At 33.5% G+C, this 72,089-nt stretch overlaps 1 protein-coding gene and 1 long non-coding RNA gene across 3 annotated transcripts; one reads left to right on the top strand and one right to left on the bottom strand.

Moving 5' to 3' along the window:
• Positions 1-26,793: 26,793 nt before the first annotated feature.
• On the bottom strand, positions 26,794-64,450 carry LOC114333249 (nucleoplasmin-like protein). 2 transcript variants are annotated; one of them, XM_028283112.2, is made up of 5 exons: positions 64,283-64,450; positions 63,968-64,090; positions 48,605-48,754; positions 46,961-47,079; positions 26,794-27,290 (listed from the first exon to the last, which is right to left on the bottom strand). In XM_028283112.2, exons 1-5 carry the CDS (start codon positions 64,302-64,304, stop codon positions 27,246-27,248), a joined length of 459 nt encoding a protein of 152 aa, XP_028138913.1. In that variant the 5' UTR covers positions 64,305-64,450; the 3' UTR covers positions 26,794-27,245. The 2 variants fall into 2 exon arrangements, with proteins under 2 accessions (XP_028138913.1, XP_028138911.1); XM_028283110.2 differs by having other exon boundaries at positions 26,794-27,200.
• Positions 40,133-41,406, top strand: LOC126883943 (uncharacterized). Its single transcript, XR_007697772.1, has 3 exons — positions 40,133-40,504; positions 40,570-40,674; positions 40,731-41,406. It is a non-coding gene; the product is annotated as an uncharacterized LOC126883943 (long non-coding RNA).
• Positions 64,451-72,089: the final 7,639 nt, after the last annotated feature.

Genomic DNA, 72,089 nt, shown 5'->3' with positions numbered 1-72,089 from the left:
ACTAAGAACATGAAATTGTTATGTGGGAAGGGGGTGTGGGAAATGGAAATTAGTGGCTTTTTTGCTGTACTGTCTGCTAGTTTTTGCTCTGGGCTCTGGCTGGATCTCTTGTTTAAACAATTTTGTAAGTATTATAAAATCCGTTTTCAATTTTCTTTATTTTTTATGAAACGAATCATTTATGCATGCATATTATTACCTGTAAATAGTACCTATTTCTTTTGATTTTTAATTGTAAAGAATAGAAAAATTACCGTTCTTTTTAATTTTTTTTAGAATCGGCTGAAAGTGGTCTACAAAAAAAACCAAGGAGGAAATGTATAGCCTTGTGGCTATGAAAGGCAAAAGAGAGATATAAAAAGTGTATTGGCTAGTTGGAAGAAAGTCCACATTGTCCATGCATAATAAGTTATTACTTTATCAACAAATTTCAAGAAGATAGCAGGAATAAGTCACGAGCAACAACTTCATAAGTTCAAGAATATTGAGGAAATCCAGCTCCTCGATACTACTGGGCAAACTAGAAGATTGAAGAGGACAAAGCCTTTTGAACTAGTTTAAGTGATAGGTGATAGTGAAAAACGGAGCATAGTGCTTGTGTGCTGTGCCTGTGTATGTTAGAATAGTGCACGATCTTGTTAGATTAGATAAGAGACGCTATGGGGTAAGCTCTTCATTTTAAGAAACAGTAGTAATTTAGGTTAAATTAAAATTGCTCATTGGTCAGTTATGACCAGATTGTTTTTTTATGTTTGGCAAAAAGGGCTTAAGTCAGAATTGCACATTGATAATGTTTTGATGATTTCTGGACCAGAAAAAAACTGTTGTAGATGTAAACTGTATGTACAGTAGAATCTACTACAGTACTGTAGAAATCATCAAAACATTATCGATGTGCAATTCTGACTTAAGCCCTTTTTCCCAAACATCAGAGAATTGTAATGTACAATAATTCTCCTATCTGCTTTTTCATGAATTTTGTAGGAGACGAAAAACCATTTTTAGGATCATCTGCTTTCACATGTAAATTTTGACATGTTTTGTAGTAAATAGATAGTTGAATTTACTACAAAACATGTCAAAAAATATATGAAAACAGGAGGTGACTATAAAAAAAGTTTTTAGTCTCTCTTACAAAACTCATGAAAAACAAATCGGAGATATGTCACATCGGTGACTATATCCAGGGAATGTCTAAAAAATATACTTTGATGTCCCAAGAACCAAATATAACCTATACAGTCCATCTAATTTACTTACCGTTGCACGTCATTATCTACGCCAGAGATCTAAGTTGACATAGTTGCCAAAGTATAAAAAGATCCTGAATCCATTTTAAATCAAATTTATCACATAATTATTGTAAACGTGGATTATACAACAAAACAAATTAATATTCAATGTAAATAAGTAAAAACTTAAGAAATAGAGAACAAGAATTAAGTTATAATCTTTTAAGATTTGCAGTGCAAGCGTTTTTGCACTGCATTGTTAATAATTAAAAAACGGCAACTCTTGGCAAAAAGCCGGTAGGTTTCTTTGTATAAGTATGTCTACAATAACAACTAAAAAAGTTGTCAGATACCTCGATTATTCCAAGTCGTTATAAAATTAGGTGAAATTTATATTTTTATAGTAGAGGATCTTTTTATAGTAAAGTAAATAATAAAAACAGTAAATATAATAAATAAAACAGATACTTATAGTAAAGAATATAAACAAATATGAAGTGTCATCACCGCAACTGTCAAATAAATGTTACCAATTTATTCTAAAATGTCACCTTCGTTCGATTACAGTTACAGTGTGATCCGAACAAATCTGCTTCATAAAAACGCTTTATAATCCATTTATACAAATTAAATGAAACATATTATTGTGTATTTCTTTAGGTTAACATTAATAGAAATCTTCAAATATTATTTCTACGCGTATATAATAAAATATGTCTAGTGGCTGTAATTCCAGTGTACTCGGCAAAGTGATTCTAAAAAAGAACACACCTACCGCCTAAATATTTCGTGTTGGTATCATGCGACGTCACAGGCTACGACGCGGATGACGCGCAACAGTTAGTAAATTAGACGAAGTATGTAGATATATACAGGGTGTAACAAAAATACAGGTCATAAATTTAATCACATATTCTGGGACCAAAAATAGTTTGATTGGACCTAACTTACCTTAGTACAAATGTGCACACAAGAAAAGTTACAGCCCTTTGATGTTATATATTATATATATAATAGCACTAAGGGCCTTAGAGGCCCATGGCTTGAAAAGTTTGTTTTTTTTTCTTCATTTTCACGTTTCTTTATGTACTGAGATCTTCTCTGGCTTGATATGTGATTTTTCTTCATTCCTTCCTGTTATTCATTTTTCTTTTCTGACCCTGTAGCACCATTCTTTCCAAATCTTTCTCGACCTCTTGCTTCCATCTATTTTTCGGCCTTCCTCTTCTCTTTCTTGAAGCTGTAGTGTAGTTTAGTACCCTTTTTGGAGTCCTCGTGTTTGGCATCCTTTCAATGTGCCCTCGCCATCTAAGTCTCTGTGCCTTTATCACTCATTTGAAGTTACAAGATGAAGTGATTTTTTCCAATATATCGAAAACTATTAGAGATTTTTTATTGAAAATGGACATGTGGCATTATTATGGCAGCAGTATCTTACGAAAAAACTATAGTAAAATTTGGACACCCCATAAAAATTTTATAGGGGTTTTGTTCCTATAAACCCCCCCCCCCCCAAACTTTTGTGCATGTTTCAATTTAATTATTATTGTAGTACCATTTAAACACAACGTTTTAAAAACTTTTTGCCTCTTATTGCTTTTTCGAAAAGTCAATTTTTATCGAAATATTTTGAATATTTGTCAAATCCACCACATATTTGTATATGGTTAAGTACGATTATGGAGACTTAATAATAATATGCAGACTTATTTATGCTTTACATTTTTAGGTATATTTTGAACCATAGTAAAAAAGAAGCCAGATCTCGATAAAACGTGCCTTATCGAAAAAATACAAAGAGGCAAAAATGTTTTAAAAACATTCTGTTTAACTAATGGTACCTCAGTAATAGTTTAATTGGAACGTACACAAACATTTGGGGGGTTTAAAGGAACAAAACCCCCATAAAATTTGTATGTAGACATGTTAAAAAAGAAGTCGCAACTCGATAAAAACTGCCTTATCTGAAAAATACTAAGAAACAAAAATATTTAATTTAACTAATGGTACCACAATAATAAAATTGAATTGGAACGTACACAAAAGTTTGGGAGGATCTAAGGGATCAAAACCCCCATAAAATTTTTATGGGGTGCACAAATTTCACCATAATTTTTCTTTAAGATATTCCTGCCATAATAACGCCACATGTCCATTTTCAATAAAAAATCGCTAATACCCACATAACAATGATGTTCGCATCATGTTCTAAACATATCCTACCAACATTCGTCGAAGTATATCCTTTTTAGTATATGCGTAGTACAAGCATAGCATGTACCATAAAAAACATTCTAAATTTCATGTTCTTTGCATGTGCCTCAAAGAATATTCTTGCACCGAATATACTGAGCACATTCGGGTACGTAGTATCTCGGAATGTTCGTAAAAGTTTATTCTTAGAATATACCTTAATCGAATATTCTTAGTATATGCGTAAGTATATGCAAAAGTATGTACTTAACACATACCTACTTGTATATACTTTTAAAATATCTAAAAAATAATATACTTTATGTACGTACGTACCTATAGGAAGAAGAATAATGTGAGCCTATAGATTATCAACTTCGCGTTAAGAATAATTAATAAAATTTATGTATTTTAGTAGGTACTACTGAACTATCTAATTCATTTTTTTTAAACCGTTTTAATTGTATGGTAAAAAGTTAAAAACTTAATTCTATTATGAAGAAAAATGAGAAATTCTCGTTTCGTTTTCAGTTGAAATGAATATACCATTTTGATTTGAGTTTATACCATAAGTAAAATAATTTTCGGGAATCCGGAAACGGCCATTCATTGTCATTCTGACCCTTGCATTGCATTTTATACCTGCACAAGGGAAGGGGGTAGGTAACAAAAGAGCAAAATATGAAAATAGTTTCCAGTAGCCAGTACAGTTATGCATTTATGTCTACGCTGTTAGGTAGGACCAAGTATTTCTAGCTACAAGGACTAAAACATTTTTAAGAACATAAAAAGCAGTTTGAAAATAATAAATTCAATAGAACGGTAGTACCTACATTCCTGGAATGTTTTGTGTTGTTAGGATTAAACTTTTATTTTATTTATTCTTGAATATTTCCTATTGTTAAACATTGTAACCAATAATTTACAAATAAGATTTTCATTACATTACATAAAATCAAAAACATGTTTTGGATATTAAACTATAGTTTATAATTGTAATAATTGTATATACAATTTTGAATTAAGATTTAATCTTTTCGATTTAAACTACAGTAAAACCTGTGTTACCGGCCCCCTGCAAACACCGGCCACCTGTACTAACGGCCAGTTTAAAAATTCCCCAAACCAATTACAGTAAAACTTGTCAGTAACGGCCACTAAAAATGAAAAAGCTATTGGCCGATATAGAAAGGTGACCGGTATTGCCAGTTTTTGTAGTCTAGATATAATTGGTTTGGGGAATTTTTAAACTGGCCGTTAGTACAGGTGGCCAGTAACACAAGTTTTACTGTATATCTAGACTACAAAAACTGGCAATAACGGCCACCTTTCTATATCGGCCAATAGTTCTTTCATTTTAGTGGCCGTTACTGACAGGTTTGACTGTATTTCATTAACGTAAAGTTAACGCCTAAGTTAATATTTTATTGAATTATTTTGCTATTTGATCCCGTTAATTGGTATAATGTGTCCAATATATAAGCGTTCATAAAACGTCCGTATTTCGTCCAGTACGGACGTCCAAAGGACGTTCAACGTCGGACGTCCAAAGGACGTCCATATTTATTCCGTCCGAAGGACGTCCAACGTCGGACGTCGGACGTCCATATTTATTCCTTCCGAAGGACGTCCAACATGGGACGTCCAAAGGACGTCCGTTTATAGTCCATGGACGTAAGGACCAAAAATGGACCTATTTTGGACGTCCAAAGGACGTCGTGTGCTATTAGGGATATTGGTACTTCAATATTTCCTAAATACCTAGTAAGTAAAAGTATGTATAATGTATATAGATACCTATAAATTTTAGTAATTTACATACATATTATAATATATTTTTCTATTATATAATTATATAAGCAGCATTTTTATTTTGATGTGCACATAATAACTAAATATATTATTTATATTTTATATATAGGCTACTTACCCATATAATATTTATTATACATAGGTACCTATACAACTAAAGTTTATATATTTTATACTTACTTTTTACGTAATATTGTAGAATGTAATAACTACATTCTCATATGCAATTAGAATATGTAAATATAATATATTAGTAGAACCAAAGAATACTAACACACCCTGTGGGTGTGTTATTATTCTTTGGTAGAACCTATAGGATGAGATTGGGTGATGTTGAAAACATACTTCTGAGAAATACAGCACATCCTTGGAATATTCTTCCCATATACTAAAAATATGTGCGATAGTACATTCTAAGTATATACATAGAAGGTATATAGCACTTCCTTGGAATATTCTTCCCATATACTAAAAATATGTGCGATAGTACATTCTAAGTATATAACTAGAAGGTATATAGCACTTCCTTGGAATATTCTTCCCATATACTAAAATATGTGCGATAGTACATTCTAAGTATATAAATAGAAGGTTTATAGCACCTCCTTAGAATCTTCTAAAAAGTATGTTCTTGGTATATACTGAAAAGAAGTGCGGTAGTACATTCTAAGTATATACATAGAACGTTTAAGTACTGTAATGTAGTATATACTCAGTATATGCTCTGCACATTCGCAATGGTAATTACGCATATTCTAAGTATATACTTTTTCTGAAAAGTATGTTCTATGAATCTACTAAGAACATGAAATTGTTATGTGGGTAGTTTTCGATATAATCGAAAAAATATATTTTCATTTTGTAATTTCAAAGGGCTGTAACTTTTTTTATGTGCATATTTGTACTAAGGTAAGTTAGGTTCATTCGAACTATTTTTGGTCCCAGAATATGTGATTTAATTTATGACCAGTATTTTTGTTACGCCCTGTATACAGCCCATTACGCACCACCTTAAAAATTGGGCATTTTTCATGTCTCGAATTTCCTAAACATGTTGTTGCATCTAAGTGATTTTTTTATAATATTCTAGCCTAGGCCCTAGGCTATAGGTTAAGTACCTCCTTATGCTTGTCATGCACGGGGAGCTATACTGTAATATATATTATATCACATCGCTCTCTATAGTAATGAGTGAGCCTGCACATACGGAACCATTTGTTTCCTGTCTGCAGGCTCACTCATTACTATAGAGAGCGATATGATATAATGTACATATATAACAGCATAGCTCCCTGTGCATGACAAGCTTAAGGAGGTAACCTATAGCCTAGGCTATAATATTATAAAAAAATCACTTAGATGAAACAACAGGTTTAGGAAATACGAGACATCAAAAATACCCCATATTTAAGGTGGTGCGTTAATTTCTTGGAGAAGTGTATTGTAATTTAATGTAAATAATGTAATATCCAATAATTGTAATTTAATATAAGATGTAATATAAGTTCCTTAAAAAATATATTTTTTATTTCCCACGACATTAAATGGATGTTCGGCAGCAAGACATTGGACCAAACTGGGACGTTCTATGAAGGCCCAATTGACGTCCACCGAATGTCCCTTCGGATGTTAAGTGGACCTCCATTGAACGTTTGGCAACGTGGCATTTGGACCAAAATTGGACGTCCTGTTAAGTCAAGCGTCCACAGACCCGCATCGTACGCATCATACGCAACGGATTTTAGTTTGACAATCGATAATGCGATCCGTACGATGCGGATCAGTGGACGCGGTTACATAAGTTTCTGTACAAGGCAAACTAAAATCCGTTGCGTACGATGCGTCCGATGCGTACGATGCGGGTCTGTGGACGCTTGCCTTTAAGGTCCAATTCCCGTCCCCTAGGACGTCCGGTTAAGGTCCAATTTACTTCCGATTAAGTTCCAATTTACGTCCGATTAAGGTCCCATTTACGTCCGATCAAGGTCCAATTTACGTCCTATTAAGGTCCAATTTACGTCCGATTAAGGTCCAATTTACGTCCGATTAAGGTCCAATTTACGTCCGATTAAGGTCCCATTTACGTCCGATTAAGGTCCAATTTACGTCCTATTAAGGTCCAATTTACGTTCGGTTAAGGTCCAATTTACGTCCGATTAAGGTCCAATTTACATCCGATTAAGGTCCAATTTATGTCCGATTAAGGTCCAATTTACGTCCGATTAAGGTCCAATTTACTTCCGATTAAGGTCCAATTTACGTCCGATTAAGGTCCAATTTACGTCCGATTAAGGTCCAATATACGTCCCCTCGGACCTTAGATGGACGTCCAATGGACGTTCGGTAGCGCGACATTTGGACCAAAATAGGACGTATAAAGGACGTTCCTCGGACGAAAACGGACGTCCAATGGACGTCCCTAAAGTCCGTGAAGGACGTCCAATGGACGTCCTTGTGCTATTAGGGAAGTGCTGATTTAACAGCCATAGTGTCAAGACCTGACATTGCACATGCGGTGGGAGTAATCAGCCGCTATAATTATGGCATGAGTTATTGTTACTACAAATACAATGAAGTTAACATGCATGGATACAGTGACGAAGATTATGCAGGTGATATAGAAACTCGTCGTTCCACCACTGACTACGTTTTGGACACTGGACAAGTAAGAGATAGACAATCAGAGTGCAATAAAGTGGACATTTGTTATATTTTTTTTATTTAAAAGGTTTGTTTATGGGTTGAACAACTGAACAAAAAGGTGGGAGTATTGGAATATGTTTTTGTAATGTTCATATAAACCACCCTTTAGGTTGTTATTTAAAATGTTTTTAAGTAGGTTGTTGTTGATAAAAAAAAAGAAAGTACCTAGTAGTTGTTGAATAAATAAAAAGCAGTTTTTATGAAAAGTCAAATCTCTAGTTCTTTCTTAAATTAAATATATAAAATCTAATAATTCATCATCAGAACTGCTTTTGGCACTTAAACTATCATTTAAGACATCATCGGCTGGATTAACAGAGGAAGACGTGGATTTTTCATAAGAAACGGCTTTTTTCTTCTCTCCTTTTCTTTTTCAAATCTTACTAGTGCCCTTTCTTGCTTTTTAACATACTCTTTGTCTTGAGATGAAATGATAATGTTTCTCTCAGTTCTTTGGTCAATTTAAAAATCTTTGTCTTGTTTATTGTCATGATCTCTTTATTACAGTTGTATAATATACATGATGATATATTATCAACTGTAATAAAGAGATCAACACCTCTGTTAACTTAAGATTTGGCATAGATTATTCTTTTAATTAGATATAACAATATGGGAGGGTCCCTAGGTCTCTAAAAAAACTCGAGTTTTCTGGACCACCCTAATATAGTCCCTGGCCATATTATGACCACCTATGAATTTTTACAAAAATTAACTATTCCACTAAGTATGTTTTGTTTAAAATATGCTTTTTAAATTTAATTTTGTTATGCAATGTTAATGTTATTCATTAACTATAATATATTTAATAATAAACAGCAATAAAATATTTGAAAATATTACAATTTATATTTTTTTAATATTTTGTTCAACTTCAGACCTTAAGAGGATCGGTACGTATTTTCGGCTGCAATGCTATTCAAATGGGGATTCATTTTTTTCGAATCCTGAGAAAACTAATAAGTATTTTTGAAAAATGTAAACGCAGAATGAAAGATCACGTTATTAGCGAGGGCCGAAAAACCCTGAGAACTTCTATAGTGTTTATTTTAATAAGTTACAGGGGTGAAAAACTAAGAGAAAATTTAGTGTGATTTTTAATTTCAAATATATCATTCAAAATAAACGTTTTATTTATTCTAAGGGACTTTCGGCCCTCGGTAATAATTTAGTCTTTCATTCTGCGTTTAAATTTTTCAAAAATATTTATTGGTTTTTTCAGGATTCGAAAAAAATAAACACAATGCCGTGGTAATATTTTCCAAATCTATCTTTGTCTTACAACGCACTCAGCCGAATAGGGCTTTTCATTCACAGTCATTTGTTTCGAGCTTCTGTCATGTGTCACATAATATTAATATATCTACGTCATACGTTATTGGTATATAACAATGATACAAACCAGAGACGTATGACGTAGATATATTAATATTATGTGACACATGACAGAAGCTCGAAACAAATGACAATCGATGAAAAGCCCTATATAATATTGTCAGCATATATTGTCAGTCAGACACTGACAATCAGTGACAATTTTAAATATTTGACATTGCATCGGGAATATGTGGAGTTATTGATTAAATATTATTGATATACGCTGTGAGCTCGTACCTAGAGGGGATATTTACAAATTCGCGAACGCCAGTAGTGACAAGTTTGTAAACGTTTACCGGAAATTTGACATAAATGTCAAAGTGATTAATTTAAAATTCAAATTAAAAACATTAATTATAAACAATATTAGTTGGTCAAAGCTGTGGTATATATTTTTACCTTAAATATACTTACGTTTTAAATACTGAATTTAAGTTTATTTAATGTTCCGTAATATCTAATAATTATAAATAATCTATTATAACCTTAGCGCCATCTACACGATTATTGTCAAAGTATCCGAAGTAAGAAATTGATATTTTATCAATAGAACGTAAAAATGATTAGAAAAATCTTAAAAAAATCGATTACAATTTAATTACTTTTTTGCGTTGTAAATATTAAGCGATAACAATTAAATAATAAATTTAAAAATTACCGGTAAAAGTTGAATTAGTAACCGCTAGGAGCGACACCAGCGAAGTTCAGAGCGTATATAATGTATTTGATAAATAATTGATTTCAGACGTGAACTTGATAAAAAGTTATTTATTGTGTATTATTTGTGGAAGATCCAAGCAGAGAATACATCAGGATAATATATTCTGTGATCCAAGTATTTTGTTGTTAAAGATGTTCAAAATTGTAAGCGCTCCATAACAATATATTATTAAAAAATCACTTTAACACTTTTTCTCTTTTTTCGATTGAGTATTTGTTGTACAAATAAATTATTACAATTACTGAATACATAGTTAGTGAAAAAATTATCACATTTATTAACTGAATTAATAATTTGCAATTATAAAAATAACAGTTATCCAAGAACATTCAAAACCCATCTCTTTAAATTAATGATGACATTTTCAAGTAGAATGACATTCTAGTAAGGTTTACATATCCATATCAGTGTGAATTTTACTACACGTAATTTGCCGTGTAAAGACACAAAAAGTAGGGATACACGTAAAATATTTGCGAAATATGTACCCATAGCCTTAATCAGATGGAAAATATTTGGGAGCTTTTAAAACAAGAAATTTCCGATGAAAAGGTCACTAACGAAATTGTTTTGATTAAAGGACTAATATATCGTTCAAATCACAATGGCAAATTGAAGCAAAAAAAATTAACTGCATTCAAAGTATGCCAAGCCGGATACTAGTGGCAATCAAAGTTAGAGGGGGCTCAGCAAAATATTAAAAAAATACAAATATATGTGATATTTTCAAATGGTTTATTGCTGTTTATTATTAAATGTATCAAATTTAATAATAAACACCAATAAAACATTTAAAAATATCACATATTTTTATTTTTTCAATATTTTGCTGAGCCCCCTTTGATTACCGCTAGTACCCGTTTTGGCAGACTTTGAATGCAGTTAAAATTTTTTTTGCTTCTATTTGTCATTGTTGTTTCAAGGATATACAGGGTGAGTCATGAGGAACTGTACATTAGGGTGGAACGAAAGGATAGGAAATTTTTTTTCTTTGATAGAACTTTCTAATAGCACTCAAAAGTTGCCTTGTCATGTCTACAATAAAACTACAAAATATTTTTGTTCTATGTTTACATCTTGAGGCGCCGCAAGAGCTTTGAAAAGATAGGTTTTTAACAAAAAATACAGAAAATTTCAAATATTTTATATATTTAACCTGGTGCCGTAGCTAACATTTCTTAGTCAAATATTCTTTCTAATAACAGTTAACACTATATGTACACATTGCTATAAGATTTTTTTAGTTATAATATTCATCTTGATATTTAAATACAATGGTTTTTGTCTCAAACTTGGGCATAATCTTTTGGGATGCAATCTTTGCTCTAACAAAGCCATTTTTGCTTCAAGACCACAGACACTAAGAGATGACTCAGTCACGAGTTTTATGACTCTTTTCACTGCCTTTGTATGACAGGGAAAACACGGAAAATCCACACACTGCACCTGACAACTAGGGTCTCTTGCTTCACTTACTTATATATTTTTTAAGTTTTCGTCAGTTATATGTTTTGTCATAGGAGACTCGGTAATTTCTTCTTCCGTTCAGTTAATTATATCTATATCAGTGTAGTCATTGGCATTAAAGTTAAGCTTCGGGACAACAAACTTCCTTACACCATTTATGAGTTCCGATCTTGCCTTCAAAAGTCGCCGCAGACCTAGCTGCCTTATGTGTTGTTTTCTCTTTTCACATTACATGGAGAGAAGCACGCACATTTTCTGGGTGGAAATAACCATTCCTTTGAATAATTACTGGATAAATTATTTGGCGATGTTCCTCACAAAGATAACGTGAAAATTTGATGAGTCTCCATAGATCTTTTGATCCATTTACATAAAATGGTTTCAGCTTGATATGAAACCAGACTGGGGCATACACCTTTATCACATACATAGTTACAGTTTTCAGAATATTTGAAGGATTCTGTTGCAACATATAAGAGGAGAAGGCGATTGGCCAACGTAAGCCATCGTGAATGAGCTAATTTTCCATGGGTTTTTAAAGAAAGATCAGAAGGACATACACCACGGGAGATTGCTTTGCACATTTCAAGTAAATATTTTTGATCTGTGCTTAGATCATCCTTAGTCTCTAGAATAGGAAAGTTGTTTTGTATGGGAACGAAATTAACCACATGAAGCTGGTTAAAGATTCCAAGTTCTTTGCCTAAAAGACCTCCAAATTCATTAGGGCCTTTAGTTTTTCCATCTAATGTGCAAAACAAATAATGCAAAGGCAATTATTAATTGGTATAGAACAAACAAATCAGCCACTCCAGCGGCTTATTTAGTTTTTTTTTTCTATAAAAGCAATTACACCATTGTTAATACCGGTGTTAGTAGCAGTTCCATCAAACAGCCGTTATATTGGAAATGGTATTATCTTTTATGGCTTCACCTGTTCCGGAAGAAGAAGTTATATACCCTAGCAAGGTTGATCTAGGTTCCTCTACTATTGAAATGTGCTCTTCTACTATAGTCAGAATATTAAATTGTAATATTTCTTTAAATGTGGAATTCAAGTTCAAACTTTACTAAAACTCAGTTTTAGTAAAAATAAACATTAGATTGTTGTAAGTTAAAACTAAAATTATCTTGAAAGAGTAGTTTTATAGTGTTTATTTATCGTTTAAAATAAGAATTAAGACATTACAATAGCTATTTTTTACCAGACCAAAATCATCAAAATTCGCAAAATTTAACTAAAAATTCTAACTTTTAACCCGTTTGCGGCACCTCTAAAAATGTTTTGTTTGGAAAAATATTTTATTTGTGGCTTAACAATGACTATAGCCAACTTTCTATCACTATTACACATTGAAATTATAAAATCATTTTTTTCGTTCCACCCTACTGTACATACTCCTACCTCTCGTATGCAGGCTTCTGTGGGGAATAACAAATGACCATTAGTAGTGTCTGCTTCCATATTGTTTAATAATATACAGGGCGAGTTGTTAATTTTTACAGAAATTTGTATTCCGTCATAATTTTTGAACAGTAAGATCAATGGAGACCACCTACACGATGGACAGACGACGTCAAAAGGATTGCTGGGAATTGGTTGCAGAAAGCCCAAGATCGACAAAACTGGAAGAAATGAGGGAAGGCCTATGTTCAACTTTGGATGCAGAAGGCTGGATGATGATGATAAGATCGATGTCTCTTATTTTGGTCAAACGTTACACTATTACCACCAAATCAACTTATTTATTAAACTAGAAAAAAATCAGGTCCGGCTAGTTCGTTTTGGTCTTAGAAAAAAATTTCACCCTGTATACGGTTTTTGAAAACTGTAATAAGAATTTTACAAATTAGACAAATTACACAATTACTTAACTTTTTATAAAAAAAATCAAATTTGACTATGAATTAAAAGTTTGATGAAAAGAATCAGATTTAAAAAAATTTGTAAGTAACTTTTTTTACAAAAATTAATTTTTTTAACAAATATTTAATTTATAAGTTACCGCCTAATCAACTGAATTATTCAAACTAGAAAAAAATCAGATCCGACTTTAAAAAAGTAGTTCGTTTTGATTTTGGAAAAAAATTTCACCCTGTATATGGTTTTTGAAAACTCTAATAAGAATTTTACAAATTAGATAAATAGGTAATTAAAATGGCAATTTATTTTTTCCCCACACGATTATTTAATTTTTTATAAAAAAATCAAATTTGACTATGAATAATTAAGTTTGGTGAAGTGTAACAGATTTAAAAAAAATTTTTGCAAAAATTATTTTTTTTAACAAATATTTAATTTATAAGCACTGCTCGTGCTATATGTTTTAAATGATACAAACTTTTTAGCCACTGTCCAGAATTTTAAAAGGAACAGGTTGTTTTGATTAATACTAAAACATCATCCTGTATAACATTTGTTTGTCAAAAAGGAGATAAGCAAATAAACCTAAATTAAACAAAAACAAAAATTTTCCCGTCGTTTTTTGCATCCACTACCTTCTCACCATGTATTAATACTATGTACTATCCGACAAGCCAGAGGTGGCGCGTGACCTTGAGCGAAAATACTCGGCGACAAATGCATAATACGAGAAGGTCAGCCGCCAGTACTCGCTTGTCACATTGTATGTGTATAAAAATGATAATTTGACATTTTCGTTGTTTCAGTACATAATTTGACTTTTCGTTCGCCATCGTTATTCATTTGTGTTTCTTACACTGTACTTTTTTGCATTATCATATTTTACAAAATAGTTTGCTGAATCTACTTGTCAATGTAGCCGCTCGGGGGCTAAATTATGCAAAATGGGGGGCTACAAAATGTACTTTATGCACGATGGGGCATCACCACATTTCTCAGTTGCTGTTCATCAACATCTTCATGTAACTTATGGAAATAGGTGGATAGGACACGGAGGGCCTCATGCATGACCACCTAGATCACCTGATTTTAACCCTGTCGACTATTCCCTAAGGGTCGATTAAAAGAAATGGTTTATAGAGAAAATATCAATACGCGACAAGAACTAAGTAATTGATAAAATTATTGATTCTTGTAACATTAGAAATATCCCTCGTCTCTCAGGAGGTCTATTAGACAGTTGATGGTCTGACAAAGATGGATTTCATTTGGAAAATCTGCTATTAATCTCAAAAAAAAATTTGTTTTGTTTCTTAAATTCTTTTATGTATCTATGTATTGGGACCGTGCAAGTCCGGCAAAGTGACACATGGTTCTACGCTCAGCAACATTATTCGCACTTTTAATTATATTGACCAATTATATTAGTCCTGGTTACTGGATAATTTTCAAGGCCATAGTCCAAAAAAATAAGAAAAAATAAGATTCAGGTTATGTTATTAAAACGTAAACAATTGTATGTAGTAAATAAAATAAGTTATTAAAATGAAGTACTGCAAGCAAAATACAATTAGTTAAATTTACCTTTATATAATAATTGCATATCATATCAATATTGTGGAGCAATATATAATTTTTCTTTGACAGTAGATATGAAATTACGTCAATTTGACCATTTCAATGGACATCCTAAGTCTCGACGTCACAAAATTGGGAGGAGCTTATATTTGGCTCCAAACAATTTTGTTTATAATGTTAAACACTCATAAGGAATTTTTAATTTATTGTTTACGTGGTTTGTGTGACAAAATAAGACTTTTCAGTTAGGTATTTAGTTAAAGAAACGTGCCAATTAAGAGATTTTTATTCGTTTTGGCCCAGGTGAGTTAATTTAATGCAATGATTAGAACGTAAACAGTGTTGAGGTTATGTTTATTTTCAATCACTAAGGAATAAAAACTACCTGAGCAAAAAACGAATAAAAATCTCTTAACACGTTTCTCTGACGAAATACGTAGATGAAGTCTTATTTTGCCACACAGAGCACATAAATGAAAAATTCCTTATGACCATTTAACGTTACAATAAAAATGGCAGCTAATCTGGAAAGCTCAACGTAGGTGGCGCTCGTGTAGTTGGAGGTCACCGAAACTTACGTCAACACTTCAAATCAATATATTTCTAAGTAAATATTGCATATTTGTTTCGCTGTGTGAATTAAACTTAAGAGTATAAAATCCCTCAATGTTGTGCTGTGCATTTGTGCTCATCGAGGACATCAGGACACAGGTTTCCCAAAGATATTCTGATGAGAAAAAAGTGGATTGTAGCAATAAAAAGGGATAAATATGCATAGGCGTAACCAGGGGGGGTTTTGGGGGTTGTAACCCCCCCCATTGGGATGTACTTTCAGCTCTATACGCTTAACATCATATCCCTCAGATATTTCCAGTAGTTGTAACCCCCCCCCCCCTTTCAGGTAGATGTAACCCCCCCCCCTTAGGATCATCCTGGTTACGCCTATGTAAATATGTGCAGGGAAAAATATATGACAATAAATGCAAGTATCTGCAATAAAAAATTTGTTTACAGATTACGTATTGCCCCTAGATTCGACTGTAAAAAATAGAATACTTCACTATAAAATTCAGATCAAAATTTATTTTAAACGCACGGATTAAGATTTACAATTTTATATACATTCACATTGTTGCCACATCTACAATCACTTTTTATGAAGTGAAGATATAAAAAAAAATCATATTTGAAATAATAATATAGAAAAATGTGAAATAATAATTTGAAATAATTCTCAAGTTCTCAATATTTTTTAGTGACTAAAACAAGTTAATAACTGAAAATTTAAGTGACATATTACCTGAAGCGTCTAAAGTCTTCTGATTGATGAGTAATGGTCGCTGGGTTTAATTAGTTAGGTAGTAGAGACAATGGACTGTTTAGATTTGTAGAGATAAGATATATATGGGCATTTAGTATAGCAAAAATGAATAAATGTGTGTGTTTGTACGCAAATGTGAAAAAGTTGACCTGGCTATATGTTCATAAATTGTATCAATGTTAGAGAAAATATCGCACCTACCTTTAAAATGGGTGTAATTGGCCAGTATCTCCAGGATTGGGCAGCATCTCCATGACGGAACGGCCACCCGGGTGGTAAACTAGGCAAATGTGTCTCGTTCGACGTAGAATTTCGTACTGACTTTTTGTCGTCTTTTGCGGGGCCGAGGAGGTAACAGCCCTTAGCTTGGGTCATAAATTATTGACGCATGTGGTGCTTTGAAAGGCATTAGTGTCAAAGATGCCTTTGTGTTAAAAGTAAAAGTGCGTTTTCTCTGAATATCTGCTCAAAATATGATACAGCCAGTCATTTTACAGGGCAGTGTTGTAAAATACAAAATATAGGGTGAATATCAAATAAGATTATAGGTTTTGAAAGGAATTAATCGTATTACATAATTAACTAGTCATATGCTTAACTATAAAAAACTAATAAACTAAAATACTAAAATACGTTGCATACTTTCCCAAACATTCTCCCCCTCCAAAAACGAGTGTTTTTAAGAACGATTGGAAGTATAAGTATAAATATGAACATGAAGAGATAGAATATAACGTAGTAAAGAGATAGAATAAAAAAATGGTAAAAGATATAGAATAGTAAAAATAGTAAAAGAGTTAGAATAGTAAAAGTAATAAAATAATAGTAATAAAAGAAAAGTAATGAAAGAGGTAGTATAGTACAGGAATGCACTGAACACGAAATATGACTCCGTAAGCATACCTTGACCACCGAACGTCTGAGGTTGCCATGCATGGATGAACAAGCGCGTCGGACGCCGTTAACCGAAAAAAATATCTGATCCAATCGATTGTCAGGATAATACCGTAAGGACGAAATATTGATTGCCAGATAAGCTGTGGGCGTATTTTGACCACCGAACGTCTGAGGTTGCCATACATGGATGAACAAGCGCGTCGGACGCCGTTAACCGAAAAAGATATCTGATCCAATCGATTGTCAAAATAAGACCATTTTTTCCTATATAACTTTCTATTGATTGACAGATAACCGTGGGATGCGAAAGAAAGAAGAAGAACCGCGTCGAAAGCTCTACGAGGGGTCGTAGGTATTAGAAAGAAAGTGTTCGACGATAGCCGATAAGTAATAATAAAGTGATATTTCGACGTGGACCACGGTAGAAAACTGCCAATTGTAGGGAAAACCTGTAACAGTTGTGCCGGTGACCAACCACGACTAACACAAGCTGCGAGGTTTTGATGAGATGGCATTTAATGCCGAGAAAAACATGAGATCAGTCCTTGTATGTGGCTTATGATTGGCAAGAAAATAATTAAGCTAAGTAAACAATTGTGAAATTTGACCAAACGTGAAGATTGGACGAAAAACTCGTTGACAAAATGTGATATGGACATTATGAGTGCCAAGAGCTCCAACCCTGCTATTGGTGATCATGTAAAAGAAGACACTAGAAATTTGGCACATACAAGTACAATCTGACATGTTAATCTAGATAATATTGTTGTAGCAGACATTTGGCCAGTAAAAGACACTGAGAAATAAGCCAAGAGGATAAAAAAAGAAAAGACGTCAGTCGTACGGCTCCATTCCAGGAAAGTACCTTGATAATGGACGAATTCCTCCTTGGCAAACGAAAAGAGAAAAGTGTCAAATTATCTGAACCAAAGTCGCTGAGTACCCCGGGGTAGATTTAGATGGTTGCTTGCTGCGAATCATCGAGCTTTAGAAGCTGAATAAGCTCTAACTGTAGAGAGCGAGTAGATGAAAGAGAATCACTTCCTAGCAAACCGTCATGAATGTAGAAAGTAGCGATAGTGTTAGTGACGCCGTAGGAGAATGTGATCCTGTAGTCAACGAAAACTCTTGGAGTTTTGTAAAGTAAGAAAATATGAAGACGTGACTTGATGCAGACGCGTGGAGAATATTCTCTGTAATAAACGAAAACTCTTGGAGTTTTGTAAAGTAAGAAAATATGAAGACGTGACTTGATGCAGACACGTGGAGAATATTCTCTGTAGCAAACGAAAACTCTTGGAGTTTTGTAAAGTAAGAAAATACGAAGACGTGACTTGATGCAGACACGTGGAGAATATTCTTGGAGCGGTTTACAAGGAGCCGATCTCCAGAGAACTCTCGAATAGTTCCAAAATTCCTTGTTAACGTTAATTTATCGATACCTTTGATTTATGTTGCAGATGAAGAAGTAATGAAAATATCGAAAATTAAGTAACAGAGGAAACGCCCTTTGAGGACTAGTATAAAAGTGGTATGTAGAGACACACCTCGAACGTCATATTACGTAGATGAACGTCGAAGATAGAACGAATTTTGGATGTAAGTAACGAATTTAATAATTTGTTGTATAAAAAGCTGCGCAATGAGCTGTGTAAATAAGTAATTAAGTAACTAACTAAGTGGACACCTTAAAATCGTATTCAGGAAACGGTGTCATATGCTGGGAAGAACTAAAATGATTTTTAGACCCGACATGTTTCTCTATGAGATTTCCTGAAACGGTTTCCTAGCATACAAAACGACTATATGCCGGAAAGTAAGTGAGTATGTATCGAAAGAAAATAAAATAAATTATGTTGTCGAAATTATAGAGTACCATAAAACCTTCGTGTTGTCTCTGGTAAAGTAAATAAATAGCTTAGAAAATATCCTCATAAACTTGATTGTGCTGGGACAAAAACTGCAGATTTAGATGTTTTCGACTTTCTGAAACCTTTCCCAGCAAACAGGTTTGAGCCCAGTTACGTGATAATTACGTTAAATTTACGGCAAATTTCAACGAATACGTAACTCGGAGATTTATGACGGGAAAAAAACGTATTTCAGTGCCAAATCATTCACCAATATATTTTTGATTCCTTTATACATGTTTGACATTAGAATAATATAAAATCATAATGACGAATATTGTACATGTTTTTTATCATAGGTGTGAATGTCGGTTACATCGCAAAGGTACGTTTATTTCACGTAATAATCACGAAACAGAAATAACTTCCTTTGGTTAAATTTTGAGAAATATTTTTGAAAACAAAATTTTACAACGGTGTTGGTTAAATACGTATCGCTTGAATTTTACTCCCTGTATTTTATGGACGTCGAAAAATTAGATGTATTCCACGTAAAGTAATGTAAATAATACAATATTTAAACAAAAAGTTTATGATTTCGCTTTTAAAATCATTTAGCATAACTATTTCAATCCAACCTTGATTTGAAGCTATTTTTGCTATTTTTTTTTCTTTAAAAATATCACAGCTAAAATGATGTCGAGTCTAATTTTCAAATCGCGCGCGGTGATGACGTACTACCAAGCCTTTCTCCTCCTTTAAATACTATCACGTGACCACGATACGTGATTAACATAGTTGGTTCGAAAACTAAATTAATCGATTTATCGAATAATAGATACGTTTCGATAGGATTATTTTTTTATATTATTCTGGTATTGAAATAGATTTTTAGTAAGACCAATTAGGTAATAGCAGAAGAAATTTAAAAACAAAAAGAAAATATGTAATACTAATTTAAAGTAAGTAGAATAGTTTAACTGTAATTTAAAAATAATCGATTTTTATAATCGATGAGCATAACCTCTAATTCTCTAATATCAGCTTCTCACATTTCTCCTCACAACAAAAAGTGAAAGTGAAACGTGAAGAGCTTTATTTCCCTCGTTTTATTTTAGGCGGGTTTATTTATAATAATGCCTTTCGTATTAACGTTTACCTCACTGCTCGAGGGTTGAAGTGTCGTCAAAATAAAAAGTGACCTGTGTTGTGTTTTGTGTTGGCAAATTTTTTAATGCGTCTTTAGGTCGGTAGCATTTTTGGTTCATTATCTTGTATAATAATTATACAAGACAAATGTTTTAAAGTCTCTAAATTCTACTAAATAAATACATTGTTAATACTTTATAGGCTTGTTTTATTTATGTCATATGAGGATAATAATTACATGATTAGTAAGTTAATTAAGGTCGAATTATTTACGTGAACCGAAAGATATGTTGATCAACACGTATTTGCAACGTGAATTTCCCGAAACATTTTATTGGTATTTAAGGTGAATAACACGTCTATTGAAGACGAGTTATTCACGTAATTTAAAGACGTATTTTCAATGTGACATTCCAACCAAATTTTCACGTGAAATTCACGTAAGCAATTTACGTATATTGGTGACAAATGTACCAGAAATTCACGTAATTAACACGTCGGTCTGTTTGCTGGGTTGTAGAAGCAAAGTGAAAAAGCAAGTGTAAATGTGAAGCAAAAAGAAATTGAAAGAGCCATATGGACTCGCTCCTATAGAACATTACCGAAAATCGTTTCTAAGGCCACAAGTTGATTTGGTTCGCAAAGAATTCGATCAGAATGTAACAGAAGAAGAACCAATTCAGCACCTATAAGATTGCCTATAGGACGTGGTTGTATGAAAAAGAAGAGTTTACTAGAAAAGTTTGAGCTAACTGAACTGAGCGGTTTGAGACATATCTAATACAAAGTTGTGGTTCTCACTTGATATAATGTTTGAAGAAGCGGTTAACTAAGAAGCAAAATTCATTTGCAGGTTGGTTAAAACGAAGAGAAGTGTGAGACGATGATTTGCAACCCTTACTGTGAAACGAATGAATGCATGAATGAATGAGTAAGGTGAAATCAAGCAGTCTACATAGAAATTATGTTGTTTAACCAACGCGAAATGATCTTAAGGCCTTTTAGTCAAACAAAAGACGAACCTGTATATAAAATTGTGAAAACCAAAACAAAAGAAACATTATTTAACACTTTGAATAGTAACCCTAGAGTGATATGTGGCACCAAAGGCTAGAGTTAACGAGATTACGAAGAACGTAGAAAGTAGAAGTAATGAGAAAATGATTGAATACGAATAGAATGAGTAGAACAAAACTGAATGAATTAAATTGAGATGAAGCGGTGCGATGTGTGAAAATTTCAATAAAAATGGTTTCGAATTTATCTGCCCGTCTACGAATAATTCAAAAATATTGACTTGCTGCTTGAATGTGAGTGTCTGTTTCAATCTAGGGTGTGCTGCTTGGAGCGAAGAATTGGAGGTGTTTATTTTGCTCAACATTGCGAGATAAGAAGTAAGAATGTATGTAAAAGCGGCAACGCAGTCAAAATTAAACAACGCAAACCAACGAAAAATGAATAAATGCTCTAGAATTGAATAAGACAAATTATACTATTTGATGTGAGACACAAATAATCGCACATGAGTAATAATATTATTGCCAATAGAACCAGTATAATAATATTATACCAATAATACAAGACATAGCAACAAATAGATAAGTACAGTAAGGATAACGAAACAGGTACAGATAGAATCCAAATAATTGAAGAAGAAGAACGTGTAAGAAAAAGTATGCGTATAATACCAGATTGAATAAAAAATAATCACTTAAAATCATATAGCACAATAAATAACCAATGTTGTATTATTAAACAATGAATGATAAATATAATAATAGAAAAATCAAAATGTTTATATAATCAAATAATTATGTAATGTAATCAAATAAAATTGTTAAACAGTATGAACACACTTAATTATGTAAATTAATTAGATGTAATTGAAATATGAATAGATTTTTCGAAGGACCGTTTAATTGATATTAAGATATTGATGAAGTAAAACAAAGGATGAAATAACTATATTAATTAATTAAAAATGAAAATCCTGGCTCGATAGTAACCAAACTGAAGCGTCTAAAGTCTTCTGATTGATGAGTAATGGTCGCTGGGTTTAATTAGTTAGGTAGTAGAGACAATGGACTGTTTAGATTTGTAGAGATAAGATATATATGGGCATTTAGTATAGCAAAAATGAATAAATGTGTGTGTTTGTACGCAAATGTGAAAAAGTTGACCTGGCTATATGTTCATAAATTGTATCAATGTTAGAGAAAATATCGCACCTACCTTTAAAATGGGTGTAATTGGCCAGTATCTCCAGGATTGGGCAGCATCTCCATGACGGAACGGCCACCCGGGTGGTAAACTAGGCAAATGTGTCTCGTTCGACGTAGAATTTCGTACTGACTTTTTGTCGTCTTTTGCGGGGCCGAGGAGGTAACAGCCCTTAGCTTGGGTCATAAATTATTGACGCATGTGGTGCTTTGAAAGGCATTAGTGTCAAAGATGCCTTTGTGTTAAAAGTAAAAGTGCGTTTTCTCTGAATATCTGCTCAAAATATGATACAGCCAGTCATTTTACAGGGCAGTGTTGTAAAATACAAAATATAGGGTGAATATCAAATAAGATTATAGGTTTTAAAAGGAATTAATCGTATTACATAATTAACTAGTCATATGCTTAACTATAAAAAACTAATAAACTAAAATACTAAAATACGTTGCATACTTTCCCAAACATTACCTTTAAAATATGCTTTAAAATGACTAAAACATATCCTGATCAAACCTAACCTAATCAAAAATAATATATGTAAACAAGTTAATAACTGAAAATTAAAGTGACCTAGAAAGTGTCCTTTCTTAAACAATGCTAGTACCATTCAAATATTCTTTAATGACTAAAACATAACCTGATCAAACCTAACCCTAATTTTGTCTAATTTCACCTTAAATTTAAGGTCGCTTTCACCTAGACAAACACTCAAATAATTATACTTAATTAAATTAACACATTCTATATTTCTTTAAGGAATTATAATTTTTTTAAATAAGGCAACATTGCAGAATTAACTGCGCTCAACCCATGCTTAAACCAAATATACCCCAAATGCGCAACTGTCATGGCGGCCATATTTTGAAAATATCAAATTTTTAAATGAGATAAATACAAAAATTAATGCTGAGCGCACTTATTTGAGAATTTTAAATTAATGAAAAAGTAAGGCAGATATCATATATACACACTAGACTCGTGGGGGGAGTGGGTCAATACCAAATAAATACCCTCAGATCTATAGAAATAAAACATTAAGACGATGAATAATATAGTTTATCATTCGATAAGGGCTTCCTTTTTTCCAGAACTCTCGCATTTCTTCTCAATTCGTTTTCACGCACGAACAGCCCAAGATCTGTATTTTTGGGCCATAATTTATTATTTGTTAAATCGTAATCAAAAACACCATATACAAACTTCACGAATTGTTAGAACGTTGACCTCCAACTACACTAGCGCTGCCAAGCGGGATCAAATGCGTACATAGCTGCCATTGTTTGGAGCCAATATAAGCTCCTCCCAATTTTGTGACATTTGTGATGTCAGACATAGGCTGTCCATTGACAATGAATTATAGGGCTTTTCATCGATTGTCATTTGTTTTGAGCTTTCACGGATTATACGAGACATGACAGAAGCTCGAAACAAATGACTGTGAATGAAAAGCCCTATATATCCCTTTCAGGCCTGAATTTTTTTTTGAGTGAAAATGAAGTTTCCCTTTGAATAAATACGATATACGGTATCTAAAAAATGTGTAAAAAATGCAGAAAAAAAAAATTCATTATTTGATTCTGTCACAAATGACATGTCACGTTCGTGCGCTCTGGGCTTATGTTCTATGAATGCAGGATCGTAAGTGTATGAAAAAATTCATTAAACGTAAAACACCATTAGGGCCAAATAAACATTATTTTTATAATTGTTTAATATGCGATTACATACTAACTAAAATAGAACAAACATTTTTTGCTGAAATGACATGTCTTTCCATTGCCTCCTTGCTGAAGAAGAGTTCGTTGAAGGAACAGGTTCTTCATTCAATACAGGTTCTTCTTCTAATACAGTTTTCTCAATATCGTCGTCATCGGTGTTATTTTTAAACATTTTAACGTCAAAAGCAACATTATTTTCGCCATCTAAATCTTCTATTTCGGACTAGTTACCATCATTTCACACCTCTAGAGCCAGATCGTGGGTGAGAGGCACACCTGTAATTAGAAAAACTACTTTTATCATTAAAATGTAGGAAAATTAATAAAAAGTCACAATAAATATTTAGTATTTTAATTTCCTGCTTTGAAAATTGAATGTGTGACGGCAACTCACTATCGTGATATTCAAATTTTACGGGACAAGGTCTCTACAAACAAACCAATAATGTCTTAAATTTTGTTTATAATCTTGAAGTTGAAACTTTATCTATACCACAACCCCGTTACAATAACATAAACACTTATAAAAAACAAGATATCTTTTACTTACTATCGGTTTTGTCGTCAAAATACACAGCCTTCTTTAAAGGGTATTCTATTGCAAACTAAGCGGGAATTCGTTAAATAATTTCAGTTTCTCTGATAATACACGATAGACACAACATATTGATATCATCTTTCCTAGTAAAAATATGTTTATTTTGATATTGATACCCACATAAACATGAGCTCACGATCGTGTCAGCCGGTCACGAAAGGGTTAAGAAAGTTAAAATATTTCTCGGCTATTCTCGCACGATCGTTTCTCGTATCCCCTCCAAGTATTTGCACACTGCGAATACAATTGTTGTACACACATACATAAATTGTTAAAAACATGCAAATAAATCCGTTTATGTTCAATGTTCTACAATTCTACAAATGTATTTTCTTTTCGTTAATTTAAAAAATAACTTTACTGTATTTTGCCTTTTGAAATAAAACTCTGAGAATGCAATAAAACGACACTACCTATGAATCACTAAACAAAAATAATACTAAACAGATAAGAGCGATGTTTTAGTATTATTCAAAACAAATGAAATTCTGGAAATTAGCTAAAAGGGTTTTATTATTTACAACGAATAGCACAAGCTGTTGAAGTATTAATACATATATAAATTAAATATTTGTTCAAAAAGAATAGATTTTGCAAAAAAAAATTTTTTTTAATCTATGGTTTACTTCACCAAACTTTTAATTCATAGTCAAATTTGTTTTTTTTTATAAAAAAATTAAGTAATCGTGTGGGGAAAAAGTAAATATGGCATTTTAATTGCCTATTTGTGTAATTTGTAAAATTATTATTAGTTTTCAAAAACCATATACAGGGTGAAATTTTTTCTAAGACCAAAACGAATTAATTTTTTAAATCCGGGCCCGATTTTTTCCTAGTTTGAATAAATCAGTTGATTGGGTGGTAACTTATAGTTGATTGGGTGGTAACTTATAAATTAAATATTTGTTCAAAGAAAATTAATTTTTGTAATAAAAGTTAATTTTTTTAAATCTATGGTTCACTTTACCAAACTTTTAATTCAGTCAAATTTGATTTTTCTATAAAAAATTAAGTAATCGTGTGGGAAAAAAATATGACATTGCCTATTTGTCTAATTTGTAAAATTCTTATTAGGGTTTTCAAAAACTGTATACAGGGTGAAATTTTTTTCTAAGACCAAAACGAACTAATTTTTTAAAGCCGGACCTGATTTTTTTCTAGTTTGAATAAATCGGTTGATTGGGTGGTAATAGTGTAACGATTGACCAAAATAAGAGACGCATCGATCTTACTGGTAAAAAATTATGACGATACAAATTTCTGTAAAAATTAACAACTCGCCCTGTATATTATTAAACAATGGGAGCACACTTTTTAATGGTCATCTGTTATTCCCCATAGGTGCCTCCATACGAGGTAGGAATATGTACAGTTCCTCACGACTCACCCTGTAGTAGTCCTTTAATCAAAACAATTTCGTTAGTGACCTTTTCATCGGAAATTTCTCGTTTTAAAAGCTCCCAAATATTTTCCATCTGATTAAGGTCAGAAGTTAAACAAAATATTAAAAAAATATAAATATGTCATATTTCAAATATTTTATTGCTGTTATAATGTGGCCAGGGACTGTACATTGTAAATCCTAAATCATGATTTCCTAAGTTTATACATTAGGTCTGTTCTAGCATCAGTTTCAAACGGTTTGAAACCATCAGCAAATAGTGGACCAGCGCGAGTAGAGGGTATAGCACTGGTTACTGTATTATGTTCTCTCACAGACCAACTGTTTGCTGACGGTTTCTGACTAGTTTGACTGTTTGCTAGAACAAACATAATGTAAATTATGATTGGGAGTGCTCCTAGTAGCATTTAACGTGTCTTGGTTTGTTTATTTTTACTGCATCTTGATTGTAAATTTAGTATAGTATTATATAATATTGACATATATTACAGTAGTTTCGTCTGTGAGTGGGTGAATGCACTATTTTTCAAACTTTTTTAGCAAAATCGAATACTGATGAACATAACAAACTTCTCGACGTAAACGTAAAATGAAATTCTTGACTTAGAGACCACTCTGGTTTTCAACGGCTCATATTACCACCTATAATGTAGCTTACCTACTGATGGAAAATAAATAAAACACTACAGGATTTACTACAAAAAATGGTTTAATGAGGGCTGCATATTTACAACAAAATTGGATGATTTCAAAGGAAATAAATACGTTTCCAGCTTAAAAATATTGATCACATTAAAACTAAGAGTTACACCTGGAATAAAAGAAACTTTCACAAAATCTTATGACGTCAAGAAACATAAAATATTATACTTATATTTAAGAGAAATTGTTACGGTTGATCTGTTAATGGATGTATAACAACTCCCGAGATACATTAAAAAACTAACTTAACATTACAAAGGAGGTGGTTTGGGGATTAGATGAACTTGTTTATTTCTTTGCAGCCTTTGAATTGTTTTTTACGGGAGTTTTGCCCTTGGCGTTAGTCGCTGATTTTGCTTTTTTGGCTTTGGGTTCATCTTCATCCTCATCTTCCTCCTGAAATATAAAAAAATATTGGTTCTAGAGGGATTGGGGCTCAAGTCACACCTTTACTTTTCCATTCGATTTCCGTTTTTTTATGTTCGCCTAAAAAATGGTAATCCCCTATCAATAAAATAATTGGCTTTACAAACAACCACTCTTTATTAATTGGCTGTACTAAAATCTTATGAATATAATAATATAGCACTTTCAATAAAACTTGGGGCATTGGGCCCACACTTTAAAAAATTATTACCTCCCTCATGAGATTTTTTGTAATCAGTTATTCATGTCGTGTTAGACAACTTCAATTTTAAAAAATTTTCAGGATGGGGGTGTTTTATAAATATAGGTTTCTAAACTTTGGTGTCAGATAACTGACGTAAATTAATCCCTTAAAAAATAATTATCCTAGGATATTACCAGTAAATTTAAGTATTTTTATTAAACAACCATGACTCAAATGATGACTCCACTGTCATCAAAACAAGTCATAAAATTTATACCCTCACAGCTGATATTTGCAGGATTGTTTGATAAAAATATTTACAATTAACTGGTAATATTTTCTGACAAATTTTTAAGGGCACTCCAGTTGTTGGACACACCAAAGTTATGAAACCTCTATAGTTATAAAACGCCTCCCTCCCAAAAATTTTCCAAAATATCTGACTCATAACTTTGAATAAAAAACATCTCATGAGGAAGGTAATAAAAAGTGTGGGCCCAAGACCTAACAAAGAAAAAAGTAAATACAATGGGGATATGTGACTTAAAAATACTAAAAAACAGCTAAAACGTTCCAAATGCCAAATGAAACAAAATAAAAATATGTGCACAATTTCATTTTAAATACATCTTCACACTTTTCAATACATTAGTGCAGCCAATATGCGAAACAATTGTCCATTTAATGATAGAAGCATATAATTTGGACCACATATATTACACACATAAAGGTTCAAATTTAGATATGAGGCTATCTCAGATTTTTTCCTTTTACAAAAATGGCGGACATTCAAAATGGCGACTATACATATGAAGAGTACAGGGGAAAAACAAGGAATGTCGCATTTTATATATATTGACATAAACACCAATAAAGGTTTAATTCTTATGATATCTAAAAACTACTTAGGAGATTCTTAGCAGAATTTTAGCAATTATTGGTGTATAATCTTAATATAATATTAATCTATATTAAGTTATTAATTTAATAATGCATAAAAAACAGCTAACATTCCTTATTTTTGTCCAGTGGCGTGCGGACAATCATCCTAATCCTTCGCCTGGATACAAATTCTTAAAAAATTTATATACTTATCTTTCTGGTTATTGTTCTGAATCGATAATCTAGTCGATAGTACTCAGTTTTTGCTACCACATGGCGAGAAAAGCCAAAATTCATGAAAAAGTGACATTCCTTGTTTTTCCCCTGTACTCTTCATATGTGACTAATAGCATGATAACTTTTGAACGAGACGTTGATTTCAACCAAATTTGGTATATACCTAGGTTATTTTTTTGATGTATAAGATCGAGGTCTTGAACCGGAAGTTACCAAAAGTTTTATTTTCCTGGTTTTTATATATATTATATATACTAATTTTTCAAAAAGTTATACTGCCAATGAAAAGAGCATAAAAATATTTTTTAGGCAATATTTTGAACTTTTTGGTTATGTAATACCATTTAATAAATGCATAACGTATCTTTACATGTACCTATGTGCGGCAGGTTCATTTTGAATGTCCGCCATTTTCGTAAAAGATAAAATCTGAGATGGTCTCATATATAAATTTGAACCTTTCTATGTGTAGTGTGTGGACCAAATTATACGCTACCAATAACCCTTAAACGCCCAAGGGTGGGTAAAAAATGTCCACCTAATGCGTATTCCCCTGTAACATATTTATTACGTGTTTAAAAAATTTTAAAAAATTATTTATTGTTAAAAATACAGCCCTTTATCGGATATTAATTTGGTATTACCGATATTTTTGAAAACAAAAGTAATATCTTGAGTTAAATATGGGTGGGCATAAAAAGTACACCCTTGGTAAAACTTGTTACTAAAGGTTTCTCTGCAATTTCTCGTTGGTAGGAACATAATCCATATAATTATCAACGTATAATTACATTATTGACATAACTATCTTCCAATGAGGAGGCTGAAAGGAAGAATGTGGAGAAAATCGACAAATTTGAATTAATAGCTTTTACTGTGTTATGTTCGTGTAAAACTCCCTTAACCATGAATGTAGGTTGGTACTACTGTCATCTGAACGACAGCTGTCACAGACTTAATACTGCGAAGAAAATGGAAACCATGTGCATAATTCTTTAAAATAAAGTATTTTACATCGAGTATTATTTCATTACAAATACTTACGTCCTTTAAGTACAAAGGACTTGACATTTGGCGACGAGGATAATGGATACAAATATTACAGACACTACATCAACTACAACGTTCCAACTACAGCCGGTACAAACACGAGTTCCTCGACTACAACTGCGATAGTTGCACCTGCTACAGCTCCAGTAATGTCTACACAAGTTTCTACATTCCAGTTTTCCGTTGAACCTTTTAACCAGACAGCTACAAAATGGTCCAGGTGGGTAAAACGGCTGGAAGGAGCATACAAAGTTTTTAAAATTCCAGAGGAAATGAAATTGCCCTATTTACTACATTACATGGGGTCGGAAGCATACGATACACTGTGCGATAAACTAGCTCCAGAGGTCCCTGAAGACAAGTCATATGAGGATACAGTTAAGTTAATGGATAATTTTTACAACCCTGCACCACTTGAAATTGCTGAAATATTTAGGTTTCAATCAAAAAGACAAGCAGAAGGCGAAAGTATACAAGAATACCTACATTCTCTACAGAAACTTGCCATAAACTGCAACTTTTCCACATATTTAAAAAGTGCTATACGAAATCAGTTTGTTTTTGGTTTACAGTCAAAGAGGATTCAAGCCAGACTATTAGAAACAAAGGGATTGGACTTGGACCGAGCCGTAGAAATTGCAGCAAGCATGGAAACTTCAGAAAAGGATAGTAATCAATTTTCTCACAACAATAATTACAATCAGGCTAGTATAAATGTTTTAAATGCGAAAGCAAAAAGTTTTCATAAAAATACAAACACTAGTAAATTTAATGATAATAATACAGTAAATAATCATAGTAGCTCTCCTAATAATACTTTTACAATGTCAAATAACCATAATAGGGCTTGTTATAGATGCGGAGACACCTCGCATTTAGCCGATAAATGTAATAAAAAGCATTTAATCTGTAACTTTTGTAAAAACGTCGGACACATTCAAAAAGTTTGTTTAAAGGCACAACAAAATTCACACAGGCAAGTAAATTCAGTAAACTCTGCTCAAGAGGTCTTAGAAGTAAATGCTGGAAATTGCAAAGATAAATTTTTTATAAATTTAAAAGTGAATGGTAATATTTTAAATTTTGAAATTGATTCTGGCGCTGCTGTTACAATCATAAATAAAAATATATTTGAAAAATATTTTCCTGCATTACAATTACAAAAATCGGATGTTAAATTAACTACATACTGCAAAAATAATTTGAATGTTTTAGGTTTAGTTTCAGTGGAGGTTGAGCACCAGGAATTAAAGCACACTCTAAAGTTGTATGTGGTGGATGGTGATGGCTACTCACTGGTTGGTCGAGAGTGGATACATGCTCTGGAAATCAATTTACATCAGGTAAATACAATTCTACATGAAAATTTTGAAATTGCAACTTTGTTAGATAAATATAAACATTTATTTGAAAAGTCAGTTGGTGAAATAAAAGGGTTAGAGGCTGAAATTTATCTAAAACCTGGTACTAAAGCAAAATTTTGTAAGGCCCGTCCTGTAGCTTTTGCATTACGCCCTAAAGTTGAGGCAGAATTAGAGTCCTTAGTAAATCAGGGAGTCTTAAAGAAAGTAGCATTTTCGGACTGGGCAACTCCTATTGTTCCTGTAGTTAAACAAAATGGGGACATACGCATTTGTGGTGATTTTAAAATCACATTAAACCCTTGCATTGAAGTGGATGAATACCCTTTACCTACACCAGATGACCTACTTTCCCAATTAGCAGGTGGGGACAAATATACAAAAATAGATATTACGAAAGCTTACTTACACTTGCCAATAAAAGATGAAATGAAACATTTACTTACATTAAACACCCATAAAGGTTTATTTCAACCAAATCGATTAATGTTTGGAATTGCTAGTGCTCCTGCCAAATGGCAACGTTTAATGGAGCAAATGCTACAAGGAATAGATGGTATTTCAATATTTCAGGATGATATAAGAATTACAGCTCCAAATAATACCTTACATTTACAAAGACTTGAACAAGTTTTAAAGAAATTATCTGAACATAATTTACATATAAATTTGGATAAAAGCGAATTTTTCAAAGACGAGATTGACTACTGTGGATATAAGATGAGTAAAACGGGTGTGTCTACTAGTGCAGATAAGGTAACTGCAATTGCAAATGCTCCAATACCTACAAACAGAACTCAAGTTCGGAGTTTCTGTGGCCTAATTAATTATTACAGACGTTTTTTAAAAGATACTTCTACAATTTTACAACCATTAAATAATTTACTTAAAAAGAATGTCAATTTTAAATGGTCGAATACTTGTCAAACTGCGTTTGACAAAGCAAAAAAACTCATTTGTTCTAGAAATGTTTTATGTCACTATGACCCAAATTTACCATTAGTCCTAGCAACTGATGCATCACCCTATGGGGTAGGTGCAGTACTTTCACATATCTTTTCAGATGGTACAGAGAGACCCTTACAGTTTGCTTCTCAAACTCTTACTACTACACAGCAAAGGTACTCACAAATAGACAAAGAAGCTTACAGCATAATTTTTGGAGTAAAAAAATTTTACAATTATTTATGTGCTAGGAAATTTACTTTGCTCACTGATCATAAACCGTTAGTTCAAATTTTTGCACCTGATAAAAGCCTACCAGTTTTAAGTGCAACAAGAATGCAACATTATGCAATTTTCTTACAAGGTTTGAATTATGACATTCGTTACAAAAATACAGATTCTCATCTCAATGCTGACGCACTTTCACGTCTACCTATAAAATCAGAACAAAATTTCACACATGATGAGCCAGATATTTTTGAAATAAATCAAATTGAAACCTTGCCTACAAATATTAGAGATCTAGCTTTTCATACAAAAAATGATCATACCTTAAAAAAATTACTTGTTGGGTTAAAAACAGGAAAACCTGTTGATAAACGATTTAGCTTCAATATAAATCAAGCTGAATTTTCATTACAATCTGATGTTATTATGAGAGGACAAAGAGTAGTTATACCTACTAAATTGAGAAATAAAATTTTGACAGAATTACATACTGCACATTTTGGAATAGTTAGAATGAAATCTTTAGCTCGTAGTTATTGCTGGTGGCCTCACATAGACCAGGATATTGAGTCACTTTGTAAAAATTGTTTAGAGTGCAATAAGCACAAGAACAACCCAATTAAAGATAATTCTCATATATGGGAGCCACCAAAATTTTGTTTTGAACGAGTGCATGCTGATTACGCTGGACCTTTCAATGGAGGTTATTATTTTATATTGGTAGATTCCTTCAGTAAATGGCCTGAAATTCATTTTACAAAAAATACTACTACAAAAACTACTATTGAAATTTGCCGAAAAATTTTTACAACTTTTGGTATTCCTAAAGTTTTTGTTACAGACAATGGTAGACAATTTGACTCTCATGAGTTTAGAACTTTTATGAAAGATAATGGAATTACACAAAAATTTACTGCACCCTACCATCCTGCAACTAATGGACAGGGAGAGAGATATGTCCAAATACTAAAAAAATGTTTAAGGGCTATGCGAAGTGAGGGAAATGACAGGGAGTTTGAATTATGTAAGCTACTTATGCAATACCGCAGAAGCCCACATACAGTTACAGGTAAAAGTCCCTCAGAACTTATGTTAGGAAGACAAATAAGGAATAGATTAGATTTACTTAAACCTTCATGTAGTGATAGAGTTACCTATACTGATATGAGTCTAAGAAACTTTGATATAGGAACTAGGGTTTCCGTGAGGGATTATTTTCATTCTAAATGGCAATTTGGCATTATTGTACTCAGATTAGGGTTATTGCATTATTTAATTCAGTTAGATGATGGTAGAACATGGAAACGTCATGTAGACCAAATACGGCAAATTGGGGAATATACTCCATCTCAAAATAATCCAACATGTTACATTCCGGATACCATTACTCACAATTTGATTCCGAGGGAGGCATCAATTCCAGAGCACAGTGTCTCACCACCACCTACCGAAGTGATTACTGATGAATCCGAAATTTCAAACAATATGGAAAGTTCGAATAGTGTACCTGGGGCTCAAACTGAAACTGAGGAACCCATTTTAAGGCGTTCCACTAGAGTAAGGAAACCTGTTACCAGACTGAATTTGTAAGTACTTTTACTTCTAGTTAACTTTTGTAATTCATGGTCAAGGGAGGAGGTGTTATGTTCGTGTAAAACTCCCTTAACCATGAATGTAGGTTGGTACTACTGTCATCTGAACGACAGCTGTCACAGACTTAATACTGCGAAGAAAATGGAAACCATGTGCATAATTCTTTAAAATAAAGTATTTTACATCGAGTATTATTTCATTACAAATACTTACGTCCTTTAAGTACAAAGGACTTGACATACTGGTATGTTAATTTTGATGTACATTATAACTTTGTTGTAAGGTTTGTAAATTGTTTATATTAATATTTTGGAAGATGCTGTGTTTATTAAGCATAAGATTCTTAAGTTAAATCCCTTTCCAATAACTCTCAATAAATATATCTATTTTCGAGGTGGACATTTTTTACCCACCCTTGGGCGTACATGGAACCTAAAAAAGGTTGGGCGTTTAAGGGTTAAATGCACAATAATTCTTATATTTGCATGAATCTTCCATACATGGATTCATAGGTACATGTGAAGATACGTTATGCTTTTACACTCATTTCAATGGCGGTATTATCTTTTTGAACAATTAATATATGTATACAGAATGAAAGAATTGAAAAAAAAAACCAACATATTTTTACATAAAAAATATCAGGAAAAACACAATTTCTGGTAAACTGATTCTTCCGGTTTAACACCTTGATCTTATACATCTAAAAAAGAACCTATATACCAAATCTGGTTGAAATGGGACTTCTCGTTCAAAAGATATCATGCTATTACTATTAGTCATATCGCACCTTGAAAACCATAGGGCAGTAACTGCAAAAATCGTAATATCGAGTTATGAGCATTTTAAGTTTTTGTAAAGTTAATTTTATTTCCTGTGGTTCCAAAAATTAAGCTACAAACCTGATATTTGGTATATTTGTCTTTAATTTTGCATATTTTTATATGAATTAAAAAGTACATAAAATTTCCTCCAGGAAATAGGTATTTTAGCACATACGGCCATATGGTTTTAAAAAATATATCAATTTTCGCAAATGACGCAGTAAAAATGCATTTCAAATAACAGTTTTTTATTTAAGATTGTACTTATTATTTACAAATTTTTAGTGTTAACACTTAATCAAAGTCTTGCATATTATAATCTGTCTGTTCTTTTTCTATTGTTGCATTGGTCACGTGTAAATCTGCGTAAAACCTATGATAGTGCTCTTGAATAAGATTAGCCTTACATAGTGAGAGTCTACATCTTGTTTTTGAGATTGCATATTCCTGGTGGATGCGAATATGCTTTACTTAGTTCCATATTAGCCATTATCCCTCGTTGTCTTTGCCTTATATTAATGGTTCTGAACTCTGTATCGTTAAAGCTTGCCTTAACCTGAAACTTATTTTTAAATGTCTTCTCCACCTAGCTCATCTTATGCCATTCCAGACGACCTTATTTCCTTCTTCGTCAATGTTATAATTATTTCCCATTTCCTTACATCGTTTTTTAAAGTCCAATATATCCGATGTACACCTTTAATTAATTTTATAAGGTTCACCTGGCTTTTTAGCTGTTTGAACTACTGTGAACCGTTGCGCAGCCACGTAAATTGGTCATCTTTTAAAGCCTTCTTTTTGGTTTCTCAATCAAAGAATGCACGTTATCTACCGTATTTTGGGAGTGACTCGTTATCAAAAATTTGTGTATGTTCAATTTCTGTACTGCATATTGTACTTGTTCTTATTTTGCCCACAGTAGCTATCTGAGTACGGGAATAATCAAAAGACCCATGCATGAGTTAAAAGAAATGACCAAAGACAGAGATCTTTGGAGACGGACAATACACGACATCACGTCGACCACTACACTCCCTCCGGGGGGTCAGAATTGAAGAGAGAGAGTTATCTGAGTATAATGTTATTATTTTTCCCTGTCATGGTTCCTCAGAAATTGTAACATGAACGACGCTATTTCATTTGAATCACGATTAGCAACTCGCTCGAACCAAAGACAGAAGTGTCCTGCATTTTTGGTCAGGTAAAAAATTGTGAAATGAAATAATGTTGATAATCTCCTTTTGTAATAAAATAAAGAGACTTCGCCTGAACGCGTCGGTAGTAATGATTGTAAATCAAAACAAGCAGTGATGCAAGTGTTGGATTTTGCAGATTTTAAGTCATTTATTTCTCTTTCCTATTGAGTTCCACTTCTAGATGGTGAGTATTATAGGCTGTTTCTAATGTCGATTTATCTAATTCATTTCTGTAACTTTCTCACAGCAAGCAAAGGTATTTTAGGGCTTAAAGAAGTCTATATTAAATTCCGTGTAAAATATGGTCATCATCATAGCGTAATTTCCGAACACCGAACCTTTTTCTTTGCAGAGTTTTATTTTGCAAAGAAATTTTGATTCCTTTTTCATTCTTATGAGTTCCTCGCTTTTCTTTTGGGATAAACCCATCTGCAGTACGACGTTGTATATTAACTTGTTATAGTCTTGTCTTGTCGCTTATTTCCAGTATTGCAATGAAATCTCTATGCAGCACTCTATGTTTTGTTGCATTCAAAGGATTTTTCCTTAGTACATCTGGCTTTTATTTTACAAGCGTGGGTTACATTTTGCACATATTGCCATATAGATCTGAGTTTTTGTTCCAATTTTAGAACCGTAGAGCATCAACTGCAGATAATGCCTGATGTTATAAAAAGGAGAATCGATTTTTAAAAAAAGCCATAGGGACGTATCTTTCTGGTGCCGAATTTAAAATTTTTTTGCTGATGCTGCTATATAGCATTAAAAAATAGATTTTTTTTCCTATTAGACTGCATTCAAAGGTCATTTCATGAAAAAATTGCAGATATTGCCATATGGTTTTCAAGGTGCGATATATGGATGGCGTTATGCATAACTTGACCAAGTGCCAAAACATAGTTTTGAGATAAATGGCTTCAAAGTTTTTCGTTTCTTGGTTGCTTAATGGTCGCTTAATGGTATGTGGATTAATGTCGCTTGGTTTAATTTTGTTTTTCTTAGTAACCGTTAACGTGACAATAACAGGGATTTTTTCCAAGTGTCACCAGAATCCGCTGTTATCTCGATATTAAAGAAATGGCGCTTGGTCGAGTTATGCATAACGCCGTCCATATGTATAGTCGCCATTTTGAATGCCTGCCATTTTTGTAAAAAGCAAAATCTGAGATGGCCTCATATCTAAATTTGAACTTTTGTATGTGTAGTGTATGTGGTCCCAATTATACGCTTCTACCATTAAATGCACAATAATTCTTATATTTGCACGAATCTGCCAAATATAGGTAGATAAATGTGATGATAAGTTATGCATTTATTAAATGGTAATTAACATAACTAAAAAGTTCAAAATATTTCCTAAAAAATATTTTTACGCTCTTTTCAAAGTCTGTATTACCTTTTTGAAAAATTACAAAATACAGGGTGAAAGAATTGAAAAAAAAATTTTTACATAAAAAATCAGGAAAAACACAACTTTTGGTAAACCTATTCTTCCGGTTCGGAGAGCTCGACCTTATACACCAAAAAGAACCCATATACCAAATTTGGTTGAAGTCAGACTTTTCGTTCAAAAGTTATCATGCTATTAACCCTCGTAAGGCGGTGCGGGGTGCAGCTGCACCTCAGACCTCGTTTTTCTCACCGATATTTTTTAATAAATGTTTATGATTTTTGCCCATTTTTTTATTCATATTAAATTCAATTCTAAATGTATTCCACCTATTACAGCATTTAAAACTCTTTGCGTTTACGTGCTTTTTTGAAAAAATTACTTTTGGCTGCAAATGATGACAATTTCGAATCCTGAATTGGACGTTTCTGATGTTCCACCTGGAGCTAACAGAGCTACGGGACAAGCTACTTATGTCAGAGAAAAAAGAACGAAAGTCCCGGTATAACTGTATTGTGTGAAAAAACTTTTGTGTTGTTCACTCTGTGAAACATTTTGTTTGTCTTGCGACGATAATAATTTTTTTTAAGAAGAAATGAGTACTTTTTTGTACAATTATTATGTTACATATTATAATAAATAAGTGATAATTATCTTTCAAATTAATTTCCCCGACGTTCACATAAAAAAATTGATATACAGATGGGATGCAAATGCACCCTGCACCGTTGTTTATGTAAGAATCTAAGCACCGCCTTACGAGGGTTAATGCAATCAACTATTTCTAATGGGAAAATAAGCCACAATTTTACCAAAAAATTATTTTATTAACATTTCAACGCCCAAGTTGGGTGTCGTCAAAATACAAAATATTTTGATGACACCCGACTTGGGCGTCAAAACGTCATCATTTTTTGGTAAAATTGTGGCTTATTTCCCATTGGAAATAATTGATTATAAAAATGCCACAAGGAAATAGCTTCAGAACGCTATTAAAGTACATTCATATAGCAAATTCCCAACTATAAACAAATGCATGTGTTACTATTCACCCTCTCATTCGTCAAGAGGCTATTAAATCTAATTTATTGCCCTAAACGAGGCGGATTCTCATTTTACAGGTCCAAACTTGTCAGTCCGCAAATTCGAATTGTACATATGTAAGCTGTTGGTTTTTAAGATATTATTTTGTGTTATATGTATTTTACAGTAGTTATTGTTGAGTTATTAATGTTTTATAGTGTGTAGTCTGTTTAATGAACTTTTAATATACATAAAGTATTACTTGTTCAAAAGTAAAAATAGCTTGTGGTAATCACTTTTATAAAAGTAAGAAAACCCAAAATTTTAATTTATTGATGTTTCAAAAAGTTTTATGTCCCTTTCTGGACATGAAAAAATATACAGAATGCAGTTTCATAATAGTACATTCACTCACAGTAAAATATATGATACACCTCAGTTCAGTACGACCCTGTTTAGCTTCTATGTGCGTTTGTTTACGGTTGGGAATCTGTAAAATGCATACAGTTTAGTCACATGTATCGTCGCCATGTTTGTAAAAGGTAAAATCTGAGATGGTTTCATATCTAATTTTGAACTTTTATATGTGTAGTATGTCAGTCCAAATTATATATCATTAAATGCACAATTCTTATATTTGCACGAATCTGCCACACTACAATCAATTTGGCCACTTTTCATGGTAAGGTTCCATATTTGTATTCATATGCCATGTTGAACCCTCGTAAGGCGGAGCAAGGTGCAGCTGCACCCCAGACCTCGTTTTTATCACCTATCTTTTTTAATAAATTTTTTTGATCTTTGTCCATTTTTTTATTCGCATTAAATTCAATTCCAAACGCATTCCACACATTACAGCATTTAAAACTCTTTGCGTTTACTTACTTTTTTGGAAAGATGACTAGGGTGCAAATGATGAAAATTTCGTATCCTGAATTGGACGTTTCTGATGTTCCACCTGGAGCTAACAGTTACAGGATAAGGTAGGTGTTACTTATGCCAGAGAAAAAAAGGCTGAAAGTCCCGACATAACTGTATTAGAGTGTAAAAACTTTGTGTTGATCACTCTGTGGAAAAATTCATGTGTTTGTCTTGCAACGATAAGATTTTTTTTTGAAGAAGAAATAAGAAGAAATGAGTACTTTGTGAAATTATGTTTCACAGTATAATAAACAAGTTCTAAATTATCTTTCAAATCAATTTCCCCGACGTTCACATATAAAAAATGGGTATACAGATGGGGTGCAAATGCACCCCGCACTGTTGTTTACGTAAGAATCTAAGCACCGCTTTACGAGGGTTAAATGTGGTAAATGTATTTTGAGCAATTGGAAATTACATATTTGAGTTGAATCCTGCTCTATTCTTTTATTTTGCCTCAGTGTTTGCTTTGCAAATTAGCAAATATTCCTCCGAATTTGTGAGGTCTAGCAATGTGACCAAATAGTAATCAAAGCCTCAATTTCAATTACATTTATTTTAGTGATTCATTTTGTGTTTAGTACCTACTCTTAAGTTAATATGACCAACAGTTTTTTCCATTTTGCTGAACTACACAAGGTAAAAAGATTTGCAACAGATTTTAAAAAATATTTTAATTCATAATAAAAACTTTTAATTCATAACTTTATAAAAAAATTTGGATGTATTTAGAAATAATAAAAGAATGATATATACTAGAACACCAATTGGACCGCGTTATGCATAACTCGACTAAGCGCCAAATTCAAGTTTTTTGGAATAATGCTGCCATCTATCAAGTAATGACGTTACCTATTTGGGAAAAAATCACCAAAGCCTAGAAATCTGTATTTTGGAAAATATTTTACTTTTAGCTAAACGCCAAATCGACTAAATGTCTGTAAACATTTGACAATACCCGACTAAGTGACTTAGATTTAGCATAATAAGACTATGCGACATAATATTGGCGCTTGGTCGCCTTATGCAAAAACGGAAATCGGCGGGATTTTGGCATCATTGTTTCCGTCTTGTTAATTTGTTAATTCAGTTCAGTCTGTTGAGCAATATAAAAAGTGTCGCGTTATATTTTTTATAAAAGTTGTGTTTAAAAGTGTAAAAAAGCGTGTAAATATGTTGCAGAGGACTGCTCTAATTTTAAACCGTGCTCGAGAAATAACAAACGAGGAGAAGGTAAGTTATTTTGTATTGTAAAAATTACCAGACATTATTTTTGAGGTGTAAATTAAAAACTTAAATTTTTACAGTAGTTTTGTTTATCTTTATTTACTTTATTTATAGGAAGAAGGTATTCGGCAAGAAACAAGTTCGCTTCAGACTTATACCAACTTAGAACCGTTACAGGAAGTTGATTTTAACTCAGCAACAGATATTAGTGAGGTATGTTATTATAAGTTTTAATGTTTAACTAAGTTTTGTTAATTTTTAGTTATTGTTATTTATAGAAAGAAAGTACTCATACAGCAGCTGTTTCCCCAAAGACTTACAGCGATTTACAAACGGTTCGGGAAGTGGAATTTAATCTAAAATTACCAGACATAATTTATGAGGTATAAAAAACCAAATAAATAGCCGATTTCTAAATTTTTATTTACTTTATTTGTAGGAAGGAAGTAATTCGGATGGATATTCAAACAAGGAAAATGAAATAGGTGACGTAAGAGTAATGGATGATAATCAAAATCAAGAAGAAGACTGACAGTCGGGTCGGAAAGAATATCGTCAAGATTTAAATTTTGTCAACAGAGATATTAATGAAGATAACAATATAGTAGAGATGGAGCAATCCGATAAAGGAGAAAATGATGGGGAAAAGAATGGCGTAAAATCTAAAGAAAAAAAATATCAGGGCCGTCCAAAAAAAGGGAGAAAGAGAAAGTTCCCTAGTCAGAATAGAGAAATCCGCAAAAAACACTGCATTCAAAATAAATCATACTTTACACAAAAAGGAGAAATGAAACTAAAAAAAGAGTTTCGTCAGTATTTGTGCAAATGCGACTGTCTATCGAAAGTTGGCATTGAAAATGCTAAACAAGAATACGACAAATTTTATGAAGTAAGTTCGCATGATGCTCAACGTGCCTTAATTTGCGCCATGGTTCAAGAAGGTCCAATAAAAAGAAAAAGAAAACAAAATTCTACTAAAAAAATGCACTCCAGGGTGTACAATATTAATGGCCACGTAGTTTGCAAAACATTTCTGTTGCAAACCCTAAGAATTTCGAGTGCAAAAGTGGATAATGCCTTAAAATCAAAAAAAAGGATAGAAGGAGTTAAAGACTTAAGAGGAAGAGCAGGCGGAAAAAATAAAATATCAGAAGAACGATTGCAAGAAATATTAGAACATATTGAACAATTTCCAAAATATAAGTCTCATTATGCAAGGGAAAAAACAAGTTCAATGTACTTACGAGCAGACACTACATTGCCCATTATGTACGATTTGTACAAGCAGCAAGTTAATAATTCACCTGTGTCGTTTTCGAAGTACAAAAACGTTTTTTTAACTCATTTTAATTTCAGAAGAAAACCACTGAAAAAAGACACTTGTAACCTTTGTGACAAATTAGAAATTCTAATAAACAACAGCGCCACAGAAGAACAAGTTAAATATAAAACTGAGAGAGATAACCACATCGATTCCGCTGAAGAAGCAAGACAAGCTTTAAATGCAGACAGAAAGCGTGCAAAATTTGACGAACAACTTGAAGTATTGTGTTTTGATATGGAAAAAACACTGCCTCTTCCCCGTATACCTACAAATGTAGTTTTTTACAAACGCCAACTTTGGCTTTATAATCTAGGTATACATACAGCTAAACATAATAAAGGCCATTGTTATGTGTGGTTAGAAGGCGAAGCCGGCAGAGGGGCCCAAGAAGTTGGCTCTTGTTTATTTAGACATGTGTTGAAAGCTAGAGATATGGAGGCATGTAAACATTTAATTTTGTGGTCGGACAGCTGTGGAGGGCAGAACCGAAACATTAAAATAGTTTTGATGTTAAATGCCATTTTTGATGTGCATCCTTTACTGGAAAGAATCACTTTACGTTTCCTTACATCTGGCCATAGTTTTTTGCCAAATGATACAGATTTTGGTGACATTGAATGCGCCTTAAAATTCCAACAAAGAATGTATTCACCGGTAGACTACATGAATGTAATGAGTTCGTGCCGAAAAAAAAATCCTCTAATCGTTCACAAAATGAAGAAGGAACACTTTTTCGGTACTTGTAATTTGGAAAAAAGAGTCGTCAATAGAAAAGTGGATATCTTTAATAATAAAATTAATTGGCTTAAATTCAAAGAGATTGAACTCAGAAAAGAATGCCGCAAAAAACTTTTTGTTAAATATTCTTTCCACGAAGAAGCTCATGAGATAAGTCTACAAAAGAAACGAGGAAGACCATCATCAGAACTTTATCAAAATTTTAAAGAATCACTTGTGCTGCTATGGCCAGATGGGAAGCCAATACCAGATAAAAAATTTGAGGATCTAAAATTTTTGCTTAGCCTTATTCCAAAAGATGCCAAAGAGTTTTACAAAAAATTGACTGGTGATCCAAATATGGAAGATGATATAGATGGGTTAAATGGACCTCTTGATTTTGATCTTGAAGATGATGAACTTTAGTAAGGTCTTATACCAATTTTGTTTTTATATCAGACTACAGTTTTATAAGATAGTAACTATCTTATGATACAACACTGTTGTTATGTTTAGTTTTACAATGTAGTTTTGTCATAAAACAATAAAAATATTCTATAAACCACATGTTTTAATTCGCATAAACCTCCCAAGCGACAGTTTGGTTTAGTAAACGACTTATGCAAATTATTAAAATGTTAATAACGAAAAAAGCAATACGCGACCAAACGCCATTTTTGTCTATATCAGCTAAAATATAATTTTAAAACTTTAAATAATAATACAAACAAAATTCATTTTACCGTTTTTAAAAATATATCTAAAAATCAAATTTTTAAAATGTTAAATAGATTTTTCAGAACGCCATAAACTTAAATTCATTTTTCTCAAAAAGGTAAAAGTGGCGCTTGGTCGAGTTATGCATAACGCGGTCCAATTATCCGTGCTACTTTCTGGTAACTCAAACTTGCATTTTTGAGGTTTTATCGAAATAGCATCATAATGGTGTTGAAAGCCATAATAATCTGTGCCAACATGTGCTAAGCAAGCAAAGATTTTTCATTAACATTTGAAAAATCAAAGAACCTTTCAAAACTAATTCATCTGAAAATGAGAATCGGGAAGAAGAAAGTGATGGGACTGTATCAATCAATAGAGTAACCAATCAGATGGCTGAGGAAGCTGCCAATATTCTACTAAACTATTTGAGTTTTGTGTTAAGACAAGTTATCTTTTTATGCAATTGGGCTATATTTTTCTGTTACCTTTTAATTATGTATGACCATGAAAAATACCACGGATGAAATGGGCAGATGACATAAAAAAAAATAGCTGAAGCTAAGGATAGAATTTGATAACGAGTTGAGAGAATACTGTTCAAAAATGGATGATCGAAGGCTAAGACGAAAAAGAAACATGTATTTGTGTACACTACATTATATACCATATATAAAAATAGTGGAGTCACTGAAGGTGGATATGAGCTATTACCTCCAGTTGAACCTCCATCGATTTGCATGAAAATTGGTGAGTGGTTAGGACATCTCAAGGAACAAAGGTGACATGGTGCGAACTTGCGCTTTTACCCTGGGGCTGGATGCCACCCCTTCGCAGGGGTGAAACTTATTTTATTAAAAATAACCGCATAATTCGATAGAGGGACAAATTTCAAAAATCAAAACTTTTTGAGTTATTAAAGATCAAAGATTTTAATTTTTCTTGAGAAAAATGCATGTTTTTAACCAATTTTTCATCAATAACTAAAAAGTGTAAGTTTTTACAAAAAAGTTATTATCAAAATTGAAGCTAATAAAAAATGAAATAAACCCCTTACTATAAAAACCTTTTAATGTTAACTAAAAGTGAGTTATAGGTAATTGAATGTATATTTTTTTCGGCGAGTAAAAAACTCTAAGTATTCAAGCTGAAATAACGGGAAATTGATGCATTTTATAACAAACTTATTAAACATTTGTCAAAGTACTTATTATTGTTTTTTTTAATAACTCAGTTCGTGTTTACGATATCAGGTTCATCTAAAAACAGTTTGAAAGTTAATTCCAAGTGCTATTTAAGCACGTTGAACCTAATCTTTTAAACCCCTTACTTTTTTTAAAATAAAAGTTTGACCCCGGTTGCATGGTTCCCACAGCAAAATTTAAGATTTAAACGTTTCTATCTCTGTTAGTTTTTACCCTATAGAAATAGTAAAACAGGTAAAATATTTGGCACAGCAAAAGCTAAAATTTGGTTATATATAATTTTTACGTATATTGAGTATTTTTGGAGTTATCAAAAGAATATGAGAATTACAATAATTTTAAAAATTATGATTTTTTTAATTATCTTTTTTTCAAAAATGTGTATTCTAAATCAGTCAAAATTATCGAACACATTACTTATGCTAATATAAAGAAGTTCTTGTAAGTGTTACTATAGATTTTAATTTTTGTGGAAATGGCGTATATTTTATTTTTCATTTTCCTAAAAAATTCGAAACAGTTCCTTTATTTTCATTATAACTTGCTTAATTTTGACGCTATTACCTTGTTCTGAAGCTCATTTGATAGGTATTCCGAAGTACAGTAGAGCGTCGATAATCCGAACCCTGGTAATCCGAACGATCGCTAATCCGAACGCAAAAAAAAATTATAAAATTTTAAAATATGATCGCGGACCGAATTTTTGGATTTAATATGACAATATGGGTAAAATATGACCGCGGATTTTTGTTTTGTTTATGTAGAAATACCTACAATATATTTGTTTATTATGCAGGTGTTATATTCCTTGTCTAAAACGTATGTACATATGTAAGTACAAACGTCAGTACACTATGTTTATGAGCTTTGTCTGTATTTTGAACATATGCTCGATAATCCGAACAATTTGATAATCCCAACTACCTCTGTACCAATTAGTTCGGATTATCGACGCTCTACTGTACTTTGGAAAATGTTTAGCAGAAATATTTTATACATTGCATCATTTTCCCGTTATTTAAGCTTGAATACTTAGATTTGAGTACTCGTCGAAAAAAATACACATTCAATTGACAATAACTCACTTTGATTAATATAAGTTTAGTTCTTTATGTGAGGAATGTATTCAATTTTTTATTATCTTCAATTTCAGCAATAATAACTTTTTTGTCAAAGCTTATAGTTTTTGATTTATACGTGAAAAACCGATTTAAAACATGCATTTTTTTTACGAAAAAATAAAATCTTTGGTCTTTAATAACTCAAAAAGTGTTGATTTATTTTAATAATTTTATATAACAAATTTTGCTTATAATTTGTCCCTCTATCGAATTATGGTATTATTTTGAATAAAATAATTTTCACCCCCGCGAAGGGGTGGCATCCACTTCCAGGGTAAAAGGGCAAGTTGGCATCATGTCACCTTTGTTCCTTGAGGTATCCTCTAATTACTCACCAATTTTCATGAAAATTGATGGAGGTTCAACGAAATCAGAGGTGAAAACCTTCAGTGACTGCACTGAAAATAAATATCCAGATTATCCATGCTTTCCAATTATTATCTATGCCACATCCTATCCCATGGAGCACAGATAATCACAGTTTTACTGTATATTATTTTTAATTCCAGACCAGTTTATAAACCTGGAAAACAATGTTATTCCAAATTCTTGACTACAAAAAGGTACACTCCTTGGTAATTAATGCACCATAATTAAAAATACTGGAATTAAATTAATCCTAAAATAAATGTCTTGTCTTGAAGGAAAATAGCAAAAAATGGAGAATGATGGAAGGAACTAGTACACAGTATATCCAGAGAATAAAAACAAAAGAAGACACTATCCCTACCAGACAGTAATCTTACACTTTTGGCAAAAAAATGCATAAACTCCCAATATCCCAAAAGGAGGGATGGAACTAGAGAGAGACAGAGAGAAACATAAACGCACGTCACAATAATTACAGATGCAAATACAATTAAAACAAGAATCCTATATCAACAATTCGGACTAGAAAGAATAGGTAACAAAATGGGAAAAAAACAAGAAATGCTCCAGGACTCCAGAAGTCTTCGGAAAAGTTTGTCTTAACACATTCACAGTCACGACTGCATATGCAGAAACTTATAAAGGGACATGATTGTATGAAGATGTGTCCCTAAATGTGTTAATGTTCATATTAATGTATCCAATTTGATGAAATCACATTGAAAATGTTTTGAGGCATGTACCTTTTTACAGACAATACTGTTCTAAAGCTATTTTCTTATGCCACATTAATGCAATATGCTACTTTTGTTGGAAGTAAGCCACAATTTTATTTTAAGTAGTTTATTTTGACCATTAGGTTTCCATTTCAGAAGTCACTCTCAAAATACAAAACCTATAACATAAGTTTTATGTTTTGAGACTGATTTCTGCAGTCGAAATGAAAAATATCAATATACACTTATGTTAAAGTAAAGCTGTGGCTTATTCCTAATAAAAATAGTATATTAAAAACACGTATGTACATCAACATATTTATGCCATGCTTAATTGTGCCAATATTTTTCATAAAAAATGAACTTCATCATAAAACATTGAAGCTTTACAAAATATGGAAGAAGGTGGTTGTAATCATAAAACGGAAATTTATTAAGAAAAGTCTTAAGAAACGATTTATCTAAAAACAATAAAAGAACATGACATGGGGAATACTTACGGCTCCTTCTTCCCCTTCTTCATCATCCAACATTTCCTCTTCTAATTCATCCATTTCATCGAATTCTTCCATCGGACTACCAATTAAATGATGGCCTACAATGTGAACTGGTCCATTACCTAAAAAGTAACAAAATTTTAAGACCATATATTAAAAATGTACATAGTTATGATCCTTCAGTCCTCTTAATACTCATTACATATCGTCCCTACCATTTCCAACTATCGAATGTGAAAAATCAGGTTTTTCAGATTCGATACCTTGTCCTAGCATTATACGTGATACATCTTGTGGCAAATTCTCGTTATTGTAGCTTGATTAGGATGTACAGTAAGGGAAAAAATCCTTACTGTACAATATAATATGTATCCAAAATATGTATATAATTTAAGCATAATTAGGTTGATACAGAAGACGTTTCTATAAGCACAAACAAAGCGAAGGCTGAATGATCTAGTTTGTTTAGGTAACCTCGCTAGTAAGTAACGATACTCACTTTCAAAGTCCAAAATAATAATTGATATAAAAACTCGAAGAGGGGTAAAAGAGAGGCATTAATATTTCATAATTAGTATTCACATTAAAATTAGCATTTGTGCGAGATGGGTGTCTGAACAACTACCCCGCGAAACAACATCTTCCTAACCTTACGATTATGAATGTTGTAAACCTTTAAACAAAAGTATAAGTTAGAGTCAGTGTTTCCCTAGTTCCGATAGTTGGCTCTCTTTCCGTCCCTTAAGGACTCAACAATATCAATAGGTCTGGATCCACGTATGAAAAAAAGTTGATTAATAGCAAGCTGAAAATTTTTTAATAGCTTAAGGGTGTCTAGTCGGACAAACTTTTGATATATATTTGAACACTGAAACAGGAGAAGTTTTAATTGTGGAACAAGTTAAAAATTTGGAACGGTCAGACCACGAAAACGTCACATGTATTTCGTCCCGACAGAACTTCCAATTGATTTGTTACCCTTTCATTAAACTCTCATGCAAAAATCAGACTGCTATTTATCACCTGTCATAATTCTTGTCATTTGACATGTTCTACGTGTTCCACTCATTAAATTGGCCATTTGGTGATAAATAGTAGTCTGATTTTTGCATTAGAGTTTAATGAAAGGGTAACAAATCAATTGGAAGTTCTGTCGGACAAAATACATGTAATGTTTTCGTGGTATGACCGTTCCAAATTTTTAACCTGTTCCACAATTAAAACTTCTCCTGTTCCAGTGTTCCCATATATCAAAGTTTGTCCGACTAGACACCCTCAAGCTATTAACAAATTTTCAGCTTGCTATTAATCAACTTTTTTTTATACGCGGGATCCAGACCTAATACCTTTCAATGCGAAATTCAGTTAACAGCAGCATGGTACATCATGTAACAAGAGGAATACCCGAATTGCAAACTCTCAGACTATTGGATGGGAGTAGTTAATATTAATTATACTAATTGTTAATAATAGACATTTTTGAATGAAATACCAACCGTATAACTTCAAAATCGCATAAAAATAATCTGCATAAAAAGAGGCCTTACTGTACTGATTTATTGTCAGTGGAAATTATTATTTAATTGATGACAAGAATCTTCTTAGTTATACGTTTATAGGGGGAAAATAAATATGTAAAGAACTTACCTTGTATAAGTGAAAATGTGACTGGTGGGTCTGGGAATGACAGATCTAACAATACTTGGTTATTTGGGCCTCCGGCTTTTAGTGTGGCAATTGGGATTTTAACTGAGTCTTTCCACGTCATAGCTTCTACTTGTACAACATTTACTTCACCTAAAATAAATAACAAATTACAGCATTTTATTTATTTTTTATTTATTACGGGATGTCCCCATTTTTACAAATAACAAAAAATATAAAGTATCCTAACCATAACACAAATACTAAACTAAGTTTTAAATAATTATTAAATATTGTTAAACAAATGATTATGATTAATTAAATTTCCTGAAAATATTATTAAAATGAAAATCTCTGACAATTAAAATCAAAGGAAATGAAGACTCCAAGGTAAAGGTCACTCGATCCCTAACATACCGAGTCAAACAGTGCTTAAATCTTACAGATCTTATATCCAGCAGATCATAAGATTGACTAAAGTCATTTCCCAGTGTCTGAATCCTGTTAATTGGAGAGAATTTGCCATAGTTTGTGTGATAGTGTTTTATAGAAAATACGGGCATGTCTCTAAGAATTCTAGCGCTACATCTAAAGTTGATAAGACTTAATAAATCAGAACAGTCGGTGGTATGGTCAAGTAGTTTATAGAGAAAAATTAAATCACATTTAGTTAGTCTTCTAAGGAACTGATATTTAGCCTTGACTTAATTCCATCGAAGACATGTTCTTTAAGTTTAATCTATAAGCACAAATCCGGAGAAACTTATATTGAATTTTTTCAAGGGTGTAAATATGGTTAAAAGAGTATGGTGACCATACTATAGAAGCATAAGACAATGCTACGGACGAAAGTAAGATATAAAATTCTATACTTGAGTACGGAAAGATCTTTAAGAGTTTCTTGTGATAAAACCTAGATTACGGTATGCTTTATTTGACAAATTGTTAATGTGTGGGATAAATGATACCCCCAAATCTTTTATTTCTTTTATTTTTTATATTGTCTCTGTCACCGTTTTTAAATACCGGAGTTATATAACTGTCACGCCACTGTCATTTTTAGTCACAAAACTTCACAAACCACATCATTATTCACATGTAGTATAGTATAATTGATCCAAAAGATGGCATAACCCAGACATCCAAAGTGAAAGTTATCCTTCAACACCAAATTGTTGTATGTGATCCACACAATGTCCCGAAAAAGTCACACCATTTTGAGGGACAGGTTGGGGGGGGGGGGGGAGAAATCTGTAAATTCGTAGCTATTTACGTTTTCGTCAATATTTCTAAAACTACGCGGTTTAGCATGAACAACCCACTATACAAAATTGTTCTATTAAATTAGAAGTAAAAAAAGCCCTATGCATAATCCTTCTAAAATGAATAGTTCCCAAGTTACGGAGGTACAGTAGAGCGTCGATAATCTGAACTAATTGGTACAGGGGTAGTTCGGATTATCAAATTGTTCGGATTATCGAACATATGTTCAAAATACATACAAAGCTCATAATCATAGTACATGTACATACGTTTTAGTTACAAGGAATAAAACATCTGCATAATAAACAAATATATTGTATGTATTTCTGCATAAACAAAACAAAAATCTGCGGTCATATTTTGCCCATATTGTCCTATTAAATCCAAAAATTCGGTCCGCAATCATATTTTTTAATTTTATTATTTTTTTTGCGTTCGGATTAGCGATCGTTCGGATTACTAGGGTTCGGATTATCGACGCTCTACTGTAGTATAGTATAACTGGTCCAAAAAAAAGGACTAACCCAAACATTCAAAGTAAAAGTTTTCCTCCAACACCAAATTGTTCTGTATGGTCCACATATTGTTAAGTAAAAAGTTACACCATTTTGAGCGTCCGGTTTGGGGCGGAGATGGGGGAGAAGTTGGTAAATTAGTAGTTTTCTTTACGTTTTTCATCAATATTTTTAATTCGAGCACATTGAGACAAATATCTGATATTCGCACAGAGCTAAAAGTGTTAAATGTTGCTATTAAATTGGAAATACAAATATTAACTAAGAAAAACACATAAATATCCTTGCAGTATTATATAGAGCATTTGCCCAAGTAACTATGATAACCTTGCATATCTTGATATATGTGTTTTTCATCTCAAATGAGGTTGTGTTTAGTATTATTTACGAGGTTTTCATTTTCATAGCTTATTGCACACCTCCAAATACTATGTCGATACAATATAAATCTTTTGATTTAAGGTTCATAAAATGTTCCTATATGCCGGACTACCTTTGGTTGTTCACAAAAAACATTTCTGCAAGTCGAATCTCTCAAACAAACGCTCCAAATTAAGTACAAGTACCAAATTCTTGGTTATAAATATAAGTGGTATTCACACTAAATCAAGAAAGCAATTGATATATGTGGTTTCTTTTTTCGACTGTAGAAAATAGTCTAGTGTATTTGGAATTTTTCTAACAGTTGTAAATTGTGAGATACAAGGTTTTCAAACTAAAACCACCAAAATGTAATTTTCGAAAAAAAAATGAGACATGAGGTTTTCACACTAAGCCATCGACATACAAAAATGTTCTACATGATATTTAAAACAAAATGTTCTACATGAAATTTAAAACAAAAAAGGTTCTATACATAATTGTTATAAAATCAATGGTTCCAGAGTTACGGAGGGTGAAAAGTAGAGGTTTTCGATACTTTTTATATTTTTTTGGGCAATGTATGGTATAACTATATGAAAAACCCAAACAAGTGAAAGTTATCCTCCAACAACAAATTGTTCTATATGGTCCACATAATGTTCAGAAAAAAGTCACCAATTTGAGCATCGGGTTTGGGGTGGGGAGGGGGAGAAATCAGTAAATTCGTAGTTTTTTTTGTTTTTCGTCAATATTTCTAAAACTATGCGGTTTAGCATGAACAACCTTCTATACAAAAATGTTCAACGGTACATTTAAAATAAAAAAGGTCCTATGCATAATCCTTCTAAAATGAACGGTTCCAAAGTTATGGAGGTAGTATAGTAAAAAACACAGTTCCAAAAAAAGGCTTAACCCAAACATCCAAAGTAAAAGTTTTCCTCCAACACCAAATTGTTCTGTATGGTCTGCATAATGTTCAGAAAAAAGTCACCATTTTGAGCGTCTGGTTTGGGGGGGAGAGGGGGGAGAAATCGGTATATTCGTAGTTTTTTACCTTTTTCGTCAATATTTCTAAAACTATGCAGTTTAGCATGAACAACCTTCTATTCAAAAATGTTCAACAGTACATTTGAAATGAAAATCATGCATAATCCTTCTAAAATGAATGGTTCCAAAGTTACGGAGGTAGTATAGTACAGCCGGTCCAAAAAAAGGCCTAACCCAAACATCCAAAGTAGAAGTTTTCCTCCAACACCAAATTATTCTATATGGTCCACATATTATTCAGAAAAGTAGAGTAGGCAACACATAATACATACAGCAAGAGTGAAATACGCTGATAGCATAGGCAACACACAATTCAGCAATAGTAAATTATTGAGTAAAACTTGGTGTACAATTAAATATGGGAGACGACAGCGAACAAAAACTGAACAAAATGATGAAAATGTTGGAAAACCTCATAACCGAAATTCGGGAAATAAAGCAGGAAAATTCTAAACAGATAACAGAACTAATTGATATGAGTTTTAACTGAAGAAAATTTCAGAATGAAAAAAGACATAGAACTGCTCACAACAAAAGTAGAAAAGAATGAAAGAGACAAAAAGAGAAAAAACATTGTCATTACTGGTATAGAGACAAAGTCGGTAATAAATGTCTAAAGGAACAAGCCAAAAGTATCATGACAGATTTGCTAGAACTGCAAGTGGACCTGAAAGAAGTATATAGCATAGGGAAAAACAAATGCATCATAGGATTAGAATCATTCGGAGACAAACTGAGAGTAATGGAAGCCAAAAAGAAACTGAAGAACCATCCACATAAGAGAATATATTGACCACGACCTCACTAAAAAAGAACTAGAAACGCAATCTATAATAAAAAGGAGGGCATCAGAGGAAAGAGAGAAAGGAAAAAGAGTGAGAATTGGATATAAAAAATTATGGGTTGATAACATACAATTCGATTGGATTGAAAATGAAAATAGATTAGAAAAACACTCATCTACGGAAAAACAAAAATTTAGGTCAAAAAACTGATGACAATAGACGAAGAAATGGACCGACAAATGGCAACGAAAAAGGAAACGAATAAGGATATGATCTTAACAGACACAACGAGCAACACAAAAATGAAAATACTGAAAATAGCAACGTGGAACATCAAAAGTATCAACGATAAAAAACGAGAACTCGTACAGGAATTTGAAAGTTACAAACTAGACATCCTAGCAGTAACAGAATTAAAAAAAGAAAGGACAGGGAACCATAGAACAAGAAGGGGGACATTTACTGTTATACAGTGGAGTAAAACCAGAGCTACGAGCGGCCGCAGGGGTTGGTTGCATTATAGCAAAAGAACATATAAAGCACATGACAAGATGGGAATTTATATCTGAGAAAATATTAAAAATTGAAATGAATATAGATCAAACTAGTAACACAACAATAATAATTGTATATGGACCAGGTGAAGATGAAGTTGCAAGTAAGAAGATGACTTCTGGGAGGAGCTGACAGATATAGTGGAAAACGTAAATGGCAGACTAATCATCATGGGAGATTTTAACAGTAGAGTAGGAAAAGGAAATGACACAATAGATGTAATTGGAATGCATGGAGAGGAGACCAGAAACAATAATGGAAATAGATTGATCAATTTTTGCATGGAGAACAACTTGATAGTAACGAATATGTTTTACATGCACAAAGATATACACAAATATACCAGAGAAGTTAGAAGCAGAAATGAAAGATCAATAATAGATTATGTACTAATCAACAGACAAAATCGAAAAGAAATAACTGACGTGAAAGTTAATAGAGGCTCAGAAATATACAGTGACCACTACTTATTAGTAGCTAAGTGGAAAATTGAGGATAATAACTATCAAGAAATAACAAAAATGACAAGCCAGAACAAGAATAGGAACGAATCAATCAGATCCTATAAGTTACAAGACAAAAAAAAAGCTGAACAATATAAAAACACTACAGAAACACACATCGAAAACAGAAGACAAATATGGTGAAGTCTGAATCTAGAAGAACTCTGGCTAGAATTTAAGGATACCATCCTAAAGGCAGCAAAACAAACATGTGGTACAATAGTAGTAAATACAAATATAAAACAGACAAGGTGGTGGAACGAAGAAATTAAAGATCAAGTGAAAAGAAAGAAAAGAAAATTACACGCTATATAAAGAACAACGTACTAATGTCAAAGAACTAGTAACCAGAGCCAAACAGAGATCCTGGGAAGAATTTGGAACAAAATTAGAAGAAAATAGCCAAGGAAATCAGAAGTTACTCTACAGAGTTTTGAAGAACCTACGAAAGGACAAACAACCAAACATAAGACAGATCAAATCAAAAGATAATGTACTACTGACAGATGAAGACGAAATTATGAAAAGATGGAAGGAGCATTTCCAAGATCTACTAAATGGAACAACCACCAGTAATGAGTCACATGAACAAACGACCACCTCCAACATAGAACACGACGACGAAGACAAAAATATCGATAAGAATGAAGTACTGAAAGCCATCTCGCATCTAAAAGTAGGAAAATCAGCAGGCCATGATAAGATCACACCAGAAATGCTGAAAAATCTAGGGGTGTCAGGGGTAGAGATGTTAACAGAAATTCTCAACAAAGCATGGCACTTGGGTACTGTACCAGAAGATTGGAAAACAGGAATTATATTGCCCATTTTTAAGAAAGGGGACACAAGAATATGCGGCAACTACAGAGGTATTACGTTGTTAAGTGTGGTGTCAAAATCGTACGAATATATTTTAAACAAAAAAGTTAGTTCAATAGTTGAACACAACCTAGCAGAACCACAAAGTGGGTTCAGGAAAGGCCGGAGTACCCAAGACCACATCTTTACGATCAAACAAGTAACAGAAAAAACGAGAACTACTAAAACTGAAGTATATGCAGCATTTATAGATTTAGAAAAAGCATTCGATAAAGTTTCACAATACAAAGTATGGGAAAGTCTCGAACGAAGAAATCGTCGGCTTACTGCCAAAACCAACTAACTCCACTTTTTGTCGATTCTGAGTTAAGTACGCCTTTGTACTTAATAACTATCAAAGAATGTACTGATGAAACCAGACACTTCAAAGCAGATTTTAAATGTGGGAAACAGAAGGGTCTCAAAACAACTAATTCCAATGATGACACTTTTATTCAGCCAAACACAGATATGTGCAGTTGTCTGCACATCTCTGTTTAAATAAAATAGTATTTTATCATTTACAATATTCTAGTTCTGCCAAAACAAGACAAGTGCCTGATATGGAGGACAGTGATGTTCAAAGTTACCTAGAAGTTGACTAACTTTGTACAGCCAAAACCCGACAAGTGCCAAAAAAAAAGAATGTTTTTTGTACTTTTTTTTAACTTTCACTTCATTTTAATAATTTTTTAACAAAATGTTTCGTTTATAATGTTAGTTACTTTAATATTTTTCAGTCATTAAATCATTTTTAAATTCAAACGATTTTTCATTTCAAATTAAAGTTTAAAACATTGATTCCTCAAAACTTTAAAAAGTGGAGTTAGTTGGTTTTGGCAGTAAGCCGACTTAAGCAATATTTAATATTGACCTCAAACTGAGGCAGGCTATACAAAGCTTATATAAACGTAACAAATGCTACATCAGGAAAGATAATACCCATTCTGAAACTTTCGAGATAAATGATGGACTGAAGCAGGGAGGACTACTGAGCCCCACACTATTCATCGTACTCATGGATGACATCATAAAAGTAATGGAAGCAAAGACATGCAAATTACACATTGGTTACCACAGACTAGAACCTATAGGAATTTCAGTATGTGCATTTGCAGACGACCTGATGTTACTAGCACACAGCGAAGATGACCTCAAAAGGAACCTAATAATGTGGAAAGAGGAGCTGGAAGAGAGAAATATGAAAATAAACATGGAGAAAACAAAGATAATGGTCATGGGGAAAGAAGATAAACAAGTAAATATAGAGATAAATAACAAGAAACTAGAACAAGTAACAACATATAAATACTTGGGTGTGAAAATAGAGAATGGAGGAAGATCAGAAGAAGTCAACGAAATGATAACCATGGCATCCAGAATGTACCACAGCTTAAACAGAACATTCATTGGAAAGAGAGAAGTAAGCAGCAGGACAAAGATGATGGTATATAAAACAATCTTCAGGCCAATCCTTACCTATGGTAGTGAGAGCTGGGTGCTAACACAATCATCGAAAAGCAGAATAAACTCCATGGACATGAAGTACCTATGAAAAGTAAAAGGAATTACAAGACGTGATAGAATAAGAAACAGCAGTGTGCGAGAAGAACTACAAGTCGAACCAATAACACAAATACTAGGTAGGAACAAGCTTAAATGGTTTGGACATTTGTGTAGAATGAACGATGATAGACAGGTAAAACGCATATGGGAGGCAAAAGTACAAAACAAGATTGGAAGAGGGAGACCAAAGATAACCTGGAACGATGAAGTGGTAGAAATTCTGAGGACGAAAAATACAACGTGGACTGAAGCGAAACGAAGGGCCAAGAATAAGCAAGATAACAATTATGTATCAGATGTTTTTTTGTTAAATATAATGTAGAACATTTATGTATAGAACACTGTTTACGCTAAAGCATAGTTTTAGAAATATTGACGAAATATGTAAAGATACTACTAATTTACCAACTTCTCCCCCATCTCCCCCCCCCCCCAAACCGGACGCTCAAAATGGTGTAACTTTTTACTGAACAATATGTGGACCATATAGAACAATTTGGTGTTGAAGGAAAACTTTTACTTTGGATGTCTGGGTTAGGCCCTTTTTTGGACCAATTATGCAATATGGGCCATTCCACGAACATGCGCCTGTTTTGGATTATTTCGACAACGAATATTTTAGTGTGTAACATAAGAAGTACGAAAGTAAATGGCACTAATAATTATTCCAATAAACAACAATGTAATTTGCAATTTACTTTCGTTTTTCTTATTTTGCACAGTAAAATATTTATTTATTTATTTATACGGGCAAGCCCAATTCGGTAATACATTAATAAGATATTGATAATTAGTGTTGAATATATAAGAATAAAATGAGAGAGTACAAAACATTTAAAAAGACATGACAAAGTAAAATAATTACAAAACATTAATTACTAACAAATAACAAGGTTATGACATTGCTAAATATTTAATTTGGTTAAATGGTTCTTAAAAACATCAACAGAGTTACCAAAAAGTAAAAGGTCACCTAGGGAGTTAGCAAGTCTTAGTGTTCTAGGAACAAAAGTAAAATATGAGTAATTATATCTATGAAAAGAAATATGAAAGGTTTGAATTTGTCTTGTTGATCGTGGTGGAACAAACAACAATATTTTAGCAAGGAGTTCAGGGCACTAATATATGCCATTGATAATATTAAACAATACTGTAAGATCTTTACGCTTCCTACGGACATCCAGAGAAGAGATATTCAAAAATCGTTCCATATCTGTATAATTATAATTATTGATGTGTTTTTTGAACCCAATATATCTAAGAAAATTATGTTGAACACTATCAAGTTTGTTCTTGAGGTGTAAATAATGTGGGGACCAAACTGGAGAACAGTAGTCAAGGTGCGTCCTGACTAAAGAACAATAGAGCATTTGAATAGCAAACACGTTCGTGAAATCACGAGTTGTCCTTTTAACAAAGCCAAGCATTTTCATGGATCTTTGAGTAATATTGTTGATGTGATGGTTAAAGTTCAGAGAGGAATCAAGAACAACTCTACCGTATCTGCTTTATTAAGGATTTAGCGCTTGGGGAAGAACACTAATTTATAAATTTATAAGTATATTTATGGGTAGCTAGGTGATTTAGGGCCGGTACTTTATGTCCCGGTTAAACCTCGGTTAGCTAACCGGGGTTTAATCGGGACAGAAAAGTACCTCATAGGGCCTCTTGCGTTGTAATAAAAGCAATTATAATTATTATTATAATTATTTATGAATATAATAATAAGTATAATTGCGTTTATGTCTATGTTATGCATATATTTCTGTCCCGATTAAACCCCGGTTAACTAACCGGCTCTTAACGGAGACATAAAGTACCGGGCCTTAGTGTTAAGTGTCCAAATAATATTTGTCAATTTATTACCTGTGATAATGTCTGTGTAATGTTACCATTTTGTGATTGTAATTATGTATATTTACATATTTTTATAATTTATTTTGAGGTTTAATGTATATTTTAGCTCTTAAATTATTCTGTAATAATGGGTAAGGCCCGTAAATAAATAAATAAATAAGTATCCAATAATTGATCATTTATGGTATAATTAAATACTGATAAATGATGATTCCGACAAAACCGGATAATGTGACACTTGTTGACATTCAAATCCATCCCATTATCAAGACACCAGTTGGCTAAATTATCTAGATCTGATTGCAATGATATTGCATCATCTTGATTATTAATGATTTGATAACATTTAAGATCATCGGCAAATAAGAGAGCAGAAGTGTTAGAGAAGCAGGTGACGATATCGTTAATATACAGGTTAAACAAAGTGGACCCAAATGAGAGCCCTGAGGTACACCAGAGGTTACTAGAAAAGTGTTGGAGTAATGATGATTAACCCTAACCTGCTGTGTTCTATTTATTAGGTAACTGCCCAACCACTTCAACACAGAACCTTCTATGCCATATAATTTGAGCTTATGTAACAAAAGATCATGGTTCACCCTATCAAAAGCCTTGGAGAAGTCAGTATACACTGAATCAATCTGCAACCCCCTCTCCAAAGCTTCAGACAAGGTATCAACATAAAGCAACAAACTAAGTTCTGCTGATTTACCACAAGAAAATCCGAACTGTTGAGAATTTAGTATCCAAGAGCAGTCATAATTAAGGTAATCAGTAACAATACTCTCAAATACCTTGGGAATTGTGCCGAGAATAGAAATAGGACGATAATTCGTATGTCAGCTTTATTACCTGCTTTGTAAATTGGAGTGACATAGGATAGTTTCCAAAAGTCAGGAAATTCCCCCAACTGAAGGGATTTATTAAAAATATGATAAAGCGGCCGAGACAGAATAAAAGAGAATCGTTTAAGAAAAATGGGAGAAATACCATCTGGCCCAGGTCCCTTATTGACATTAATAGCTGAAAGTTTTTCGTATATTTTTGAAATTGGTATAATATAGGAAGATACACAGACCGTTGTCGAAGTAATCCAAAACAGGCGTATGTTCGTGGAATAGGGTATACTACCTCCGTAACTTTGGAACCGTTCATTTTAGAAGGATTGTTCATGAAACCTTTTTTATTTCAAATTTAATGTAGAACAATTTTGTATAGAGGGTTGTTCAGCCTAAACTGCACAGTTTTAGAAATATTGACGAAAAACTACGAATTTACCAATTTTTCCCCTCTCCCTCTCCCCCAAACCCAACGCTCAAAATGGTGTGACTTTTCTGAACATTATGTGGACCATATAGAACAATTTGGTTTTGGAGGATAACTTTCACTTTGGATGTCTGGGTTTTTGGTCTAGTTATACCATACATTGCCCAAAAAATATAAGAAGTATCGAAAACCTCCACTTTTTACCCTCTGTAACTCTGGAATCGTTGATTTTATAACAATTATGTATAGGACATTTTTTGTTTTAAATTTCATGTAGAACATTTTTTATATAACATTGTTTACCCTAAAGCATAGTTTTAGAAATATTGATGAAAAACATAAAAAACTACTAATTTACCGATTTCTCCCCCATCTCCCCCCCAAACCGGAAGCTCAAAATGGTGTAACTTTTTACTGAACAATATGTGGACCATATAGAACACTTGGGTGTTGAAGGAAAACTTTTACTTTGGATGTCTGGGTTAAGCCTTTTTTTGGACCAATTCTACTATACTACCTCCGTAACTTTGGAACCATTCATTTTAGAAGGATTATGCATAGGGCCTTTTTTATTTCAAATTTAATGTAAAACAATTTTGTATAGAGGGTTGTTCATGCTAAACCGTATAGTTTTAGAAATATTGATGAAAAACATAATAAACTACAAATTTACAGATTTCTCCCCCACCCCTGACGCTCAAAATGGTGACTTGTTTCTGAACGTTATGTGGACCATATAGAACAATTTGGTGTTGGATGATAACTTTCACTTTGGATGTCTGGGTTTGGGTCTAACTATACCATACTAATGGCAGAAATACTATAAAGGTATGTACTGACACAAACATTTTCTTCCAAACAGATTGAGCATCTACAAACAAGAATATGTTCAGGTTAAGTGTTTGTTGTATTAGCTGCGTTCCCATGTTCTGCTCATTTTATTTCAGTGTTTAGTCCTGGTAGCGGAGAATCTGGAGTACACCCAGACTTACTAAGCGTCAACAAATAAATGCTCCCTTTTGATATTTCTGCAATTAATAATACTCGTCTGAAAATTATCAGCTTCTGTTCAGCTCAGCGGCATTTTGCTTACATACTGACCAAAACAATTTGCTACAGCATGCTTTGCTTGTTCAGAGAAAAATGCTAGGAAAAAGTCAGTAAGTAGACTAAGCTTCATAAGAAAAAACAAACTGGCTGGATGAAAGTGTAAAACAAAAGTTGTTACACCTTGTCAAATATTATACTGTGATACTTGGCCATATTGATATAAAGGTACAATTCCGACAACAACCGAGTTGTCACCATGATGTCAAGTAATGACATCGTTATGGTGACAACTCTTACTGCCGCCTGCAGTTGCTGTCTGTAGTCGTTGACAGGATCGTACCTTTAGGCTCCACCTACTATGGGCAGTCAACAGAAACAATTTACTGGATGTGTTCCCAGTTATTTTTCAACACAAGTAGACGAAATCGCTAAGTATCGCTGTATACAGGGCTGGCGATATTGGGCCTGCAAGGGATGCACTGCAGGCGGGCGCTCCTGTTTGGAGGGCATGAAATTGAGTATTTTTCTTCTGGTGTTATACAAAATACTAATTATGTTAAAAAACCTAAGTGCGCCTATGCTAGTTTTACCGGCGGGCGCCTTATACTCTAGCGCCAGTACTGGCTGTATATTTGACAAGGTGTAGCAGAAATTTGTATGTAGTCCAGAAAGCCACTGCGCATCCGTTAGGAAAAATATTCCGATTCGGATTTTTTGCTCAATCTTATTCCAAAAGGACCCCTTTTAACAAATTTGCATGTTGCCAGGTCCAAAAAGTGGGTCAAAAATTTTTTGTTTTTTTCCTAAAATTAATTTTTTTGCATCGAACAAGTTTTTTTAGGGTTTTTGGTTCATTTCAAACAGAAAAGGTTTTTAGTGACTTTTCTCTAAAGTTGATAGTTTTTGACATAAGCGATTAAAAATTGCCAAATCAGCCATTTTTAATCTTCAGAAACTATGTGAAAAACTGAAAATTTCGATGTTGCCAAGGTAAGATGATAATCTTTGAACATCGATTGATGAAATCCCAAACAGTTTTCGGGATTCTTTGCAATACAATATCGAAAACCCCTCTGTTTTTTAATTGCCAATCAAGCGAACATTTGATTGGCAATTAAAAAATAATATATTAAAAATAAATAAATATATAATAAATGAATAAATATATTCTACATAAATAAATATTAAAAAATAATATTCAGTGACTAATTAAGAATGATTAATGGGTTGTTAAAACATTTTATCTTTAGCAACTTTTGGAATGTCTTATACATATCGAATTTCATTGATAAAATGTGCATTCCCATGGATGATCCAAATCAATTTAACTTTGGAACAAATTTAGATAGACTACTGGCCCTGGCCCTAAGATAAGAATTTTACAGTTCCAAGAATAATTGTTTATGGTAGACAAAAATATTGACCTTGAATTTTTAGCACATGTAGATACTGAAAACCAGTCATTGGGTTTAACAGCCAGACAGTAGGATAACAGAACTGATTTCCATTCATAACAAGGGATCTAGGGATGATAAGAACCACAAATATTAGGATTTGGGGGATCTTTTAAATTTTTATTGGTATTTTCACATAAAATTGATAAAAAGAGTATGATACGGAATTTTTTGATCAATTTTTTATTTATTTATTTACGGCATCCATTTACAAGTTTTACACACAACAAGACTTTTACAAGTTACACCTCAACAATAATAAATTATTAAAATAATAAACACATCAGAATAATACAAACAAACATATTGTAAGAACAATACAGAACTACAACAAACTTATTGTAAGATACCCCTTAGTTGTTTTTTGAACAAACCAATTTTGGAGTCAAAAATATCCATTTGTCTTGGCAGGACATTAGCACTCCGAACCAATCGTGTAGTCGGTTCATTTATACCAAAATTAGTGTGGTGAAATGGCACTGAAAAGATTTCTGATTGTCTGTTGCTTCTACTAGGAACTAGGACTAAAAAGTGATATCAATTGAGGACAATCTATGAAACCATTAATAACTTTGTGTAGGAACCATAAATCTAACAATGTCCTCCTTGACTCAAGTGTTGGTAAATTTAGACTATCTCTTACCCACTGATAGTCATATTCCTCTCTCCTGTATCCACTCTTATAAGCTGCTACCCTCAAAAATTTATTTTGGACTCTTTCAATTTCTTATTTATAAAAGATTTGTGAGGAGACCTAAGTACTTATGACTGGGAGTTACTTATGACTCAGTAAATTGTGCAATAGAATGCAATAAAACTAATTCATAACTAAGGATTTTAGGTGAAACTTTAAAAAGAAAAGTATGTGGATTGGTACATAATATACAAAGAAATGTCATGACAAAAACTGTAAAAACGGGACAGATAAGTAAAAGATGTCATATAAGACTGCAGGGAAAAGTATAAAGTTCAATGAGAAAAATAGCTATACAGTGATGAGCATGCTAATAACCACCAGAATAGCACAAAAGATGGAAAACATTATACATTGCGGAACAAAAAGAGATGAAACTAGTGGAGATGGAAATGATCGTTATAAACGTATAAATTAACATTACATTACGTAGTTTCCCACCTTTAGACATATCAGAGTAGTATGGCAACTGTCAATGTGACAGTAGAATTTTATAAAATACTCCTGTCAGAGACGTCTAAAGGTGATAAACTATGTACAGTCCATTCATTTTACATATTCCCAACTGTAAACAAACGCACATGGAAGCTAAACAGGGTCGTCCTGAAGTGTATCTTAAAAACCAACACGCTACCTACAATTTGAATTTGCAGACTGACCAGTTTGGACCTGTAAAATGAGAATCCGCCTCGTTTAGGGCAATAAATTACATTTAACAGCCTCTTGACGAATGAGACGGCGAATAATAACACGTGCGTTTGTTTATAGTTGGGAATTTGCTATGTGAATGTGGTGTAATGTAATGTTAATTTATACATTAATAAGGATCATTTCCACCTCCACTAGTTTCATCTCTTTTTGTTTCGCAATGTATTATGTTTTCCATCTTTTGCACTATTTTGTTGGTTATTAATGTGCTCATCACTGTATACACTACCAGTAAAAATAGTAAGATAGGAAGAACAAAAATAAAATAAACCCTTAAAACAAAAGATATTCTGCAATGGTGAGTCAAACAATGTGATAATCGGAGAGAATTAGAACAAAACACGCTCTAACCATGAGGAAAAAATCCAAATTAATGTCAATTTAGCAGACTTACTATGGCAAAAAAAATTAAATAAAGCAAAGATATAACACATACAAGAACATTAAAAAATGGAGGGAATTCCATTAGTCATTAGTGTACTTTAACTTACTTAGTGTACTTAGTGCACATGGTGTTTTACCTACTAATTAGCTAAAAACTTAGGGTGAAATTGTAGAAATCACAATAGCCTTTGGACTAGTTTGAAAACAAAAGGGATGAAGATATCTGATTGAGCATAAATTTTACAATATGCAGAAAAAGCTATTCACAACACACAGATTACTAATTTTTCTTAACAAAAACACTCCCATAGAAATTTTAGTACGGAAAACGTGTATATTGCATCTAGACGCCGAAATAATGGCGTTTGAAATGGGCGGGCGTAATAAACAAAGTGAATATCTATTTGACTAAAGAAATATGTGATGTTTGATAGAACACGTCTAAATAAATACTGATTAGATTAAAAATACCGCAAATAAATAATACAAAACACTCACCTTCTTGGGCTTCGGGTCCCAACAAAGCTTGTTTAATGATCAATTTGTGTCCCCCTTGGTAATCCTCTGCTCCCTTCGCTTCTGGATCCCAGATTTCACTGTTTTTACCTTTGAGGGTTAAAGCTGCAAAATGAAGAGAAACAACCATTGTTAAATGCAAAAATAACTCCCGTTTTCCTAGTACTAACTACAATGGCGCGCAAATGCCGGCTTCCAGAACAAGACTAACTTGATCTAACGTATCTTTACGGAACGAAGTGACATTTATATAAAAAAAATATACTTCGTAATAATACTGAAATAGGTTAAACTTACCAAAAAAATATTCATCTGCCATTTCTTTTAACGGATGGTTCGTGATTTTAACAGAAATGTTTTACAAGCTAACGCCGGCAAACGGGTCGAAGATGAAAAGAGGTTGTTGAGTTCAGTTTGTAATGGCGGTAGAAAGAGAAGCCGGCCAGAGGGCGCTGATTCAGACTCAGACAGCCAGATGCGTTATGGCTAATATTCCAATTTAGTAAATTTAGGAAGTGTAACAACCATTATTTTTTATTAAAAGGTGATCATGGAAGAAAATTATTATATACTCGTAATTTTTGCCCGATTAGTTACTAAGGTAGACTATGCAATTTGCAATTTATTTAAAATTTTAAATTTTGCAATTCATTTTTTCTGTTTACTTCATTATTATTTTTTTTGTGTTATATTGACGATTTATGTAATTTTAGTAAATAATTGTATTGTTATTGTTTTGTGACTTTTCATAAGCTTTGTCGATAAAATTGTACAATTTTTGATGACAATAAAGCATATTTCTAATTCTAACCCAGGTAGCAATTTTTCGACGCATTGGTTGTCAGTACAAACAAATGCACTGTATACAACGTTGACGTTGCCTGAGAGCATTTTCAGTTGTTTCGGCCAACGTCCCCTACCCCGACTGACATTACGATGTTACAACCTTGTTATACGGGCAACTAATTTATTACCATTGTGTCACAATGATTGTGACAACTACATAATATCACAGTTCAGTGTGGTTCAGTTTTTTCAACAATCACAACGAGTTAAAAATGTTATAATGCTAAACTAATTTACGCCCTGGCCGACTCTGTAGTTGTAGTTGAGTAGTTATCTGTCACGTGACGACCCTAGTGTTGTTCTAGAGGTGTGACACGTTTGCGGCAACTAGGAGAAAAAGAATTTACTTTATAACCTTATTTTTTTCTTATTATTATATATTTTATTTTAATGGAAATTTTCGATTTATTTAACAACCTGTTTATTTGTTTTTTTAATAGCTTGTTTCCATTCCATTGTTTTATCAGTAGATTTGAGATTTGATAACCTAATCTTTGTATCAGCTTTCTTAGACATGGTTGCCAGGTCAGTTTTTACTCTTTCAGTAGTTTTGTTTTCACAAAATCAGTAGATTCTTTTTAGGCCATGTAAATATACAGTAATACAGTGATATGCACATCCGTCCTAAATGTACCAAGAGGAATTCCACAAAACTGGATACCTAATTATTCCAAACCACCAACTGGTAATTACCATTTTTTAGCTAAAATCTACTAAATCAAAAACTAAAATATACTTAAGGATTTTTGGATACATTTGGGATTTTTTTATAATAAAAACAACAGCTAACTTAAGGGGATAGGTGCAAAATGTCGTCTGTTAAAATGTTCAATGTATTTTAAATGTTTTCATTTTTTGCGAATCCTTAGAAAACTAATAAGTATTTTTGAAAAATTTAAACGCACAAAGAAAGATTACGTTATTACCGAGGACCGAAAGTCCCTGAAAACTTCTATAATGTTTATTTTAATAAGTTACAGGGGTGAAAAAAAGAAAAAATTTAGTGTGACTTTTAATTCCAAATATCTCGTTCAAAAGAAACGTTTTGGTTTTTCTAAATAATGCAGTCTTTCATTCTGCGTTTAAATTTTTCAAAAATACTTATTATAGTTTCCTCATGATTCGAAAAAAATGGATCAAATTCTGTTGAAATATACCAAAAACCTACTAAAAAATATTGCCTACTAATGGTTTGTTTTTAACCAAGAGGAGTGATTCAAATTTACCGCGCTGTAATGCTTGTTTGTAATTGGTCCAACTGCAGGCAAGTTTACTCCACTCTTATAAAATTTTGACACTAATGACATTTATCAAATTTTGACCCTAGTGGAATTTCATAGGTTAGTTAAGATATACCGGCGATTTTTTGTGTTATCTGTGTTATTCCTTTAATTTTTAGATTGTTATGTCTGCTTTTATATAAAAAGCAGTCGTTTTTAGAACTCTTTAGCTACGTATCAATATAATATAATATTCATGGATTACCGTTGAGGGCCGACATGATCAACCAAAAAAGAAGATGTATTTGGTTATTATTCTAGTGACTTTCTTAGGCGTGAATCTGCCTTTTAAGTTTACTCCTCCTGGTCAAAAAAGAAACTAGAGAATTTTTTAAAAAATATCAAAAATCTACCAAAAAACTAGAAATCTACTAAATGTGGCAACGCTGTTAATGAGAATGATACACTTTTGACACTGGTCACATGACCTCTGTCACCCAATAAGAGGGTGCGTTCTAAAATGGTTTTGATAGTCGGCGCAGCTGGGTTTGGTTGGCGATTGGACTTCTAAGTTGGCTTATCCGTCTAAGGTTGGTGATAAGGTATTTTTTTAGTAATATCACAGCATAATAAACGAAACCAGCAAGGACACTCCCTGATGCCGCCTTTGAAGTTGAAAAGTACAGGGTCGCCATTTTTCGCGTAGTACATCTCAGTCTCAGTGGTGATGTGATGTGTTGGTTCATCAGTGTTGCCGATGTCACCAACTTTATTACCCGTAAGAGATTCTTTTTGAATAATTTCTGGAATTTATGCAAAAGATTAACAATACAATCGCCATTCATCGTTAATATTTTGTGTTATGTCCCAATTATTGACATAATTCCCACAGGCATACGTATAAAATTATGTTAAAAAATATGAATGTCATAAAAGTTAAGTAAATCTGATAATTATGTACAAATCGGCAACACTCTCGATTTTCTACATTGTCTGTACTACGCACAAAATGGCCGACGATCTGCGCAGTAATAGTGCGCGAAATTTTCCTGCCTACTAGTGTGTCCCCAAGTAGCAATTTGTCGACGCGATAACGTTGTCTACCGCGTGGCAACGTTTTGTTACAACGTTGTTATTGCCTAGAAGACGACCCAATTCTGCACTAATTTGGTGGACGATTTTTGAGTTGTCTTGACGTTGCCTTTTTTTTTTTTTTTTTTTTTTTTTTTTTTTTTTTTTTTTTTTTTTTTTTTTTTTTGGGAGGTGGGAATCTTCTCAAGACCGTCTGGGAAGGTGTCCCAGGTGTGTCGGATTCGGTCCGTCCTATCTGTATCACGGGCCGCCTACCGACTAAACCCACCCCCTCTTTTCTCCAGCCGACGGGTCTGGGACCGCTCTTAGCGAGCATATCTGACCCGTCGACCTTACTCATATCTCCCCTCCGGCACTCCTAGCGTGCATTCCATGAATCAGTTGGCCCCCGGGTCGACCCCCCGCCCACGCCCCGCACCAGGCCAGTCAGCGTAGCGACCGTCTGGCGCAACCCGTGCGCAGGTAGGGCGACAAGGAGGCCCCCAATCCCGGATAAAAACAGCCAGAAGATGTCAGTTGGCAGTTACGAGCAACTCCAGTCGTTCATACTTTCATCTATGCACTCTTTCTCGTCCGCTCCTTCATACTTTCTCTCATTCAACTCCAATCATTCATACTTTCATCTATGTAAGCTTACTCATCCACCCATTCAGTTCGGAAATTAAAATGGGACAGTCGATGGTAAAACGATACAAGACATAACACAAAGGACTAAACGAGAGTGAAAAAAGAGAAGAAAAGAGCAGAGATAAAATGAGAGAAGAGAAAAGAAAGAGAAAAGACATAACGAAAAAGGAAAGAAAAAATAAAGGACAGTGAAGAAAGAAAAGATAGAACACATAGACAGGAAAAACCAAAAATAAAAATTGTTGGAAAGAAATATTAACTTATGTAAATAAAATTAAAGAGGTAAATAAATAAAATACGATAAAATAAATAACTAAAAATATGAAAAAGTAAAATAAGTAAATAAAAAAATAAAAATAAAAATGGGCAGTCAGCGTGGTTTGGATGTAAAGGGTCCGCCCCCCGCTGGTTGCCCGATCACAACACAAACACATTTTAAGAAAATAAATATAAAGCGGTCATCCCGCTTGCAGCCGCCTCTCTTTCTCTTCTTTGTGCTTTATTGTCTTTGTGACGAAGGCAATGATCAGCTCAAAGTCTCGTTTGCTGTCGATAGCTCTATCGATCAGCTCATGAGGCTCGCCTAGTGGAGATCCCAGGCCCAGCTGCAGTTCGGTACGCCCCGCGCGATAGGCAGGGCATACGAACACGACATGCCGCGCGTCATCCACCACACCACACTCGGGACATAGATCGTCCCTAGTTTTCCCAATACGGTGGGTATATTGTCGAAACGATCCATGCCCCGTCAGAAACTGTGTAAAGTAGTAGTTGACGCGCCGATGCCGACATCCGTACCACCTCACTACATCCGGGATCAGGGATCTCGTCCAGGCGGCCCTTCCGACTTCGGCTGCCCATTCCCTCTGCCACGTCTCTAAACTTCTAGCTTTCTCCAGTGGTCCTGAACCTATCGCCCCGTTGCCCCTTCGGTACATTTGGACTCTCTCCCTGGCCAGGATGTGCACCGGCAGAGAACCAGCCACTACCTGTAAAGCAATGGTTGATACAGTCCTGTACGCGCTGCACACTCTGATCAGGGGTTTCCTTTGAGCCCTCAGAAGCATGTCTTTATACTTTTTCATCCGGAGGACCTCATGCCACACTGGGGCCCCGTATAATATTATGGATAATATTGATTGTAACATCATTAGCCTCTTCTGGGATCCGGGCCCCCCTATATTTGGCATTAGTTTATTCAGCGTTGAGGTCCTCTCCTCCGCCTTTCGACATGCTTCTATCACATGTTGTCCAAATGTCAATCTCTCATCCAAAGTTATGCCTAAATACCTTACTGTCCGTTGGGGTCTTATTTCGGAACCTTGATATCTGAAAACTGTATCATCTCTTTTTCTTGGTCCCCTCAAGATTATTATTTCTGTCTTTTCTACTGCTAACTTTAAATCGTTTTTCTCTATCCACGCCGCGGTCTTCTCTATAGCTTTATTTACTTTTTCCGTTATACCCCGACTCATATCATCTTCCACCAGTAAGGCTAGATCGTCCGCGTATGCTATCGCTCTAACTCCTGTTCTCTTGTGAATTTCTAGTACCCCGTTATATAATATATTCCAAAGTAAGGGTCCCAGGACTGACCCCTGGGGTACTCCCGCGGTCATTTGTTTCTTTTTCTTCTTCGATATGCATACGGATCTCTCAGATAGATAGTCCTTAATTATGTTGGACAAATATTCCGGAGCACCACATTCGCCTATTCGGTTCACTATGAGGCCCCAGTTTGCTGAATTAAAAGCGTTTTTTATGTCCAACAGAACAAGGACCACCCATCTTTTCTTGCTTGTCTTAGCCGCATCCCTTATCCAGGTAGCGGCATCGACTGTCGATCTACCTTTTCTAAACCCATATTGTTGACTAGATAAAACTGTCTTATCTTCCAACATGCCCTCCAGCCTCCTCTTGACAAGTCCTTCATAGAATTTACCAAGACAGTCCAGGAGGCATATTGGCCGATAAGAAGTTGGTGAATCAGGGGGTTTCCCAGGCTTTAGGAGTAGAACCAAGTTCGCTTCCTTTAAGTCCCTGGGAAACTCTTGTTTCTGCAGTAACTCATTACATATTTTTCTGATCAAACCTGGTTTCTCTGTTGCTATAATCTTTATTGCCTCTGGTGGCAGCCCGTCAGGGCCGGGAGCTTTCCCTGTCTTCATTTCCTGACCAGCGGTTTTTATTTCCTCTTCCGTGAACTCCTCGACCATGGTAGGAAATACCTTAATAAAATTCTGTGGTTCCTTAGTGGGGAAGAGGAGCTCAGCTGATTTCATCCGCTGGTCTTCGTCGAGTCTATATGGGGCCATTATCTTCAAGGTTTTCATTGTAATCCTGTATGCGTCGCCCCATATATCCTCGTCCAGTGCTTTTATCAGGGTCTGCCACTTTTCCTTTTTCTCTCGTTTTATTTTATTATTTAATGTTTTCTTTAAGTCTTTATATATTTCTTTGAGCTCGAGGTTGCCCTGGCTTCTCGTGTAAATCCTTCGAGCTCTGAGGCATCTCTCCCGTAAACCTTCTATCTCATCCGTCCACCAGTAGGGGGATTTTTTATCATTTTTCTTCTTAACGGTGGCCAACTTTGCTGCATTTTGTAAAGCTCTTCTCAGTTGGTCAAGGTCAGAAATCTCTTCTTCGTTTATTTTTCTGACCTCCGATAGGTACTTGCTTTTATTGAAGTATGATTCTGTGTGACCTATCGTCCGTTTTAATCCCCCTTTAACCTTTATCTCATATTGTATGTAACGGTGGTAGGTAAATAATTGATCGTCGAGGACGTCCCATCCGTGCACCTTTCTGGATAGCCCTTCGCTTGCGAACGTGACGTCAATATGTGATTGGCTGGCCCCCCTTACGAATGTAGGTTTGTCGTTGTTTAATACTTGGAGGCCAGCCTGGGCTATCCATTCATTCCATAGTTCCCCCTTTTTGTCGTTTATGGGGGAACCCCATAATCTGGACTTCGCATTAATGTCCCCGGCGATCAATATTTCTTTTTCGCTTATGGCGGTGCTCATTATTTCATCAACGATGGCTTCGTATCTCATCATAGGGATGTTCGGAGATATGTAGCATGCCAGGAGGCTGAAACCCTTCAACCCGATGAGGATATGATTCCCCCCCCTGACAATGCTCTGCACTCCCACATCCCTATTTCTAATGAACACCGCCACGTTCTTTCCATTGTCTTGAACCCAACCACCGCCCGACGTAATCTTTATGTTTGGTTCGGGGACGATGAGCAGGTCTATGTCTAGCTTGCAGGCTTTTGCGAGGACAAGGTCGTGCGCTCGACGCGCCCTGCCCACGTTTACCTGCAAAATCCGTATACCAGGTTGATCCTTGAGGTCCACTTTGGTTCAGTTCCCTGAGGTCGTTTCTGCAACGGATTCGCGTCTTTCTACTGAATTAAAATTCCTACAAACTACAAAAAATAAATAAATATATATAAATAAAATAAATAAGTTGGTAAAATAGTTAAAATTTGTATAAATAAAATTATTTAATAAATAAATTATATAAATAGGTAAAGAGAATAAATAAAATGAAATAAATAAAATAAATAAATGAAATATATAAACAAAATTTGTATAGATAAAATAATGGGGTGTTTGATTTTCAATAGAGTCTATTCTTCGCGAAACTCTGTGAGAGGTGGCTTCCTGTTTCACTGGTGGACCGTATAGGGGCCCACTCCCGTTCTCCAGAAAGCAACCTCTCACCTTTTCACTGTTCTTTCTATTTTTATTTTTATTACTCACCCTTCTGGAGTTCCCCATTTCTTCCCCTGCCGTACACCCACGCCCTATAGGCTGGGCATTGCATACGGTCCATCCTGTGTCCCTCTTCTTTACAGGTTAGACAGTATGACGCACTGCTACACTGTACCGCAGTATGTCCCGTTTTAAAGCAGTTGTAGCAGCACGCTACCCTGCTCTCCCCCTTACATTCGTAGGTGTTGTGTCCATAGTGAAGACACTTGTAACACCTTGTGGGGGTGTATCTTTCCATTATAGGGCATGACACCCAGCCTATCACTATCGCATTATATTTGCGTAGCTCCTCCGCTTTTGTAGGGCGCACGGCTATGGTGGCAACCTGCTCCCCTTGTCCATTTGTTCTTAGCATTTTTATACTTACCTCTTCTTTGGGTATTCCCGTATAGACCTTAATGGCATCGTGCAAAATTTCTTCTGTGACCCCTGGGTGCAGTTTAGTAATCGTGAAATTATGCTCCTTTCTCCTAATTGCCATATTCATGCCGGACATCCTAGTATCCATTTCCTTTCTTAGCTTTTCAGCAGCTCCCT

Source organism: Diabrotica virgifera, chromosome 4, assembly GCF_917563875.1.
Source record: "Diabrotica virgifera virgifera chromosome 4, PGI_DIABVI_V3a".
NCBI classification, from domain to species: domain Eukaryota; kingdom Metazoa; phylum Arthropoda; class Insecta; order Coleoptera; family Chrysomelidae; genus Diabrotica; species Diabrotica virgifera.
Note: the sequence above shows the minus strand (reverse complement) of the source record. Positions and strands in the feature narration are given on the sequence as shown.

What these genes read in the sequence shown, in the direction of transcription:
- LOC114333249 (XM_028283110.2), bottom strand. Translation starts at nt 64,304, where the DNA reads ATGGCAGATGAATATTTTTTTG. An exon ending in GGGACCCGAAGCCCAAGAAG is followed by an intron (nt 48,755 to 63,967) that starts GTGAGTGTTTTG and finishes TATTTATTTTAG; the next exon opens with GTGAAGTAAATGTTGTACAA. An exon ending in AAGAAGGGGAAGAAGGAGCC is followed by an intron (nt 27,201 to 46,960) that starts GTAAGTATTCCC and finishes TTTATATTTCAG; the next exon opens with GAGGAAGATGAGGATGAAGA.